A 72089-nucleotide genomic window follows, 5' to 3' on the forward strand; every position below is an offset into this window, starting at 1 on the left:
ATTACCATCAGCTCTCCTATAAAAAATGCCATTTTGACACACCAAAAGCCTTCTTTATTATTTTAGCACATCATTTTACAATATCCCATTAATCACATGTTCTATTCTTCAATCCCATACATTAAAATAATATATACATCACATTAAAATATCATTAAAAAAAACTTCAAACAGTAATATATACTACACAGCCCACCACCACCACTACCCATAGCACACCACCACCACTGCCCATAGTAGCCCACCCCTACAACCACCGCAATCCACCACCGCCGACAACCATAACCAAAACCCAAAATCAACCAACCAACCCACTACCACCGACCACCATAGCTAAAATCCAAAGTCAACCAAACCACCAAAATCAACCCACACCCATTGCCATAACCCACCAACATCAGCCCATCACAACCCATGAAAATTAGCCCACCCACCGCCATAACCCACCAACATCAGCCCATTACAACCAATGAAACTCAACCCACATCCACCAAAAAAAAAAAAAAAATCAAGGTTATCTCAGAGTGTGAGGTGGACGGCGCTGCGTGGTGGTCGACGATCAACCCATCCGAACCTACCCACCACCGATCTGCCCATCCAAAACCACTCATTGCCCAACCACCCATCAAACCACAGCAAAAAAGAAAAAAAAAACCATAGCTAGAGAGATATCAACATGGAAGTGATGCGTCGGCATCGGCATCAGCATCAGCGTGGAAGAGAATTGATGGTGAGAGAAGAAAATATGAGAGGATGAGAGAGCTTTGATCGATGTTTGAGAAAAAAAGGAAGAGACTGGTAGAGAAATGAGAGAGAAAAGAATAAAAAAATTCATTAAAATTATACCACATCTTTCCGTACGCTTTAATATTTGAAAGCATAATGTTGAACAATGTCAAATTTTTTGAGATTTAGAACATCTCATGAGAGATGTTTTTTGGTGTTTGGTGTGCCAAATGTCAAATATTTGGCATTTAGCACATCTAATGGTAATACTCTAAGCCTAGTATAAAGCACTACCAATAGCAATCGCACTTCCAAATTCAAAATAGGTAGTACCAAAGGATCGTACTGATTTTATAACCCTATAATGAAAACCTAGCATACACTTAGTAGGCAAAAGATTTGTCCAACTACACTACAAAAATCTGGGTCTATAGCCGCATTTAAAAAACGCGGCTATAGACCCCAAAAACGCGGCTATAGGATAGAGCCGCGTTTCCTATAACCGCGTTTACAAACCCGGCTTAAGTACCGCAACAATAGACCTATGGCCGCGTTTTTGAAAAACGCGGCTACAGGTCAGACCTGAAGCCACATTTCTAACCCGGTAGGATATATTGGGACCTATGGCTGCGTTTGTAGAAAATGCGGCTATAGCCCGCTTTGAGCTGCGTTTAAAACGCGGCTATAGGTTTTTCTAAAAAAAAAAAAAAAAAAAAATTCTGGGTTTTTTTGTTCCCAAAAAATTCAAAATTAATCACAAATCCAAAAAAATTCAAAATAAAATACAAACCAGAAAATTCAAAATCAAAAACACCATACTCACAATACAAACACATCCAAAAAATTCAAAATCAAACACAACATATTCACAATACAAACAAACCCAAAAAATTTAAATTCAAACACAAACCCAGAAATTCAAAATCAAACACAACACGCTCCAAAATATAAGAACACAAACCCATTTAAACGTAATCACGATATCAGCAACACAATAGCACAAATTCAAGCATAGATCCACAATAGCATCTCCTCCATTTTCTTATTAACTAAACATAAAATAACCAAAAAAAAAAAAAAAACAAACTAGACCTACTGACAAATCTATGTGCTTGAGATGAAGAAAAAAAATGAAAGAAAGAAAAAAAAAAGCAGCAGATCCAAACAAACAAATGGAAAAAAAATGTTACCCAATGAAGAAGGAAGAAAGAAAAATGAAAAAAGAAAAAAAAAAGTGCTATTCAGATGTGAAAAAAAAAAAAGAAACTTTACGGAGGAGTAAGTGAAGAAGGACGAAAGAAAAAGAAAGAGAGTTAGCAGATTTGAGGAAGTAAGAAAAAATAAATAAAAAATAAAAAGAAAGAAAGAGAGAAGGTACCTTACGGAGAGGAGCAGGAGAATGAAGAGAGAAAAAAAAGAAAGAAGGTGAAATAAGAAAAGAAGAAAGTGGGGGGGGGGGGGGAAGCTGAATTTTTTTTTTTTGTTACATATAGCGGCGTTTTTAAAAACGCGGCTATAGGTAACGTCACAAAAGAGTGACCTAAGCCGCGTTTTCAAAAAACACGGCTAAAGGTCAGTGACATATTATAAGGCTGGACCTATAGCTGCGTTTTCAAGAAACGCGGCTATAGGTAACGTCACTAAAGGGTTATAAGCCGCGTTTAAAAAACGCAGCTTTAGGTTATACAGCTGGACCTATAGCTGCGTTTTCGAAAAAACGCGGCTATAGGTCACCTTTAGCTGCATTTTTTAGAAAACGTGGCTCAAAGGCTAACCTGGAGCCGCGTTTTTTATAAACGTGACTCAAAGTCTAGCCTGGAGCTGCGTTTTCCATAGACGCAGCTGAAACTCCGACCTGTAGCCGCGTTTTACAAAAACGCGGCTTAAAACCGCGTTTTTTGTAGTGCTACTTGTTGTAACATTATAACTATAGATTCTAGCAATATTGTATTCACAAAAATTTTTAGCTACAAGAATTTCTTGTTTGTCCTCGAGAGCAACAATAAATATAAGACTCGCTATAATATTAAACTTGGGATTAGGTAAAGGTTCCCATTTGTTTTAGTTGGGGTGAAGAACTTCATCAAGTGAAAATGTTTTTTCATATTTGGTTCGAATTGAAATCCACCTAAAACAAAAAGCTTACCGCCTAGAACGATGGTGTGAGGGTTGCATCTGCCTGTTTTATTCAAGGAGCACAATTCCAACCCTCATTAGGGTAGGTGAAGTCAAAGCTCCACTTTCACGATTAAAATGATTTTCATTGTTTTTTACTGGGGCATCCTTTGTGAGATTGTTGGCAACACAATATAGTTTGGAGTTTAAGATAGTAAAGTGATTGTATGTCTGAATCTTTTGTACAGAAATCGGTTTGAGATGCTCCATCTTTTCCTCTTCCTCTTCTTTTCTTTTTCTTTTTCTTTTTCTTTTTCTTTTTTTTGGCCAAAGAAGAAGAAAAACCCTCTTAGTCCATTTATGGAACCTTAATGACATAAAACTCTACATCATCAACAAGACCATATTTGCCTTTCCCACAAAAACAGATTTCAAATATGTTTTCCATAGAGGAGAAGTAATAACTAAATGGCTTATAGAATATATCACTCTGAAAGTAGATAATAAATTATATAATTAAGGGAAAACAAAACACTGCTAATATCAAATTATTGAAATGACATATTCATTACAATAAAATATTACTTTGAAATTTTCATTGTAATAGATTACAAAAATAATTGGTTTCAATTTATTGCAACAATTCTTCATTTTAAGTTATTGCAACAATTCTTCATCTTATAAAAAATATAAGAGCCAAATCCAAAAGAAACTCGCACATTGACTTCCCAAGTCATCCCTTAAAATATCATTTTGTTACTGTTGGATATTTTAATAAAAAATATTATATCTATTTTGATACTCATTTATGTGTATCAATTATCCCTTAATGTCAAATACGTTGAATGCTAAATTTTGAAATTCAAATTTAATTCAAAATTTGAATAGCTTTTATCAATGGTTTTAATCAGGAAATTTTATGAACATTAATGTAATATTAATACCATAATTGCCAGTATATTTGGTTTTATTATCTTATTTTAATATGACATAATAACGTCATATATGGAAGAATTTCAGCACTTAAATATATAGTTNTGTTTTCAAGAAACGCGGCTATAGGTAACGTCACTAAAGGGTTATAAGCCGCGTTTAAAAAACGCAGCTTTAGGTTATACAGCTGGACCTATAGCTGCGTTTTCGAAAAAACGCGGCTATAGGTCACCTTTAGCTGCATTTTTTAGAAAACGTGGCTCAAAGGCTAACCTGGAGCCGCGTTTTTTATAAACGTGACTCAAAGTCTAGCCTGGAGCTGCGTTTTCCATAGACGCAGCTGAAACTCCGACCTGTAGCCGCGTTTTACAAAAACGCGGCTTAAAACCGCGTTTTTTGTAGTGCTACTTGTTGTAACATTATAACTATAGATTCTAGCAATATTGTATTCACAAAAATTTTTAGCTACAAGAATTTCTTGTTTGTCCTCGAGAGCAACAATAAATATAAGACTCGCTATAATATTAAACTTGGGATTAGGTAAAGGTTCCCATTTGTTTTAGTTGGGGTGAAGAACTTCATCAAGTGAAAATGTTTTTTCATATTTGGTTCGAATTGAAATCCACCTAAAACAAAAAGCTTACCGCCTAGAACGATGGTGTGAGGGTTGCATCTGCCTGTTTTATTCAAGGAGCACAATTCCAACCCTCATTAGGGTAGGTGAAGTCAAAGCTCCACTTTCACGATTAAAATGATTTTCATTGTTTTTTACTGGGGCATCCTTTGTGAGATTGTTGGCAACACAATATAGTTTGGAGTTTAAGATAGTAAAGTGATTGTATGTCTGAATCTTTTGTACAGAAATCGGTTTGAGATGCTCCATCTTTTCCTCTTCCTCTTCTTTTCTTTTTCTTTTTCTTTTTCTTTTTCTTTTTTTTGGCCAAAGAAGAAGAAAAACCCTCTTAGTCCATTTATGGAACCTTAATGACATAAAACTCTACATCATCAACAAGACCATATTTGCCTTTCCCACAAAAACAGATTTCAAATATGTTTTCCATAGAGGAGAAGTAATAACTAAATGGCTTATAGAATATATCACTCTGAAAGTAGATAATAAATTATATAATTAAGGGAAAACAAAACACTGCTAATATCAAATTATTGAAATGACATATTCATTACAATAAAATATTACTTTGAAATTTTCATTGTAATAGATACAAAAATAATTGGTTTCAATTTATTGCAACAATTCTTCATTTTAAGTTATTGCAACAATTCTTCATCTTATAAAAAATATAAGAGCCAAATCCAAAAGAAACTCGCACATTGACTTCCCAAGTCATCCCTTAAAATATCATTTTGTTACTGTTGGATATTTTAATAAAAAATATTATATCTATTTTGATACTCATTTATGTGTATCAATTATCCCTTAATGTCAAATACGTTGAATGCTAAATTTTGAAATTCAAATTTAATTCAAAATTTGAATAGCTTTTATCAATGGTTTTAATCAGGAAATTTTATGAACATTAATGTAATATTAATACCATAATTGCCAGTATATTTGGTTTTATTATCTTATTTTAATATGACATAATAACGTCATATATGGTAGAATTTCAGCACTTAAATATATAGTTATTGCTGAATTATTTTATGTTACCATATATACACAAGTGTTTACTATTTAGTTTAAGGAAAGTAAAAAGCAAATGACAATATTTATACATATTTGAAATTGTATTACACGTTTTGGCTTTTAGCCTTCAGCCACTTTATGAGACATTAAATGCATAGATCATGTTTCTTTCTTTTTTGTTCTCAACGTACAAAAGCTTTGTTGACCGGTTATACATATATACATATATATATATATATATATATATATATATATATATATATATATATATATATATATATATATATATATATATATATTATATATATATATTAGGAAAGCCATTGATTATATTATTAATTTCAATATCTTTATGAGTATTTAATTGATATCAAATCTTTTTGATTTTTTGGCTAAGGAGAAGTTAAAGGTCCGGCTATATATATATATGGAAAGAAATAAAGTAGTAGAGACACATTATTCTTGAATTAAAAAGCTGAAAATTTTTCAAAAATAGTTTTTATTGTCCTAAACACTTACCATCTATTACTTTTCACAACTCACAAAAATATTCTATCTTTTACAAACTTTTCTGGGAAAAGAAAGTACTATAGAGAGCTTATATCCTACGAGCAGTGTAGGCTCGCAAGGATAATCAGCAAAAGGTGGCTGGGCTGTTGTATCCTGGGGGCAACGTGCAGAAACTATTTGTCTAACTACATCAGATATACTGTAGACGACACGATTTGTCTCAAGACAGTGACTTGGTCCACGCCTCATCTCTGCCACCTCTCTTGGTAAAATCAAATTGTGTAAATTTCCAAGGAAAATTAAGGTATTATCTCTCCTTTATTTCCAACAGTTACTGTGTATCCCTAAATGTAGGGAAGCACCGTTCATTTCCCAAATACTTATTTTATTATTTTTTGTGTCTTGGTAACCAAAATAGAGAAAAATTGGTGTTTTGAAAGGCAGAAGAAATAATTGAAAAAAATAAAGAAATAATATTTAATGAAATAGAGTATATGATAAAGAATCAAATGTCACTATTTCGAAAAGTGGTTAGCTAATTAATATAGCAAGCAATTTTTCATACTTATACAGAGAAAAATATTTAGGAAAACCAATGTAAATGGTCTTATGTTGATTTTTTTTTTAATTATTATTATTATTATAAAGCAATGTGGTAGTCAAAATTTCACTTATAACTATTTTTGAGTAATTATTAGATAAACCTCAGGTGCAAATTAGATAAGTGTTTTTTTTTAAAAAATAAATAAATTTGTTAACCCATAAATTGATTAAACTATAAAATTTTTAAATCATATAGTTACCCCATTTGTGCTTCTAAAACGTTAGAGTTTAACTTAGAAAATAATATCCAATAAAAAAAAATTAAAAACAATATCTATTAATGAAATTTATTATACCATTATTTCCAAGTTTTATTACTTAAAAACACATTTTTATGAAAAACAATAAGTTACAATATAAAGGATTTAAACTCACAATAATTTTAAAAGATAATATTTGTACTTTTTTCTGTTGAAATTAAACTGTTGATTTTTCTTGATAAAACTTCATAAATGAAAAAGATATAAAAGACAGATAAGTAAAATCTATACACACACACATATATAAAGCCAAAACTTAGAGAAAATTCAATTAGATTCTAAATTAGATTTCAATTGTGGGCTAATTTTGTGCCATGTTTCCATTTAAGTTTTTTAATCTTTGTGTTACGTAAGTTAATGAGTGCAAAACACTAAGAGTCTAATATTAATAAATTATAAAATAAAAATAAAAAATCAATCATATATCTACTCAATAGAAATCACCACACAACAAAGATCATCACACGTTCTATCTTATTTAAAATTAGAAAAAAAAATGATCATAAGTAGTATTAAATTTAGACAAAAATTTTAAAATGTAACTAATTATGTTTAATTTTTCCTTATAATTTGACTAATTATTTATATTTTTATGAAAAAAAAAATGTGTTTATTTTTAAACGTATTTATGCGTATGCATGAGTTATAAGCTAGAATAAAACAGAAAACATAAAATATATAGTGCGGACATGGGAAGTTTTGGTGGGGCCCGTTCCCTCCAACCTCCTTGGCTCCACCCTTGGTCTCACACATGTTTAAATCACAAATTGTTATTGGAGGCTGAAAAGCTTATGGTAATGAACTAATAATTATAATGGATTCAAATGCATGACAATCATTTTTCTTATCACCTCAATAAATTGTGAAAAAAAAGTTGTCAAATATGTTATGTCACTAATATTACTCTACTAAAGGTAACATAAGTAGCAAAACCATTCCTTATAATCTTTATTCTTGGTGTATAGTTAAAGATGAAGACCCATCTTTAATAAATTGTTTTCCTACCTTTTCATCTCTTTAAGGTGCGAAAAATCCAAACAAAACTAAGTAGGGCAAGACATGGTTGTCAAAATTCCAATATGGATCCTACGATTTCACGATTTTACAATCCCATGCCCAAAACGATCCAAATCTTTCAAGAATCTTTATGACTGTTCAGAATCGATAGAATTGTATGATTCTGAGGATCTCAAACGATTCTGGTTTCTTGTAATCTTTTTTAACTTGACAGAAAGCTCAGTTGGACCCAAATGAAAAATAGCATCCCAATAGGCCGAGTTTTGCTATTCTAATGTAGAGAGATAGAGTGTCAGTTGGATCCAAATAAAAAATAACATCCCAATAGTGTGTCACGTTTTGAGGTTTTTGGTCTCTTTAAATGATGCTTAAAAATTGATGTAATGATGTATGGTAATTATATCAAATTGATGCAAATTTTTGGGGTTTTATGAATGAATGTATAATTCATGTGATTATTTAACATACCAATGTGTATTTTTTGTTTTTTTCTTAAATAATGTAGGATCTTATGATCTCTGATCCGATTCTACAATTCATGATTTCACCTACCTTCTACGATCATACATAAGATCTCGATTTGAACACTCTTGGAGCAAGGCTAATCAGGCGCGTAGGAAGTTTTTTCCATCCTAATATCTATACATGTCTTGCTTATAGAAGTTGTACTCTTATTATTTTTCTTTTTATTTATTTATACACATAAATTAATAGGTAATAAGCTTGACATTTGTTTATAAATGTAGGATAGTTGATATGAGTAAATAATTACTATAAGACTAGTATACACCAACCATGAGATTTTATATTTCTAGAAATCTTATCATATTATTAGTCAAGACACACAAAGTGGTAGTTATATTCTAACATATCCAAATTCCCATGCATCAAATTTGTGGAAATTTTAATGAGAAAGCATGTTAGATTTCTAAATTTTATTGCCTCAACCTGCCTTGTACGTCATTAACTGTTCCGTGCGAATGTGTATATGTATATATACATATTTTATTTAATATAAATATATATTAAATTTCTAAAAATTATTGTGTTAGATTTTCACGCCATGAAAAGGGATACGACACCTATGATTTGACCCCATCCATTTTTATAGCCATCTCTAATGGATATTTTAAGAAAATAACAAAGAACTTCATCTGCGCTTAATTACAAGCTGGTCACATCAAACAATCATGCTTTAACTTCAAGTGAAAATGGTCAAAACAAGTGATAGTTGTGGGCCTGTGGCGATAAACGAGTTAATTTTCACACCCAATAGATAATCCATTATCATATGCTTAACTTCTAGTGCTCAAAAGTACCCATGGTTTGGTTGAAATAGACACTACCCACGCTCAAAAGTAGTGATAGTTGTGGTGGTGATCGATATTGAAGTTTCCATTTCCACACCAAATAGATAATCCATTTTATCTAAACGTTTGTGCATATGAGAAGCATATCTAAATTGAAGCAAAAAACTACAGCCTTAAACTACAGCCTTAAAAATTCTATTTCTTCTGTTTCATCAAAAAAAAAAAAGAAAAAAAAAGAAGAAAAAAAAAAAGAAGGTCATGGATCAGACCAGAAAGACACGGCAACCGTCGCTATTACGTTAAGAAAGACAAGGTAAAATATTGGATGTGATTAAAAAGCAAAAGTTGGTAAGCAACCTAACTTTCGACAAAGAGTCCCAAAATATATATTGCAGTAATGTACATTCTAGAAGGACGTACGTGCAAACCCACACAAAGTCCTTCTCATGGCAGTGTGGCTTGTTTCTTGCTTCTCCAGATCCTCGACAACCTTAATAATAATATACACGCCAAACCGAGTTCTACGACACTATATAGTCCATACTCTCACATCTTTCTTTTTTCTTTTTTCTCTTTTTGGTTTTAAATACTAATGAGACTAGCTACCACCACCAACCTCTTAAGGGCGGCAGAAGTGGAAGACACGACCACAATGACTAAATTAGCTTATTTATTTAATTTTACGCTACTTAAACAAAAGCAACTTGCAGTACTATCGATCTTGTAATTAATCTTATATATCTAAGTGTATTGTTTCTACCAAATTAAATGTTAAAGAATATTTCGGTTGAGCCTATTTACACGCAAATAAAACCAGCAGCTCATCGTTGTTTTTCAGATGATATTACATAAAAACCAATTGGTATCACGGAGCAGATAATTAATGTAAATTAAAGTTCTATCTTTTCTTTTTTTCTTTTTTCTTTTTTTAAATAATAACATAGCATCATTTAACAACTCTTGCATATATATTATACTATAGATACAGATGATCATTACCGATCATGTACTTTTTCTTTGGGCAGGTCGTTGTTTTGCCAGATTCCTCAGGCATGAATTGCTATGAAAATTTTCAAATTGTTTTATAGGAAATGTTAACTAGTGCTGTGCGGTGCTTGTTAAGATTTCCCTAATGTAGATCCTACCTAATAAAAAAAAATTAAATAAACGAAAGAAAAAAATAAATAAAAGTAGTATTATAGTTTATTTTAATTTTTTTTTTCTTTTTATGAAGCTAGTCTCACAGTTTATAAATCTTTTATAAAAAAAATGACATAAAGTTAGAAAAAGACAAAAAAAAAAAAAAAAAAAATTTGCCCAAAAAAAGTAAAAAAAATTGATGTTAATAGAGCCCGGTAACACAACCCTTGTTTTATTATAACAACAAATTTGGTTTTTAGTGGTACTTGAACATGGATCAATATTGAATATATTACAAACCCAATTAGTGTTTTGGAAGCCTAAAATGCAAAAAGGAAAAAGTGCAAGTACATTTTTCTAATTAAACACTTTCATAGCGAAAAGATGCCTAGTACTAAGGCCATTCTAGCATTCAGTTAAATTAGGGGGAAGGCTATTAAAGAAGGAACCTAAATCCAAACAATACTCACATGATTTTACAATGCACAAACTAACAGCATTCACATCAAACATGTCAAATAATATAATATTTAACATATCAAAACACTACTTTATCAATTTTAATACTCCACTTTATGATACACCATACATCAAAGGTTTTTTTTTTTTTACCACTTGATTAAAATATTAATCCCTCCATCCCACTTTTTTTGTCCTCTATTCCATTTTAAGATGTCCCAAAATATTGTCTTGTCATTAATTTACTAATATTCCTATTATACCCCTATTAATTTACTAATTCAATTTTTTAATAAATTTTTTTAAAGGTAGTTTTGGAAACTTATACATTTTTAAAAGGTAGACAAGACATTAAATGATGTTCTCTTAAAAAATTTGACTTTTCAAATATGACAAAAAAAGTGAGATAGAGGGAGTATTTATTTATAATTTATAATTCATTTTTATTCTCTCTTTCTCGACGTGTGTTTCTCTTCTCCAAGCAAGAACAACAAACCCACCCCCTTATGGCCACCACCAGACACCACCCATTCAATATCACCACCCACAACAAACCACAACCAACCACCGAATCAATCAACCCACACCCACCAGAGAAAGATTTCACCAAAGAGAGATTGATCAATCCACGGCCTCAACACCCAGCAACCCACGGCCTCAACCCACCAACAAGCCATAATCAACAACTACCACCAAAACCACAAACTCACTAGAATCTGCCAAAACCAAAAACAACAAACTCATCCACCACCCACAAACTTATTTGAAAAAATCACAACCCCTGTGTTCCAAATTGGAACAATCACTTACCCAAATGACAATCACCTCCTCCGACCCAATGCCCAATCCTCTGCCTAGAAAAAAACAACAAAAAGGACTAGGGAGCACTGACCCAATTCCAAATCCAAAACCACTAACCAAAACAATGAACAACCACCACCACAGCTGCTGATCTACACTTTATAGGATGCCACCATGGCTCTAACAATCTTCAACCTCACCCATAACACATAACACGAACTAGAGAGAGGGAAGAGAGAAAGAGAGCAAGAGCTTGAAACAAAGAAAGGAGAGAGAGCAAGAGCTGGAGAAAAGAAATTCTGGAGACAAAAGAAAGAAAGAGGCCTGGAGAGAGAGTGTGAGAAAAAAAGAGAAAAAAAAAAAATATATATATATATATATATATAGCAACTTGCTACAGTAAGGTGTTAGAGCATCCACATCAGTGGAGCTAAAAATTTAGCTATTTAATTCCACTAAAAGTTATTTTATCTATTTTACCTACACATATACTGCAGTAGATCTATTTTAGCTTTCAACACAATAAAATAATTTAAACATCACAATAAAATAATATATCTACTACAATAAAATAATCCATCTCACTACAATAAAATAATATATTCACTACATACAACCATCACAGCCACACACATAACCACAACCACAACCACCACCACCACCACCACCACCACCACAACCCACAACAAAGAGAAAAAAAATCAACCAAGCCCACACCCACCAGACCCACCAAGCAACACCCACACCCACCACCACGAAACCCACCTGAGCCACCACCACCATGAACACACCGATCTACCTACAAACCCACCCACAGTCCAACCACCCACTGATGAACCCAGCCACCCACCGACGCCGATCTACCCATACAACCACAACCACCACCACACCATAGCCCACAACAGCAAAAAAAAAAAAAAAAAAAAAAAAAAGTAAGGGCGAAATAGGTTGGCAACATGGATCGGCAGCGTGGGTTTGCGAGGTGCTGGTGGCATGGCGGTGGGCTGACAGCGTGGGGGTGGGCTAGCAGCGGTGAAGTAGATTGGCGAAGCAGAGAGTAGATGAGGGAGAGAAAAAAAAATGAGAAGGAAGAAAGAAGAGAAGTCGGAGAGAGGAAAGAAAGAAAGAGAAAATATTTTTTAAATGAAAGAGGAGAGAGAAATTTAATATATATATATATATATATATATATATATATATATTGTTTAGCTCTCATGAACAGTACACATCTATTTATAGATGTGCACTATAGCAATGGAGCAAAAAAAAATAAATTTAACTCCACTGCTTGAGCATGATTTTGGTGTTTGAGAAACTAAAATATAGCAATATACTAATATAGTACCATTGCTGTGAGTGTTCTTATTTGTAGCACCTTATTGTAGCAAGTTTCTAAAACTTTTAAGATTTGGTACCTTTGATGTAGAGCACATATTAGTGTTTTGAGCTATAAAATAGCATTTAACACCTTTAAAATCTTCAATGGGAATGCTCTAAGCAAGTTATGACAACTTTCACTTGACTTCTTTAACCAAAATATCAAGTCCTATTAGCTAGCTAGTAATATCATGCAGTACCACCGCACACCCTTGGTGCGGTGGTCAATACACAAATATAAATGCTTGTGGGGTGTAGGGAGAAAGGGTCGGGGTTCAAGTTTCCAAGAGGGAGCTTCACATACATATACACTTAGATTATGCTAGAATAGAAATTTTATCTTGTAAAAAAAAAAAAAAAAATCATGCAATCAATAAATTAAGGAAACTTCTCCACACACACTCTCTCTCTAGTGTATTTTGATTAACCATTAGCTAGCCAAAGATAAAATAATATTATGATACAATTAAGATAATTTATCGTTAACCTCTCGACTTTTGTCCTGTCGTAGTTTTCATCTAACATATATTAAGTACAGTTAAGATTGTCTTATTCTTGTTGAGTTATCTAGCAAGTTAGTACTTATATTTGCTAGTCAATGGCGTTAAGTACCAAAATATTACGGGTGGGTACTTCCATGTGCTAAACAAAAAGGCAAGGATTACAACTATGATCAGAAATTAAGGGCTAAATACGATGATTGAATTAGTAAAAAAAAAATTGGCTCTATGAATGTGACATCAAGAAATGCAATTCTATTCCAAAAAAAAAAAAAAAAATACAAAGAATATAAGAACAGTAAGTGAAAAAAATTAAATAGAATGATGATTGTTAAGGCTCACCTTACCCTTTTGACCTCTACTTACAAATTAGGTGTTTTTTTTTTTTTTTTGCTAGGTAATTGCAGAGTTACTCCTGAGCTAATAGATATACATGGTATTAGGTACCACCAGACTACAAGGCCCGGTGGTCAAATTAGGTGTTCCTTACTCCACTCACTCTACCAACCATTCTATTTTATTCAATGACAACCCCGCTCTTTTTTAATTTCCTTTTTTTATTTTTTTATACAAAATTGTCTTAATTTTTCAATAACGACAAACAAAATCAAACACTACGTCTACGTGGCACAATCCTGGCCGTTGTTTCTCTAGCAAATAACACACACAGCAGCAGACAGCATCTTCTCCCTATAAACCTGTAAATCTCACTCTCTTTCTCTGTCTCTTATTACCATTATATCAAACACAGTTTATATATATTCCATTATCTTTGTTTCATTATTGGTGCAAATGTTTTATTTTTTTAAAAAAGAAAATATATATCAATCTGTAACTTATAGACTTTGAAATCGTGTGCTGAGATTGGTTGAGAGGTGTCTGTTTTGTTGGTTTTTTTCACTGTCGACCAAACCAGGCATAGACTCTAAACCTCCTCTCTTTCTTTGTGTAATGTGTATTAATTAAGGGAGCTGATAGAGTTTGGATTTACCTGATAGAGAGAGAATGAGGTTATCGGCGTCGTCGTCGAAGCGATCCAATTACAGCCGGTCATTCGACCTACAGGACGATCTCGACGACTCCACCACCATCAGTGGCGGTGGCGGAGAAATGCTGCCGATATTTCTCAACGGCCTTGGACGACAGAGCAATTCGCAAGACATAGTTGAAGTCACGATAGAGCTCGAAGACGATTCAGTCGTCATGTGCAGCGTAACTCCGACGAGAGACGAGTTGCAGCCGCCGCGACTCGAGAGGAACCTGTCGATTACGTCGAGGATTCGCCGGAAATTCCCGTGGCTGAGATCTTCGTCTAACGCGTCGGAAACTGATTCGGAGGATGCAGTAAAGGAGAATACGATCGTGTCGGCTCGCGATGATCGAAGAATGAAAGCGAGTCTTCAACGATCGCGATCGAACGCGCAGCAAGCTCTGAAAGGCCTGAGATTCATCAGCAGTACAAGTAATAGAGCTTGCGATTCCGAAGAGTTATGGAGAAAAGTTGAATCCAGGTTTCACAAACTCGCTAAGGACGGTTTGCTTTGTCGAGAAGATTTCGGTGAATGCATAGGTATATATATATATATATATATTATTTGCTATCAAATAAATTTTATTGTTTGTTTTATTATTTTCATGCTCCATCGAGTTCATAAATTTGATCGTTAAGAGTGTGATTTGGTTGGTAGGAATGGTTGACTCAAAAGAGTTTGCGGTTGGGATATTCGATGCATTGGCACGGAGGAGGAGACAAAAGATAGCGAGGATAACGAAAGAAGAGCTACACGATTTCTGGCTACAGATTTCGGACCAGAGTTTTGACGCGCGACTTCAGATTTTCTTCGACATGTATGTGCACTCGCTTCCGTTTCGTTTCTACTCTCTTTAATAATACGTACGAGTCCAAATCTTGTCTGCTATTTTTTTTTTTTCGCTAAATACTGCACTAATAAATATTTATTATATATTCACCTAATTAATTAAATATTATTATTAATTAATAATTATAGTATTAATAAGTAAATAATTATAATATTTAATTAATTACGTGAACATATGATAATTATTTATTAGTAGAGTATACAGTAGAGCAGAAAAAGTGAGACAGAATATTTAGACTCAGTACATACTTTTTTTTTTTTTAATTTCCTTCTAACTTCAACTTCCAAGCATGAGTTCATAATCATAGGGGGTGGTAAATTGAATTTTAATTGTATTATATTATCAAAAAAATAATTCATAATCATTTTTTTAGGAACATTCATAATCATTCGTTAATGATCTATTTTTTTTAAAAAAAAAATTAGACACTACTTTCATTAAAAAAAAATACTGTAAGAATAATCAGTTTCAAATTTTTTTTTTTTCCATAAAAGTATCTAAAAGTATTCATAAATTAGTCAATTTACTTTTCCCATTTTATCTCTTAAAAAAAAAAAAAACTTTTCCATTTTCTAGAAGGAAAAATATTATTAATCTATCACACATATAGTATATATATTCATAAAAAAAACAAGAAAAAACGAGATTTCAAGTCACAATTTCAAACTTTGAATTCGTGACTTCAAATCACATTTTCTCTTGTTTTTTAGAGTGTGTTTTATGCATGTGACCGTGTGTGTGAAATAAACCATGCTTATTTAAATTCAGAAATCCACAGTTAGATATATCTGAGATGTTGCTGCCCTCGAAAATATAAGCTAAATGTTTCCTGGACATGGCGGTAAAATAAATTCATATAATACTAATTGCATTGCAAAAATTAAGCAATCATAGTGTTTAAAAGTTAGGCAATCATAGTATCTATCAATCATGTTACGTTTATATTAAACAATTTTGTCTTGCATTGCATAAGTTAGGCAATTATGGTCTCTATCATGTTACGTTTATCTTGCATTGCATAAGTTAGATCTATCCAAGTTGTTAGAGTATCAAATTTGTTCCTACCATTATCGATTCGAGCTCAAAACTTAATATTAAAGAGAAAAAAAATTCAATGCGTTTTTCCCTTTTTTCAGGGTGGATATCAATGAGGACGGAAAAATTACAAGGGAGGAGATTCAAGAGGTGAGAACTGTTTTAGTTGTTACCTCCCAAAAAAAAAAAAAAAAAAAACGTTTTAGTTGTAAAAAAATTGTGTTATGTCTACACTGATACACATGTGGCTTTGTAAAATTAACTGGCCTAAAACAACATGTAAATTACTTTATATATATATATATATATACACACGCAAATTACTTAGTGTGTGTTTGAATACCACTTATTTTACTGAAAACTGAAAATACGGTAGCAAAATAATTTTTAAATGTGTAAATAGTATTGTGGGACTCATTTTTAATAAAAATTTTGTTTTAAAAAAAGATTTGTGAGACCCGTGAACAGTGCACGAGATTCACTAGAAAAGCATAAACGCTCTTATCAAAAAAAAAAAAAAAAAGTAAAACGCAAAAAAGCTCAAACGTGGTCGCTACCCAATCGAGCTATTAATATAAAACTTAGATTTATAATTTTTCTTAAAAAAAACTTGACTTTTAATTATTTTTCTTCATTCAAGTGATAGTCCTTAAATAATGACATCATTTGTAAGGATTTCAGTGGCGTGCAATTAATAATTAAAGTTAACGAAAGCCTTGAAAAAAGGCATGTTAAGTCCATGTTTTACATTTTGCCAAAGACCTTGTAGCTGAATTGACACCTCTCTATGTACAAAGTGCTTGGAGTTTTAGAGGAAAAATGGTTCAAGCTGTAGGGTTAGCAGCATGTTGTAATTATTTCTCAAAAAAAAGTTCCTGTTTTACATTTTAGCATGTTAAGCTTTACTATGTTACTCTCATTTAATTACAGCTTATAATGCTCAGTGCTTCTGCAAACAAGCTATCCAAGTTGAAAGAACAAGCTGAAGACTACGCTTCGTTGATAATGGAAGAACTAGATCCAGAAAAACTAGGATATATTGAGGTATATAAAACCTTTTCAACTTGCTATCATGCCACTGTTAGATAGTAATTATTTATTGCTGCAACTTTATGAATAAGTCATTTGAGTTCTTAAACGATTTAAAGAATTTAACATATTTGCTGCTCCTGCCTGAATTGTACCCTTTACTCAGTTATGGCAGTTGGAAACGCTGCTCCTACAAAGAGACACTTACATGAACTATAGCAGACCACTGAGCACAGCAAGTGTAGGCTGGAGTCAGAACCTTGGTTCCTTCAGACCCAAGAATGTGATGCAAAGAGTTACCGGAACACTAAGGACTCACATACTAGAGAATTGGCAGAGAGGCTGGATTTTGATGTTGTGGTTCTTTGTCATGGCTGGCCTTTTTGCCTTGAAATTCAACCAATATAGAAATAGAGCAGCATTTCAAGTCATGGGCTATTGCGTGACAACTGCAAAAGGGGCTGCAGAGACTCTGAAACTCAACATGGCTCTCATCCTCTTACCAGTTTGTCGAAACACACTCACATGGCTTCGGTCCACAAGAGCCAAGTCCTTTATCCCCTTTAACGACAACATTAATTTCCACAAGGTAAAACTTACAAAGCAAACACTACTGACACAGTAGAATGTCAAAATGATCTTACTTTCCTCAAACAAATAGATGCATTTCTTCACAACAAAAGGTATAAAAAGATTAAAAATGGATTGAGTTTTCGATGAGATTGATTCATTCTAGCTTTACTAATAAACCTTCTGAGAAATGTAAAGGGAGAGAGATCGAAGTGTTTGATGATGACATTAACCTAGTCTATTTCTATATTTAGGCTAATTCGATCCACCACCAGCGTTATTCAATCTTACTAGCTACCCAAATCAAAAGCTGTAAATAACTAAAGCAAGAATTTGCATATATATATATATATATATATATAATACTGGAAAAGCCTTAATCAAACCGAGCCAGCTTCAAAAGGCAGGTGTGTAATGCAAGCTAAGGTACCCATGTTACTATTTTAGTACTTCTATTCCATGTTTAAAACCTGTTCCCTCCTTAAAAAAAAAAATTAAATAAATAAATAAAGGGTATGATACCAGCTAATTACCAAAAGCCACTTATTCTCAAGTGTATATAAGTAATTTTTGTCATTTTGTTTGTTATTGACTCTTTACGTCACAGACGATTGCATGTGCTATAGCCATTGGAATCTTCATTCATGCGGGAACCCATCTAGCATGTGACTTTCCTCGCATTATAAACTCATCTCCAGAAGATTTTGCCTTGATAGCTTCCGATATCGGAAACACAAGACCCACATACAAAGGCCTCTTGAGTGGGGTTGAAGGGGTGACTGGGATTGCTATGGTGGTTTTAATGGCCATCTCTTTCACATTAGCAACACAAGGTTTCCGGAGAAATCTGGTGAAGCTGCCTGCACCATTTAACAGATTGACGGGGTTTAATGCATTCTGGTACTCTCATCACCTTCTTGGTCTTGTCTATATTTTGCTACTTGTTCATGGAACTTGCTTGTTCTTGGTGCAAAAGTGGGAACATAAAACGGTAAGAAACTTAGGAATATGATGATCTTTTTATGAGTTATGACAGAAGAAGATTGTGAGTATTGGAACTGAATGCTTTGCCAACTTTTACAGTCATGGATGTACATCTCTGTTCCATTGTTGCTCTACATAGTAGAGCGGACTGTGCGTACGCGTAGATCAGAGCGTTATTCAGTTAAAGTATTAAAGGTAAATTGACAAAAACGAGCAATTGAATTCAAGCAGAGGGTAATATTAGTGTTCAACAAGTTCTACCTCTTGGTCACTGCAGGTTTCAGTACTACCAGGAAATGTTTTTAGTTTAGTCATGTCCAAGCCTCAGGGATTTAAGTACGAAAGTGGGCAATACATATTTCTACAATGCCCAACAATCTCTCCATTTGAATGGTGAGCAGTATTGGTGCTGATAGTGACATACATTCAGCTACCACTCTCAGACCGTCCATTCTGATAATCAATCCCTTTTCCTTTCCAGGCATCCATTTTCCATCACTTCGGCATCAGGAGATGACTACCTAAGTGTTCACATCCGTATAGCAGGCGACTGGACACAAGAATTGAAGCGAATTTTCACGGAGGGTACTCATTTACCACCATCTATTATTGGTCCAGCCAAACTTAGTACTCTATTCAGGCAAAAAGATCAGACAAGGTGGGTATTGCATTCTAATTTTACTCTCTTAGACTGGAATGGTAATATAGAATACATGTGAAAAGGCTCAACTTACCATATTATGTTGATGCAGCCAACCAAGACTGCTAGTTGATGGACCATATGGGGCTCCAGCACAGGACTACAAAAATTATGATGTCTTGCTCCTAGTTGGACTTGGAATTGGAGCTACTCCTTTTATAAGCATCCTTAGAGATCTTCTAAACAATACAACAGAAGAACAGCAGGCAAGAATTCATACTCAAGCATATCACTTCACTTTTCATTATTTTTACAACACTTTTTTCTTCAGGAATTTGATTTTTTGACCCACTGTTGACCCAGGATTCAACCACAGAAACGAGTAGATCAGATGACAGACCAAATAGTTTTACATCTTCAAATGTGACACCAGGAAGCGGAAAAAAGAAGTTGCAGAGGGTCAAAAGTGCTCATTTCTACTGGGTTACCAGGGAACCTGGATCATTTGAATGGTTTAAAGGAGTCATGGACCAAGTAGCAGAAATGGATCACAAAGTAATGAATAATAACTTTTAGTCCTTGCCGATCAGAAATATATGCATTTTGAATTATTACATATGAACAAGAGAATTAGTGTCATCCTAATCTTCTCATATATATATATACCTAGGGTCAAATTGAGCTGCACAACTACCTTACAAGCGTTTATGAAGAGCATGATGCGAGATCAACCCTGATCACAATGGTTCAAGCTCTGAACCATGCTAAACATGGCGTTGACATCCTATCCGGCACCCGAGTAAGATCTTGCATCACCTTTACAACAGACAGTTTTTCCATACACCCAATAGCTCTACCATCCCATCACTTTGCTAATCCACAGATACTGGGCAATAAAAGGTCCTTAGCACTCTTATACTTAAAACAGTCATATTTTATTTTTTGGCAGGTAAGGACGCACTTTGCTAGGCCTAATTGGAAAGAAGCATTCACTAAAATAGCTTCAAAGCATCCACACGCAACAGTAGGTAAAGATACTCTATCAAATCACAGAATTTTTTATTAACAAAGCAATATGCTACCATGCATGCGTACCAGGTTCACACCATTAAGAAAAGAACTTCGCTGGCAACCATCTGAGTTAACAGCTGCTGTGCCAGACTAACAAAACAGATATAAACACACCTTAGCTCTCAATAAAACTTGGGCTCAGACTTGCTTGAAATGTTTTGCACCATGCAGCTCTATTCAGGGGTCATAAGTAAAAGTGTAAAACAATTTAATGTGTGAAAAAAATAAGAGATGATATATAAAAGAAATCAGCAATTGATTAGAACTTTAATGATCTAGAATGCGGTAGGTTTTGTTATTTTATGTTATTTTATTTTTAATCTATCAACGAAGGTGGCTTGTGTGGTCTAAACAGGCAACTTTATAATTATGATCAAATGACTCACCAATCCACAATGGTTTAGACATGTAGGTAATATGAACATGAAAAATATTCCAGATATGAAGAAATGGTTTAACGGGAAAGGGTTGTTAATTTGCAGGGGTTTTCTACTGTGGGTTGCCAGTTTTGGCAAAGGAGCTGAAGAAGCTATGTCATGAGCTCAGTAACAAGACCTCTACACGATTCGAGTTTCACAAGGAGTATTTCTGAAATAAAGGGATCACCATCAAAATACCAACCTTCTTTTTTGATAACCATTTTAATGATTCTAAAGGAAAAGATAGTTATGTATCCATTATAATAGCTCACAAGATGTAAATACAAGCACTATATCTTACAAAATTATTAGTGCAAATGAACACAAATGAGAATTTTATATAATGAGAGGAAATACAGATAGTCAATTTCTAGCTGCACTGACTCTAAATTGCTTTACCCACAACCCTTAAAACTAACAAGAAATTTTAGTCCCAAAAATTAAGGTCAGGTATGGATCCTCAATAGACTAATAAGGGTTGGCCACCGAATTTTAAAAAACAAAAAAAATCAGTAAATCATTTATCTATTTTGATAAAGCAAGACTAATTGTTTGTCATGGAGATGAAACTATCATATTGCTCTCTTTCTGAGGTAAACAGCAAACAGTAAAATCACTAAGTTGTAAATGATTATACTGAAATTGGCATAAGATGGAAAGGACAGGGTGGCATCAATTATCTTTCAATCTCTTGAGAATGTTGGAAGCCCAGCGTTTGACACGTCGCTTCAGTGTGAAACCAAACACAACTCCAACAACAAATGAAAATGCACAAAGCTTTGAGCAAGTCAACAGCGATACCACTTGTCTGCAATCAGGCATTCAATAATTGTTATTTTACAGGAGAAAACTGAAAAGTTTGAAAAAGAATTTGATAATTGCATTTAATTAGTTCCCAATGAGAGACAAACAAGGTCATTATAGAAATTTCCAATTGATGGGAGCTTTCTTGTTGAACTCACTACCCTGCTGATCAGACTCTGGTTTCCCTAGAGTTTCTAAAAACTCAGAAAAGGTTATTTTCAACAAGTGCTATCGCCCAAAGATTGTAATTGTATAATTCATACTGCAAATTAGCTAACCTAAACTCCTATACTGCTTGCAAAATCAGTTTGGGAAGTACTATTTCCCCAAAGGTTAGTGGGCTATTTCATCTGTTAAAGAAATTAAATTAAGCACTCTTGGTTGCATCCATGCCATATCAGGGAAAAAAAAAATGAAAAGCTATATATAATGGCCTCATGGTAGTCCTCTCACAATCAAATTTCGAAACAATCCCATAAACCATGAATCCTTTCATTGACTACTTAGATTACTAAAACTCATGAAAACCATGCTAATTAGTTACCACATTCTAATTCGGAAGATCAGTTGTAAACTTGTAATAGAACAGATCAAAATGCCACTATAAACTCTCCATCTGATGTACACTTTCCCACATTCCCAAAAACCATTATAGCTGGTAACAGATATCATTAACAAATTAAGACAAATACTAAACACTAAACGAGACAGTGGTTCCCTTTCTAGCAATAAACTTCTACAGAGTTTCCACTGGGCACTCCTCAATTCCCTCAAAACATAGAAACTATATCATCATCATAATAATAATAAAAATAAATAAATAAAAAAGAGCATGTCAATTGTCAAACCTTAGTTTTATAAAAGAAAAACAAGTTGCATAAACAAATAAAAAAGAACATTTCAACAAAGAGTGAACTAAACAAAAAAAACCAAAATACAAAAACATAAAAAACAAAAGAAAGGAGAGGAAGCGTAGTGGAAGTACCTAGGTGGAGGCCTGGTGACCAGAACATGAGACTGATCAGTCGAAGGCAAAGCGGCAGAAACTCCTCCGCCTCCTCTAGCAACACTCAAAAGGGGAGTGTCAGACCCATTTTTAATCTCTTTAGAGATTTTAGGAATCAATTTCTGAAACCCCTCCATTTTTCAAAGACAAACCCAGAAGACCAAAACCACCCAACCAACAATTCAACTAAAACCCCGTAACCGATTTTCACCGCTAAATTTGAAAGAAAAGTATAGGACCAGATCTTATAAAATAATGAGGGGTTTTAGGGTGGTATGATACTGCTATCAGTACCGTGTAATAAGGTCTTATAAAAAAAAAAAAAAAAAAAAAGTACCGTGTAATAAGGTGGGTCGTGGACTTTTATTACATGATTGGGTTTATGATTGTTGTGAATTTCTAGCCCAACCCAACTAAAAAGTGCTACCTTGATGTTGGATAGGCTGGGACTATTACGAATGTCAAGATGGGCCTTAGATTTTTTTGTTCCCAAAAAAAAAATAATAATAATGGGCCTTAGATTTTGAAATCTTAGCTAGAATAAACCCAACGAACTTTTAGATATCCCCCGAAATCCTTCCCCCCCCCCAAAAAAAAAAAAAAAAAAAAACTTAGAATCAAGGAGTTAACTATTTTTGATCGAAAGGTTGGTTTAGTGATTTTTAAAACCTCATAAAATCTATGAGATTCTAAGTTCGAAACCTTTTGTCAATATCTTGGAGCCACCCCTATAATATTCCTTCGTATAATAACTTGGTGTGTGTGAGACGAGAGGGTTACATATACCTGAAGAAATAGTTAGATACTCCAACACCTGAAGGAACAGTCAAACACTCGAAGAGATTTAGATAATAGCAATATTTGAATTTTAGAAAATGTAATTCAAAGTTATTCTCAAGTCTAACCTAATTAGAAATCCAAAAGCAAACCTCTTAAGCTAAAGTATAGATATTATATTTGTAAAGGAATATGGGTTCATGGCTATTGTCAATAATTAAGAAAGTTATACTACTAATTGTTAAATTATGGTTAAATTTAACCATTTTGATTTTGAAATCCCATTTTCTAGGAGACTTGTATCTACTCAAATGACACATTTATTTTCTGATTTTTGATCTTATTATTTTTCACCACACAAGTGAAACAGTGAAAGAAGGAACCCATGGTTAAAAGTTAAAACAACTAATAAACAGAGTTTTTCATATACCACAATTTTTGTTACAATTATGATGTGGAGGATTGTGAATGTAACTAATTTCCTATCACTTCCACATAAACTTACAACTTTTTTTTTCACTTTTCACAATTTTCCGGTAAAAATTGTGGCAAAAGTCATTTCAAAATAGCTGTGTGCTTAGATTTTAAACCAACAAAAATAAAAATCTAATTACCAGCTTGCCCAACAAACAAATTTTTTGAGGAAGGATATGGGTTAGAGACAAGGGGCAGTAAATGGTTAGCAATTGTCCACGCCAGAAGGCAGAAGCCAATCTATATCTATTCCCTATCTTTCCCAAGTAAGCACCAACACAAATCTAAACTAGAAGAGCAAAAGAAGTGGGAGTGGCTCACTCATAGGAGAACCCTTCATTCATTGCTTTCTCTATCCGATCCATGGCTTCACTTTCTCTCCCAAAGCACTCTATTCCCTCTCTACTTCCCACTCAAACTCTTAGTCCTAGACACTCATTGTTCTCTCATAACCTTCCAATTATCTCCAATTCATCACAATCTCAGTTCTATGGCCTTAAGGTCTCTTATTCTTCATCCTTGTCAATCCCATCTTCTTCTTCTGTGAAGGGTTCCATTTTTGCCAAGGTACATTACTTTACAATATAAAATTGTGGTGCCAATGCCACAGCTAGTCATTTTGTGATAATTAAGAGTTATTGGTTTTATTATCACCTACGACTATGAGTTTTTGTGTTTCTTGAAAGGTGAACAAAGGTACGGTCCCACCATCATTCACATTGAAAGATCAGGATGGAAAAAATGTGAACCTCTCCAAATTTAAAGGCAAGCCAGTTGTGGTCTATTTCTACCCAGCTGATGAAACCCCTGGCTGCACCAAACAGGTCCTTTTTTTTTCCTCTGCCAGTATTACATTTCTTACTAGCTATTATTATTACTACATGGTACATAGTATGATCAATGTTTTTTAAGTTGTTACTTTTATGGGAATAGTTTCACATAGACATATTTTCCACCCAAATGCAATTAAAGAGGGCCTTTAGGTTATGCAGGCAGGAACTAACAGATTACTATTATACTCCGACAGGCTTGTGCTTTCAGGGATTCTTACGAGAAATTTAAGAAAGCAGGAGCTCAGGTTGTTGGGATTAGCGGTGACGATCCATCATCTCACAAGGTAATACAATATAACCTTCTCACATAGAGTTTTAAAAGAATCCTTTTTGCTTGTATTTTCTGGTACAATATACACCTCAATTCTACTATAGTATGTATTTTAGATAGTCTCACATATAGTCTTCTTTAATCTAATTGTACAATTTCTAAACGTCACACCTAGTGCACAGAGCTCTCAATTTTTGCAAGATTTGGGAGAGGTCTTGATAGACAATCTTACACCAATTTCTTTAATCTAATTGTACAATTCTGAACTCCAATTAATCATATGTAACTCTTATTTGGTGGCATGATAGCTCTGTATTTGTTTTACTTATGTACTATTGTTAGGAATCTATGTCATTGAGTTGTAATTACACAATTGTGCTATATTGGTTGTAACAGATAGTTAATTACTATGGGTTAATGTTTGTTACATTGGTTAATAAAGGGATGAGTAGTTAAGCAGTAGTAACACTGGGAGGTAGTTAGTGGACCATGGGTTACTTAGAAGGGTCCACGGGTATAAGGGATAAAAGCTTGTAACAGAGGGATTCATTGTGAATAATACTCATTCAGTTTACTCTCTCTCTCTCTCTCTCTCTCTCTCTCTTCCATGGAGGTTAGGTCCCCTTGAAGTGACCAACATCTTTTTCTGCTTAATCCATTAGAAAAAACCATAACATTTGGTATCAGAGCCAACCATCGCCCCAATTAATCGGGTATAGCTCATTGAGTATGGAATCAAATGAGTTGCAGCTTTGTGGTCAGATCCTAGAAGGGGCAACCTAGAGGCTGGATTAAAATTACTAATAGTTGAGTGGAGCCACCATAAAGAGAAAGGGCTACCAATAGGTCAGTGTCGCTAGAGTGAGTCGTCATGGACGTCGACTGCGGAGCGTAGTGGTATGTTATGATCCTAGTGTCCCAAATTGGTTAAGTGTAAATTTAATCACGTGTTTATAAGCTCTTGGACACTCTTTCCTCACAAGTCGGTTTTCAAGGGTGAGTTCTACCTATGGGTTTGTAACAACCATCTTACCCACCAATAATAGAAATGCTTCATGCAAGGTCCTCTTATTTATTAGGCATGTAAAATGGGACCTGACTACCTCTAGTTATGTTGTGATATTGTACAAATTATCAACTCTTTTTTTCAACATATAATTGGGTAATCATATTGAAGCTTGGTTCTTTTGTCAATGGATGTAATATTTTTTTATCACAGATCCTTATAAATTAGTCTTAGTAAGCTTTTGCAATTTCAAGGCTAATTAAGCTTTTTGAAAATATAGTTCATCCTACCATTGAGTTATTGTGATATTTATAATCTTGTAATTGTAGCTAATCATGATTGTGAAGTTGACAATGAAGGTTTAAATTAATGTTTGTAGGCTTTTGCAAAGAAATATAAGCTTCCTTTCACTTTGCTAAGTGACGAGGGGAACAAGGTGAGGAAAGATTGGGGAGTGCCATCAGATCTATTTGGAACTCTGCCAGGAAGACAGACTTATGTTCTTGACAAGAATGGGGTGGTTCAACTTATCTACAACAATCAATTCCAACCCGAAAAGCATATTGATGAGACTTTAAAGTTACTTCAAAGCCTTTGAGCCTATTGTAATCTCTTCGATTCTTTTTATGCCTCCTTCCTCTGTCTCTTGGAGTTCAACAAGTATTTGTTCTTGTACCATTCAAAGTCCTTAATTTGTTAAATTATGGTTAAATTTAACCATTTTGATTTTGAAATCCCATTTTCTAAGAGACTTGTATTTACTCAATGACACCCTTCTTTTTTTACTTTTTATCTTATTATTTTTCACGAAACAATGAAACAGTGAAACAAAGAAACAAAGAATCCGTAGTTAAAACAATTAATATACAAAGTTCTTCAAATACCATAACTTTTATCACAATTATGACATAGGAGATTACCATAACTTTTATCACAATTATGACATAGGAGATTAAGAGTATGATTAGTTACCTATTACTTTCCCATAAGCTACTACTTTTTCTTCACTATTCACAATTTTCAAGTCAAAATTGTGACAAAAATTGTGTCAAAATAGTCACAATTTTTGGGTTAAAATTGTGGCAAAAGTCGTGTCAAAATAGCTGTGCTTAGATTTTAAACCAATAAAAATAAAAAGCTGATTACCGACTTGGCCGACAAACAAATTTTTTGAGTAGGGTGTGGGTTAGAGACATAGGGCAGTTAATGGTTAGCAATTGTCCACGCCAGAGGGCAGAGGCCAATCTATTTCTATTCCCAATCTTTCCCAAGTAAGCACCGACACAAAACTAAACTAGAAGAGCAAAAGAAGTGGGAGTGGCTCACTCATAGGAGAACTGGAGAACCCTTGATTCATTGCTTTCTCTATCCGATCCATGGCTTCACTTACTCTCCCAAAGCACTCTATTCCCTCTCCCAATCAAACTCTTAGTCCTAGACACTCATTGTTCTCTCATAACCTTCCAATTATCTCCAATTCATCACAATCTCAGTTCTATGGCCTTAAGGTCTCTTATTCTTCATCCTTGTCAATCCCATCTTCTTCTTCTTCAGTGAAGGGTTCCATTTTTGCCAAGGTACATTACAATATAAAATTGTGGTGCCAACGCCACAGCTAGTCAATTTGTAATAATTAAGAGTTATTGGCTTTATTATCGCCTACGACTATGAGTTTTTGTGTTTCTTGAAAGGTGAACAAAGGTTCGGCCCCACCATCATTCACATTGAAAGATCAGGATGGAAAAAATGTGAGCCTCTCCAACTTTAAAGGCAAGCCAACCGTGGTCTATTTCTACCCAGCTGATGAGAGCCCTGGCTGCACCAAACAGGTCCTTTTTTTTTCCTCTGCTAGCATTACATTTCTTACTAGCTATTATTATTACTACATACTATGATCAATGTTTTTTGAGTTGTTACTTTTATGGGAATATTTTCACATAGACATATTTGTCACCCAATTGCAATTAAAGAGGGCCTTAAGGTTATGCAGGCAGGAACTAACAGATTACTATTTTACTCCGACAGGCTTGTGCTTTCAGGGATTCTTACGAGAAATTTAAGAAAGCTGGAGCTCAGGTTGTTGGGATTAGCGGCGACGATCCATCATCTCACAAGGTAATACAATAACCTTCTCACATAGAGCGATAGCTTTAAGTTTAACAGCAGAAGAATCCTTTTTGCCTGTATTTTCTGGTACTTCTAGCCAGAATGAGTTACAGCTGCTAAACATATTTAATGTCGTATGTATACACCTCAATTCTACTATAGTATATATTTTAGATAGCCTCGCATATGGTCTTCTTTAATCTAATTGTACAATTCCTAAATGTCTTACCCAGTGTACAAAGCTCTCATTTTTTGCCAGAAGATTTGGGAGAGGTCTTGATAGGCAATCTTACACCAATTTCTTTAATCTAATTGTACAATTTTTAACTCCAATTAATTATATGTAACTCTTATTTGGTGGCACGATAGCTCTGTATTTGTTTTACTTATGTACTATCTTGCTCACCAATAATAGGTATGCATCATGCAAGGTCCTTTTATCTATTAGCCATGTAATGTATGTATGCCGCAAGTGGCGGAATGGGACTTGACTGCCTCTACTTATGTTGTGATACTGTACAAATTATCAACTCTTTCTTTTAACATATAATTGGGTAATCATATTGAAGCTTGGTTCATTTTTCAATGGATGTAAATTTTTTTTATTTTTTTATTTTTATCACAGATCCTTATAAATTAGTCTTAGTAAGCTTTTGCAATTTCAAGACTAATTAAGCTTTTTGAAGATATAGTTTTCCTAACATTGAGTTATTGTGATGTTTATAATCTTGTAATCATAGCTAATCATGACTGAAGTTGACAATGAAGGTTTAAATTAATGTTTGTAGGCTTTTGCAAAGAAATATAGGCTTCCTTACACTTTGCTAAGTGACGAGGGGAACAAGGTGAGGAAAGATTGGGGAGTACCATCAGATTTATTTGGAACATTGCCCGGAAGACAGACTTACGTTCTTGACAAGAATGGGGTGGTTCAACTTATCTACAACAATCAGTTCCAACCCGAAAAGCATATTGATGAGACTTTAAAGCTACTTCAAAGCCTTTGAGCCTGTTGTTATCTCCAGTTCTTTTTTTCCACCCTTCCTCTGTCTCTTGGAGTTAGACAAGTATTTATTCTTGTACCATTCAAAGTCCTTAATTTGTAATTACTTTTAGATATTAGCCAGGTTTGGACCCTTCATTCCACTGCTAGAGAAGGTGATCATCATTTCTGCTCTAGAAGAACATCAAGGCTATTTTGACAGTTTCAATGAATGAATATCAAATATGAATCTTGTTTTTATAGGTGAGGTTTCAGTTGTTTTTACATTTTCATTGTGCAATTCTGGGTTCAATTAATAATGTAGCCAACTGCGTGAGCTTTGAGGGGTTATCTAGTGTCTCAACCCCCTCAATTTGACACAGGGAAGACCATGAGCCACCAAGGACATGTCCTTAAGGATGAAATTCTGAGTTTTGGTTATGAGCAATTGCTACTAGAGAGTTTCAAGCTGTTTTTCTCTCTGATTTTATGGTTATCCATAAAATCCTAAAAAATGGGAGGCAACAACTTCAAAGTACCAGGCAGCAACAACTTATAACAACACTTAAGAATTTTCGATCTTAAATTATGTCTGAATTAACCTTCCCACCAGGTAATTTTCTGGCAACTTGTTAAACATGCTACAGTTGTTTTCCGATATTACACATGTTATACATTTAAATTTATTCTTCTTCGCAACAAAGAAAGAGTCGGCCCAAAGTCTGGAGAGAGAGAAATTACGCATCATAAATGCATTGTATCAGAGAATTGAAAATAACGTGCAAGAGAAAGCTTAATCATGCTCTGGATCACAGCAAAGAAGAAAAAAAGAAAAGAAGAACAAGGAAATTAAGCGAGACTAGTCAACAGTAGTTTTATTGTAAACGACAATAGCTTACTTGTATAGGATAAAACTACGGGTAGTTTAGTGTAAATGAGTTAGTTATAATACATGCCACGTGTCAGCTTGTTAGTGGCTGGATTATACTTATCTTAGTGTGAATTGAAGGTTCCATTTAGTTTTGGAGCTTAATTAGGGAACTAGTTAGAAAATGGTTTTTACTCAAAATGGTTTTTCTTTTTCTTTTTCTTTTTTTAACTGAAAACTTTTACTGCAAGGAAAAGGAAAAAAAAAAAAAAAGGATTACAAAGTTTGATAAGAGACTTCAACAATTGAGGGAGAAAGATGCTCAAGGAAAGGATCTAACTTCATTTGTGAGAGTTATTCTGAATGTTGCCAAAGTATCAAGAGTACAACAGTGAGATTGTGGACAATGATGATGAAGATGGCTTGTCAAAAATGGATATGGGTGGACGAGAAAGTGATCTTTTGTTTTGTTTATTTTTTGGAATCAAAAGCATGCAAATTCCATATTTATGCTGAAGAATGTTTTGTTTGTTATATGAACATAAGGTATAATTGATGCTTAGTTTTAATCCCTTACCTTATTATATTGGTTTTGAATAGCATGGAATATCCATTCTATGCTGCAATTCCATATTCTTGTTCAGATACACTAGAAAAAAAAAATGGTTACTATCAGGGATGGATTCAGGATTTTAAGTTAGAAATGACTAGAGTATAAGTGAAAAAAAAAAAAAAAAAATTGGTTACTAAGTAGTTGATTTTCCCATGATCTATAAGTCAAATAAGAATTACATATATTCTCTCTCACAAAAAGACTAATTGTATTAATTATAAATTTAATATTTTTCAATTTACAAAATCTACTAGTTTTCAATTATAAATTTATTTAATTTAAAATTGTTAGTTATAATATGAGTTAACAACATGGGCAAGTAATATTTTTACTAGGTTTTTGTCTTTGTCTCTTTATCTCCATCTTTTTGTCTCTTTATCCACTTACCTACTGCCCCAAATGCACTATTGCCCAATAGGCCAATATTATAACTTTATTCACAAACCACAACTCACATCTCACAAATTTTCTTTTGGATAGAACCATAGGTTATATACTTGAAATGGGTAATGTGTTTAAATTTTTTTGGGTTGGGCTGGGCTGTATAGGCTAATATGGAAGGGGGCTTAAAACTTTTTAAGAGGGGGCCCAACTATTAAAAAAAAAAAATGGCCAGTGTGACTGGTATATACATAATAATTGATGCTTAATACTGTATTAAAATGCTTTTGAACAGGCAAAGGTTGTCTTCATTGGTGGGGCTTCGAGATAGAGAAGGAATTACAAATTCATTGAGCAAAAAGAAAAAATGCCAAATGTAGTATTTCAGTTTGGTTTGAAAATGCAAGATGATCGAAAGCCACTATGAAGATGACCTACAACCTCAAAAGAAGCTTTCGAATATGAAAATTGATGCGTCCATAAAAACTATTAAGGTCGTCCATCTTAATGGACGGTCATTGCGTCATTAGTAGGCCATCAAAGATTTATGAGTAACCGCCGAACACATTCAATAACGATCATCAAAGGCCTTAAACCCTTTCATCAAGACAAAGAACGTTACAATTAGGATAATAATCACCCTCATTTATGTCCAAAAGCTATCTAAGTCACCTATAAAAGGGACAATCTGTCCATTTGCTAAAGTACGTCAAAAAACTACTACAAAACACTATCTATATATGAAATATATGGGTTGGTACTAATTTAAGCATCGGAGGCTCCCCTACCGGGCACAACCTGGTGGTCTTTTCGATCTATTTCTACTTTATCTTGCAGGTTCTATAAGGTCGTCTAATGCTTCGGATTGAACAAGGGACCCAACTGACAATTTTGGCATCATTAGTTTGGCGCCGTCTGTGGGGAAAGACAAGTCATTGTTCTCTTCCCATGACAAAAGGTCACTTAGTTCATTCAAAAGATATGAACACCATGATACCATAGTCACTCTCGGTCAACTAGAAGGAATGTGGTGTAAAGATCCTCTGATAGAAGCAGATCTACCCCTGACAAAGCAATCTTGTAGTCTTTCAACCCAAAGGGACGAGCACACGAAATTTGGAGGCCAAATCAAATCACCTCGATGTGATTTCACAAAAAATGTCATCGTGTTACTGTGAGTTGATGATCCCTGGCACAAACGAGATGGTTCACGTCAAGAACCCAAGGTAACTCTTATACCTTTATTCAAAATAAATAAATAAGAAGTAAGAGCAAAGATAAAATTGCCCCAAAGATACATAGCCTACCCCACTGAGCCATTCTACGAGTATCATTGCTCAGGTATGTCTATGGGTTTATTCTCCCAAAAGTTTATTTTTCTACCTGATACTATTACGTTTTGCATAAGATTTTAAATTCCTAGATTACTCCAAATAAGTCAACCATAATAATGGTAGTTCCAAATCACATCTTTGTCTTTCTATATTAGTTTTAGATCTCAATTTAATCATTCAAGTTGCTATATATGGTGATATATAAATGGAAGGAATAGGAATCATAGCTTCGGCTAAAGGCTTTATAAAATAACAATTAAAAAAAAAAAAGGTGGTATATAATTTAACATCTACGTGAGATTTGGAAATACAACGAATATGCATTTGTGAAATTCCTAATCTGGTGTTAAAGAAATATGGGAAGTAATTGGTCAGCTATATACTTGCGATTTCCATTACAGTTTGCTATGTGGTTTAGTGGAAAATTTTAATCCTTTTGTAATGTCCAAATTTCCCATTAAAACTTTTGTTTTAATGTCAGTAGTTTCTTACCAATTTCAGTTTGTAGTGTTGGCTAAATTTGGAATTTTCTTTAATGCCTAGTATTTGGTTGAATATAAACATAAGATTAATGGAATCTTAAAAACTATTAATCAATTGCTGCATTATGATGCCTGCTGTAAAAAAACGTTTTCCTTACTGACTCTTATTGACAAATGTGTCGATATACATATATAAATAGTTATACGTTTCTAGTTTCTACAGCTATGTCTTGAATTCCATGGGAAATTTGGAATAATTGAAAATGCTCATGTTTCATACAAGAAAAAATTTGATGGGATTTATGAGTATTTAAATATATATATATATATATCATGAATTTTTATGAACCCCATTAATTATGGTGTTTCTATTTTCAAGAACCTAATATTGAGAAGAATTCATGTGCCTTTAAATAATTAAGAATTTTATGTGCCACGTTTTTCATTTGAATTTTGTCAAATAGTGGGGGTATTGAAATTGAGGAACAAGAAAAAAAAATTTTAAACTACAATTGATGAGACTTATTGTGCATATATATATATATATATGAATATATACATCGATACATGCTTTTTAAGATAAATACAGTCAACCCAATGTGGAGCAAATCCCATTTTGATCATTCACAATTTCACATGTTCTATTCAGTTGCATGTTTGATGTTAGACATACTTGTTTGGCATATAATTCACCAATGTTGGTATTGACATGTATGGTGCCACTTACCAGTTTATCACCCATTTTCTTTCCTAAACGTATCTAGATTAAATAGGAAAGATGGAGTAAACATGTTATTGCCTTGCAATAGGTAATAAAACTCAATGCTTGAATATTAGAAAATATTTATTATCTTACCAAAATTATAATTTTGGACATTAAATGGCAAGGTCAAATTTTATTGCCGTTTCAAGTTATAAAAATAAAAACCCATTTCAAGCATTAAAACTAGAATTCATTCTATTGTCTTTTTATAATTTAGAATTATTTTTAAGGACTTCAAAGATGTTTTAAAAAAAATAAAAGACAATAAGTATGTACATCTTTTTACACCTCTAGTTCTCAACGAAAATTAAAGATAGACCATGTTTAAAGTAGTCAGTACTCAAACGTATGACCTGAAGGGTATACACTTATTAAAGTCATTATTTGAGAGCAATCAAGATTATTAATTTGTTAATATTTTTTGGAGCAAAATGAAGCTAGTAAAGCTCGGAAAAAAAAAAAAAAAAAAAAAAAAAAAAAAAAAAAAAAAAAAAAAAAAAAAAAAAAAAAAAAAAAAAAAAAAAAAAAAAAAAAAAGCTTGACATGAAAAATAAATCATCCAGCAGAAAAAGGTCATGGACATGGACCTGCAATAATTGTTGAGAATATTGCAGATGTTTTCCTTTCAGATAATTTCTATGTTAAGGGCCAAATACAAGAGGAGGCAAAAGAGATCAACTTTTGTGGTTATATGTGTTTATGCTGGAGAACCCTTATTTCAGGGAAGGTAACTAAGAAGCAATTTGTTTTCTATGAAAGATGTGAATTTTCTCTTCAAAGATCAAACCAACACGATGCCAGGTATGTTATCTGATAATTTCAACTTAATATATTGTTTATGATTAACAAGTCTAGGCCGTCCATCTGCTAGAAGATGGGGAACCCTAAAGCCTGTGTGTCATTATTCATGACTCATAAGTTATAAGTCATGAGGCTAGATGGGTAATAAGATGGGATAGGTGTAAACCACCTTTTATTCAGCTTAACTGTCTACCCACGAGGCCAAGTCTTTTGTTATCCACTAGTAGCATGTGTCGTCATGCACCTTTCATGTTTATCATATTCACCAATTTCATGTTATTGTTTCTTATGTCATTTGAAATGAATCATTAAACAAGCCTTTGAATAACTAATTATAGGCTGAAACCAAACAAAAAAATAATTAGGGAATATTATTTCGGTTATGAATTAAAACCCCTGGATTATCTTCCTTATGCGATGAATAAGTTTATGGTGCTTAAGTTTTGCAATTAAGGACCACTTAAGGTAAAGGCTCTACCAAATTTAAAGACACTAATTTTGAATATTAAAGAAACATGAAGCCAAAAATATACCATCTTACCAAAATTATATATCGTAATTTTAGATATTAAATATGTGAAGTCAAACCTTAATGTCTTTCAAGATTTAGAAAGCATTAAAACCAGAAGTTATTAGGTTGCCATTTTAGAATTTTGAAATTAAGTTTAAGAATTTCAAAGAATTTTCAGATAAAGAAAGTTAGTAAATATATGTTTCTACTTTCTACAATTACTTTCCTAATGAAAGTTAATTCTATAAATGTTCCTTAGAGCAATCAGTCAACTATGTTAGTTATTCTCAAGAGTACTACAGTAGATATCAAACAAAGTCAAAACCTTCATATTGGGTAGTAAAGAAAAATACAGAGATGCTCTATCACCGCTCTTCTTTCCTAATATGTCATGCTAAAATAGGAAAGGTGAAATCTAGTATTAATGCCTTGCCAAAGTGTTTTTGTCTTTCCAAAATTATATCATGATTTTAGAGTTTAGACACTAAAGAGGCTAATGTCAGATTTTACTATCTTACCAAATTTAAGAAGACTATTTTTGGACATAAAAGAAAGTCCGATGAGCTTGGCCAAACCTAATCAATATTAGGTAGGTGGAAGCTAATGACAATGAATATTTTATTTTTCTACTACAACTGCACCTTGTGAAAACTTTCATGATTTACGTAGGTTTAAATAGATCGATTATACATGAAATACAAGTTTGGCAAGCGCATTATATATACATGTCCAAAAAAGCTAATATAGCAACAGTCACCATAACAATTATAAAATAATAATGTTGACTGCAACACCATGGATTTTCTATGTTGATGATATACGGTCTAAGAAAATGACCAACCGATAAAGAGATCAGTAGAATTATACATTTATGTAAAAAAGAAAAATTTACATCATGATGTATTAGAAACAAAAAATTGTGATATTTGGGCAATATCAAATCTGAATCTTAATAGGAAATTGCGATTTCCCTTTTTCTAAGAGATATTTTTATTGCTTAGATGACTCCATTTGAAAAGTCATAATGCCTCTAGGCTCAAGCCACAACAAATTTTATGCATTTGTCTTAATGTTATTTATGATTTCTTGCTTGGCAATGTTGCTCCAAGCCTAATGTTTTACGCAGTAAGAATATAGATAGTACAACCACCAAGCTAGTTTAACTAGACTATCTCAACTGTACACATACTCTCAAGTCAACTGGATCAAGAATGAGAATCTATCAAGAAGAGCCTACTAAGAAGAAGATCAAAGGTATGTGACATGATAGCATCATATCACCCCATATCTCTATCTATATAGAATTGATTGACACTGATATAAGGTAATTTTGTACCAAGGCCAAAAATCACGGAAAAGCCTAGAGTCTTTCCATAGCATCATTAATATTTCTTTCTTAAAAAAAAAAAAATGCTATATCAGTACGCTATATGTCTAATACATAGTGGCTCACACAATGATATGTAAGAGACATGGTGTTAAAACCTTAGCTTGAATATATATTGAATGTGAAAGTATGATGATAGATCATGTATCAAGTATAAGTTCTCTTTTCAAATTGTATTATATGCGTAACCAATTAGGCATGTGTTCAGAAGAATCTTCTCCTATGCACATGCCAATCTTGAGCTTAATGGGATCACCCCTTAAAACAAACTAGAACAAAGGCTAAACGCCCTATAAAATCTTACCAGTGGTCCCTTTATTCATATAACATGTGTTTAATGAAACACTTTGCAAGTACATGTATAAATTGCAGAATGACAGGACTTTAGACAATCGATCATAATAGTCAAGTGAATAGCCCAAGAAGAATTTGGCCAACTAGGCCATTGTCTCAACAAAGAGACAAAAAGCGAAAGGTCATTTCATTGGTTGTGATCAAACGATAAAGGAAATAATAATAGAAGCCCGTGGGATTGTTTTCGTCCCTCAAGGAAGGAAATATAACCTTGAATGGTCAACATGCCCTAGTCCTTGCACCTTCAAAAGAATGAAGCAAAAGAGATTTAGGCCACAAAAGAGGTAAAACTCTAGGATTACAAGGAAATAAGAAAAAGGTCCACCTAGGCTATTGGTAACTTATTATTTATATATGAATTGTTCTAAAATTCTTGTCTAACCAAGTCTTGGCAAATGCATGTGCAACTTAATGCAGATATCAACATGGCCTCAGAAAGGTCCAAAACGACATAGCGTCAAGAAATCTTTCTAGCAATAAATGACAAGATTCTTTAAATGGATGTAAGTCACCAAAAAAACAGTTAAGTGATAAGATTCTGCCAAGACGGATGTAAATCACTGATGAAGCCTAAGTGACAAGATTCCTTAAATGGATGTGAGTCACCAAAAAATGGCTAAGTGATAAGGACAAGATTCCGCTAGATTGATGTAAATCGCTGACGAAGTCTAAATGACGAAGCTCTGTAACTAGATATAAGTCACCTAAAAGTGGCTTAGTGACTAAATACCCTTAGACGAGTGTAAGCAAACAAGGATTCTCACACAAAAAAAAGTCACACACAAATCAAGAATATCAAAACATGACAACTAGAAAATGAAGGAAAGAAGAAGCATCGAAGTGATAAAAAATGGTTGTCCAAAGAAATCATCTCACTCCTCAGCAGTGATAAAAAATGGTCGTCAAAAGAAATTACCTTACTCTTCAGCAGAAATAAAAAATGATCGTCCAAAGAAATTAGCTCATTTTCAAGATCAAGCTATGAGGGACTCATTTTCAAGATCAAGCTATGATCTCTCAAATGCCCAAAAAGACTTTCAAAAGGCAGATACTAAGAAGTCGTCGCAAAAATACTATCATTCTTGAAGAAAAAAGTAGTTAAAGATAAAGAAGTCTGAATCTAAACAAGTTAAGAATATTCCCAAAGCCTGACTAGCACAAGGCAAAATCAGACTTGGAAATGGGAGGCAACTAATGAGTCCATAAAAACTATTAAGGTTGTCTATCTTAATGGACGGTTATTGCGTCATTAGTAGGCCATCAAAAATTTATGAGTAACCGCCCAACACGTTCAATAACGATCATCAAAGGCCTTAAACCCTTTCATCAAGACAAAGAACGTTACAATTAGGGTAATAATCACCCTCATTTATGTTCAACAGCTACCTAAGTCACTTATAAAAGGGACAATTTGTCCATTTGCTAAGGTACGTAAAAAAAGTACTACAAAACACTATCTATATATGAAATATATGGGTTGGTACTAATTTAAGTATTGGAGGCTCCCCTATCGGGCACAACCCGGTGGTCTTTTCGATCTATCTCTCCTTTATCTTGCAAGTTCTATAAGGTCGTCTAATGCTTCGGATTGAACAAGGGACCCAACTGACGATTTTGGGATCATCAAAAATTTTAAGCTACGGTCTACTCTTTACTGTTTGTGCCTCCTGATAATTTATCCAGGCTAGTCCAGTTATAATGTATATACGATTTAGGCATTTGCAGCGATTGCCGTCGAAAGAACAGGAGTAATGTTAAAATTTATCATTTTTTTTTAATGGCAAGTAGTGATTATTGAACACCACTTTTATTAACACAAATCCGAACATACCAGTTCAGCGATTGTGCGAAATTGTCTCTACTCTTATTCACCAATTATGTAGAAAAATGTAAATATTTTAATCATCAGCTAAGCTAGATTACCGTTTAACACTTTTTAAATTTCATCTGACTACTTATATGAGTATGTTTGGATACCGCTTATTTGCTGAAAACTAAAAACTTATTACTAAAAACACTGTAGCAAAATAATTTTTAAATGTATGAATAGTGTTGTGGCACCCAAATTTACCTTGAAATCTGCGTTTTGCTGAGTTTGGTGATTCATGAACAATACTCATGAGACCCATTAAAAAAAGGCAAAACGAAACACCCAGTCCAAATGCACGCTATATATGGCACATGAGATATGTGGATATAGCATATATGAGAGAACAATTAAGAGGAAAGGATCTATCTAATTAAACTGGAACATCAAGTTATATAACAAATTCACGGATAATAACCCCTCACCATATTTCACGTTTAAATGGAGATAACAATCATGTCTGGATATATATAATTGAATCTAGATTTTAAATCAAGGGTTGGAATTCCCTAATTATAAATCTATAAATTTTTAATTTCTTTTTTTTAATCCATTTTATACAAGTGAAGACAAGCCCAAGGTGCACACTTCCTTAAGAGTAATACAATAATTGAATCAATGATGAACAAATTGTGAACAAATATTTCATCTAAAACCAATTTGGCTGAAAATGCAGAAACACTGTTCAAACTTCAAACCTTGTAATCATATTTAGTAATAACCTCTAAATGAAGACAACTTCTAATTCATTATAAGTTTAAAACATATTCAATATGAAAGAACAACGAAATTGTTGCATTTCTTTCACCAAAAATAAAAAGAAACACATTACTCCTATAACCTTCTATTACGATTACGAAAGGACCAATTAAGAATAACCCGTCAGTTGTATTTCTTAATCATAGTTTACACATTCTGTTTTGACCCAATAGACCGAGGAAAGAGAAAAACCAAAGTTGCAAACCATTTTTGCCTCTTCAGATGTTGAACAGGTCCTTCTCTTTGATCCAAGAACCAACAACTTCTCCTATGCCATTCACATCAAACGAGTTAAAATAGCTAAAATGCTATTTCAACACCTAAAACACTAAAAAAAAAAAAAAAAAAAAAAAACCTTCTACATTAAAGGTGTTAAATATATAATTTTTGAATTTAGATCTTCTAGATTTTCTAGGATACTCTATCAAATAGATTTTCTTAAATCTTAACAAATTTTTAATGATTTAATAGTCTAGATTTTACCATGTTAGCATTCCACTAACAATAATCTTAATTGTTTTGTTTGTAACATTATTTTAAAAATATTGTTAGTGTCATGCTGATATGGCAGAATCTAAACCATTAAATTATTACAGTGTGGTTAAGATTAAGGAAATCTATTAATATAGTACCCTAGAAAATCTAAAGAATCTAAATCTATAATTTTTTACCATCTAGTTACAATAAAATACCATCTCTAACAATTTACTGTAGCTACAATTATACACAAAAGATGTTATTTTATTTAGTTGCCTCTTGCTTCTTCATTAAAAAAAATAATAATAAAGAAATAATATTTAAATGAAGTAGTAAAAAAATAGGTATTTGATATTCGGTGAATTGTAAAATGAGATGTTAAAATAGATAAATTAATTTTTCAAGTTGTTAAAAGCTAATTTTTTTTTAACACATTTGATGTGAATGTTGTTATAATCTAACCCATTTTACCTTTTATTATCAAATTATCAAAAAATAAAAACCCTTATTGTCCTATATAGACAATTTATCCCATTCAGCCATTCTCATTTTCCATCAATTTTAAATCTCATACTCTGTGTGTTTTTTGTTTGATCTTCATTGAACGAATCTTGAACTTGGCTTAAAATAGGAAAAAAGTGATTATGCCTCCCGTGTCTTGCCACCATAGGCAAGGATGGACACAGGATTTCAAGCTGGGGGGTGGAGATAAGCGGAAAAAAAAAAAAAAATCAAATACGCACCTATATAGTATTAATAAATTATCAACCAAGACAAATACCCAAAATTATTGTTTCTTAATATATTAAGATACAATCATCTACCAACCAGAAAAAAAAAAAAAAAAAAGATACAACAGCTCTTATTAGAAACAGAACAAAATCCGCTACTTGGAAACTACAAAATTTTCAATTTACTTAAAACTCATCATAGTTCAAATGAAAATTAGCATTAAATATTGATGGAATGATTAAAAAAAAAAATCATTGTTGGAATGACATAAGTGCACACTAACAAGTGAAAAACCATTGCTAGACACAGGTGCATCTCAATTGTTTCAAAACTTTTTTTTTTTTGGCTAACCAATTGTTTCAAAACTTGTTTAACTATACTAATTGCAACTTTATCTCACACCCTTTTTTTTCTCAAAAAATACATACATACATACAAATATATATATATATATATATACAATTTATCATGCATTATTAAATAAAAAAATAAACTGAAAAAGAAAAACATGACTAATAGAAGGTGGCAAATGCTAGCACAGACCTGTTTGGTTTAAAAGCACAACCAACCAAACTTTTGTGCTTTGATTGGCAAGAAACACAATAGATAGCCATCTGTCACAAGTAGCTGAAAGGCTTAAGCAACTTCTAACTGCCAACACAAAGTCACCAAACAAAGAGTAAGGGTCAGTTTCGATATAGCTAAAAATTGAAAATTGAAAAATACTGTAGCAAAATAATTTTTAAATGTGTGAATAGTAACGTGGGATCCATTTTTAATGAAAAAGTTGTTAAAAAGTGAGATTTATAGGTCCCGTGACTATAAAGTTGCTAAAAAGTTGATTAAAAGGTGATGGAAAATTTGCTGAGGTGTGCACTATTTGGTACCAAAGTTAACAATTACGGCACAGAGAAAAAAAGGGGGGGCTGAAATGTGTTTGCATCCAGACGTGGATGCAAAACACGCAAACCAAACGTACACTAAGAAGGTTCAAACAGAGACTATCACTAAGAATTAAGAACTTGTTATCCAAAATGGACTCTTGAGTCTTGACTAGGCTAGTCGGCTGGGATAAGGGGCCCAAGTGTCTCTTTTTTTTTTTTTTTTTTTTTTAATTTAATTTTAGCTACTAATTTTTTTTTATTGGACCCGGGGGGCTCGGGCCCCCACTTGGGTCCGTCCCTGACCATAGGTCTCGTTTGATTTTTGAAGTTAGAAAAGTGAGATAAATGGGTTTTTGAGATTTGAGGATTAATCAATTGATGGAGCTTGCATATGTTCTTTTTAACAGAGAATGTGCTATCAATTTTTTGTTTGTTAAATATATATGCAGGTTATTTTATTCTCTTGAATATAAGCTTTTGAAGCTCCTCACTTTTGATGACTAGTTTTTGGACATTTTTCTATGAGAGGTGCTACGTGCATAACATTTTTACAACAAATCATAGGTGGTTATTGTTATTGGTTCAAATTTAAACCTAACACTAAGATTACTTTTTTACCCAAACAATAACAACCCATAATAACTTAGAGCATCCACAACAGTAGAACTAAAAATTTAGCTATTTAGCTCCATCAAAAGTTACTTTATCTATTTTATTTACACACATGCTGCAGCAGTGGATCTGTTTTAGCTTTCAACACAATAAAATAATATAACTACTACAATAAAATAATATATCCCATTACCCAAAAAACATCCACAGCACCAACCATAACCACCTTTACCATCAGTCACAGCCACAACCACACTCACAACCACCATCACCACCACCACCAGTCCACAGCAGGAAAAAAAAAAAAAAACAGAAGCGGCACAACCACCACCAACACAGCATCACCAACAAACCCACAACCACAAATCACAAACCGGGCCCACAAATCACAAATTGAACCCACGCTAATACGACCCACCACCACCGCCATCTTCACCATGACCCCTGAAATCTAGCAACCCAAACGCCAAAACCCACCAAACCCAAATCCAACTACCCAAACATCAAGACCACACACCGATCTCAACCCCAATACCAACACACACCGGAGCACAACCACGACCCAGCGGCAAAGTGGATGTGAGGGAAGCCACTTCGATCCATGAGGTCGGGGCACAACCACGACCCGGCGGCTAGAGCACAACTTTGAGAGAGTTTGCTTGAGAGAGTTTTGCGAGATGAGATGAGAGCTTTCAGATGGAGTGATTGAAAGAGAGAGAAAGGCACAGTGTGAGTTTTTAATAAAATAATCGGGCTAGGAGTAAAATAAATTTTTTTTTTTTAGCTCTCATGAACAATGCACATCTATCTATAGATGTGCACTGTAACAATGGAGTTTTAAAAAAAAATAGATTTAGCTCCACTGTTGCATGCTTCTTTTTGGTGTTTTGGTGGAGCTAAAATAGCTATATAGCTATTTAGCTCCACTGCTGCAAGTGCTCTTACCACTTAGTATTTGTTGTGAAAAATTTATGGACATATCATTTCTCTTTTTCTATAGCATATTTATCTTGGCAAGAGGGGCATATTTGGCAATATCAATGTATGAAGCAAGCCTATATAAGGCGATGTTAGGGGTGGTTTGCAATATAAATATTTCCTTCTTTTCTTTTTCTTTTTTATTGAATATTTGATGTGCATAAAATATATACAATAAAGTACCCTTATATTTACATATTTAGCCATACTTTTTTGATATTTTGTTACTAATTATATATTATCTTTGTGTCGCTGGTAATAAGAGTTTTACATGCAAAGTGGGGCTAATGTCAATTGCTAACCTTACTTGAAGAAACCGGGAAAGCATGAAGTAAAAGGAAAATAATTAAAGAAAATAAAAGAAGGAAGAAGAGATCCAGGCGTGAAGTGTAGAAAGCAAAAGAAAAAGGAGTAAAAAAATAATAGAATAGGAGAGCTTTCGTGGACAAGAGATGTACAGGTGGGCTTGTGGTCATAATTGCATATATGATGTTGGGCTTTCTTCTTACTCCACCAAAGCACAAAGAAAATAGATAATTGGGCCACTCCGTGAAAAAAAAAGGCTGGATGTTCTACTTCTCTGGGCTGAATCTTTACTTCATGGACGCTCTCTTCTCTTAAGTTGGCTTTCTAATCGGCCTGGCCCATCTAGCATACAACTTCTGACTTGTTCAGATTGAGTAAGTGGCGGAATGGGACCTCACTACCTCTAGTTATGTTGTGATATTGTACAAATAATCAACCCTTTTTTTCAACATATAATTGGGTAATCATATTGAAGCTTGGTTCTTTTTTCAATGGATGTAATATTTTTTTGTCACAGATCCTTATAAATTAGTCTTAGTAAGCTTTTGCAATTTCAAGACTAATTAAGCTTTTTGAAAATATAGATCATCCTACCATTGAGTTATTGTGGTATTTATAATCTTGTAACAGTAGCTAATCATGATTGAAGTTGACAATGAAGGTTTAAATTAATGTTTGTAGGCTTTTGCAAAGAAATATAGGCTTCCTTTCACTTTGCTAAGTGACGAGGGGAACAAGGTGAGGAAAGATTGAAGAGTGCCATCAGATCTATTTGGAATACTATCCGAAAAACAGACTTATGTTTTTGACAAAAATGGAGTGGTTCAGCTTATCTACAACAATCAGTTCCAATCCAAAAAGCATATTAATGAGACTTTAAAGCTACTTCAAAGCCCTTGAGCCTGTTGTTATCTCTTCAATTCTTTTTATGCCCCCTTCCTTTGTCTCTTGGAGTTAGACAAATATTTATTCTTGTACCATTCAAAGTCCTTAATTTGTTAAATTATGGTTAAATTTAACCATTTTGATTTTGAATTCCCATTTTCTAAGAGACTTGTATCTACTCAATGACACCCTTCTTTTTTATTATTTTTGATCTTATTATTTTTCATGAAATAGTGAAACAAAAAAACAAGAAACCCGTAGTTAAAACAATTAATAAATAGAGTTCTTCAAATACCACAACTTTTGTTACAATTATGATATAGGAGATTATGAGTATAGTTGACTACTTATCACTTTCCTATAAGCTACTACTTTTTCTTTACTGTTCACAATTTTCGGGTCAAAACTATGGCAAAAGTTGTGTCAAAATAGTCACAATTTTCGGGTCAAAATTGTGGCAAAAGTCATGTCAAAATAGTTGTGTGCTTAGATTTTAAACCAATAAAAATAAAAAGCTAATTACCAGCTTGGCCGACAAACAAATTTTTTGAGAAGGATGTGGGTTCGAGACATAGGGCAGTTAATGGTTAGCAATTGTCCACGCCAGAAGGCAGAAGCCAATCTATTTCTATTCCCCATCTTTCCCAAGCAAGCACCAACACAAAACTAAACTAGAAGAACAAAAGAAGTGGGAGTGGCTCACTCCCTTCATTCATTGCTTTCTCTATCCGATCCATGGCTTCACTTACTCTCCCAAAGCACTCTATTCCCTCTCTACTTCCCAATCAAACTCTTAGTCCGAGACACTCATTGTTCTCTCATAACCTTCCAATTATCTCCAATTCATCACAATCTCAGTTCTATGGCCTTAAGGTCTCTTATTCTTCATCCTTTTCAATCTCTTCTTCTTCTTCTTCTTCTTCTTCAGTGAAGGGTTCCATTTTTGCCAAGGTCAATTACTTTAGAATATAAAATTGTGGTGCCAATGCCACAGCTAGTCATTTTATAATAATTAAGAGTTATTGGTTTTATTATCACCTACGACTATGAGTTTTTGTATTTCTTGAAAGGTGAACAAAGGTACGGCCCCACCATCATTCACATTGAAAGATCAGGATAGAAAAAAATGTGAGCCTCTCCAACTTTAAAGGCAAGCCAACTATGGTCTATTTCTACCCAGCTGATGAGAGCCCTGGCTGCACCAAAGAGGTCCTTTTTTTTTCCTCTGCCAGTATTACATTTCTTACTAGCTATTATTATTACTACATACTATGATCAATGTCTTTTGAGTGGTCACTTTTATGGGAATAGTTTCACATAGACGTATTTGTCACCGCCAATTGCAATTAAAAAGGGCCTGCCTTTAGGTTATGCAGGCAGGAACTAACAGATTACTATTATACTCCGACAGGCTTGTGCTTTCAGGGATTCTTACGAGAAATTTAAGAAAGCAGGAGCTCAGGTTGTTGGGATTAGCAGCGACGATCCATCATCTCACAAGGTAATACAATAACCCTCTTACATAGAGCGATAGCTTTAAGTTTAACAGCAGAAGAATCCTCTTTGCCTGTATTTTCTGGTACTTCAGCCAGAATGAGTTACAGCTGCTAAACATATTTAATGTCGTATGTATACACCAATTCCACTATAGTATATATTTTAGATAGCCTCGCGTATATATGGTCTTCTTTAATCTAATTGTACAATTCCTAAACATCTTACCTAGTGCACAAAGCTTTCATTTTTTGCCAGAAGATTTGGGAAAGGTCTTGATAGGCAATCTTACATCAATTTCTTTAATCTAATTGTACAGTTTTTAACTCCAATTAATTATATGTAACTCTTATTTCGTGGGATGATAGCTCTGTATTTGTTTTTTTTTTTTTTTGGTCAACAAACAATATAACATTAAGCTTAGGAGTTAATAAGTCTATTACACCTTAGACAAGCTTTATCAGAAGAGCTCTGTATTTGTTTTACTTATGTACTATCTTGCCCACCAATAATAGGTACGCTTCATGCAAGGTCCTTTCATCTATTAGCCATGTAATGTATGTATGCAGCAAGTGGCGGAATGGGACTTGACTACCTCTACTTATGTTGTGATATTGTACAAATTATCAACTCTTTCTTTTAACATATAATTGGGTAATCATATTGAAGCTTGGTTCATTTTTCAATAATTGTAATTTTTTTTTTAATCACAGATCCTTATAAATTAGTCTTAGTAAGATTTTGCAATTTCAAGAGTAATTAAGCTTTTTGAAAGTATAGTTCATCTTACCATTGAGTTATTGTGATATTGATGTGACTGAAGTTGACAATGAAGGTTTAAATTAACGTTTGTAGGCTTTTGCAAAGAAATATAGGCTTCCTTACACTTTGCTAAGTGATGAGGGGAACAAGGTGAGGAAAGATTGGGGAGTGCCATCAGATCTATTTGGAACACTGTCCGGAAGAGAAACTTATGTTCTTGACAAGAATGGGATGGTTCAACTTATCTACAACAATCAGTTCCAACCCGAAAAGCATATTGATGAGACTTATGTTCTTGACATTTAGAGCCTTTTAGGCGAGAACCTAGCTTTGATGACTCACAAACTACTCATTTTCCTTTATCATCCCTAGCTAATGGTGCACTAATTATGTTGGGCTTGGAAGGGGGTAAGGTGAGTTGAGGCTTGCCACTTGAAGGTAGAAAACTGGTGATGATACTTTGGATTTGAGGAAACCTCACAAATTCGGATCTAGAAGCTAACTCACAGTTTCTAGCAATTTCATAGGCATGATCTAAGGAAGTGACTCCTCGGATGGTCAATTCATTCATAATGCTAGGATTTAACCCATCCCTAAACCTACATAATGTTGCAATCTCATCGTCACCAATTTGACATCTCATTTTGTACTCTTTGAACATCTCAATATACTCTATCACAGAACTAGTACCTTGCCTTAGGCAATTCCATTCACCTAACATGGAACTCTTATAAGTTAGGGGAAGATAATTCCTTGAGAGTGTATCTTTCATTTCTTGCCAATTAGTGATGAGAGGTTGATGTTGTCGCCTAAAGGTAACTTCAAGGTCCTCCCAGAAAAGGTTGGCTCTACCTACTAGTTTCATTTTTGCATACCTAACCTTCTTATCTTCAGCCCAATTATGCCAATCAAAAAATTGCTCCATTTGGCGCAACCAATCAGTGAAAGCCCATGGATTAGGACTCTACCATCAAAGGTGGGTGCTTCTATTGTCACTTTTGACATCTTATCTTCAGTTTCCCTAACATCCTTATGGTCATTATGATTACGATAACCTTGCCTACAGGGTGGTGTACCCTCTTGGTCAGTTTCATTCTCATTCCTTTGGATGGAAGCTTCTACTAATTCTACTCTAGTGGATAGGTCTAGGAGAACTTTCATTAAATCCCCTAAGGTTGGTTCTGTTGGTTCCATGATGGGTTTGGACTCGAAACTAGACTCAAAACTAAATTGGGATTTGGAAGTAGATTGTGATGTGGAATTTGACACTATGCGACCACTACATAAATACATGCAAAGGGTATTCTACATGTGAATGCAAGTGAGACCAGTAAACATATCCCTAGCAATTTCATGTCCAGTATAAAACAAAAGCTAACCAAATAGAGTAGGAAAATTAGTCATTGGCTAAATTGCAATCAAGTAGTACTAATGCTTAAAGTATTGACAAAGAACCTAACACTGAACAAGACTAACTCCACAACTAATAGTAAGGTTTACCTACTTTGAAGGATTTAAAACACCTTTTTTTTTTTGGTTGAATGGGTAAGAAGAAATTTATGGCAACAAACAATAATTTATCAAAGCCAGCAGTTTAGAATATCAAACAAAAAAGATCAGGTTCAAGTATTGTTTGTGAAGGGCATGTTAACCAAGCACGTAGAGAATATATTGACAAAATTTTGAACCAGTAAATTAAATCTAAAAAGAGAAACAAAATTCACACTTGTGCGGGTCCACTGGACAGGCTGGCTACCACGTATGAATTTAAGGCAGGAAAAATCCTTTTCTTTTCTCTCTGTGTACTCCCAAACAAAAACTTCAAACCACTAGGAGTAGTGTGGAGCAGTAGGAACTACGGCGAAGCTTGGTCTGGTGTTGGTGGCGCACAAGGTGACGGCTTCCAGCGGTGCAACAATGACAAGGATCGGGCTCGTGGGTCGACAGAGATGGTCTGGTAGTAAGCTGATAGTGGTCTGAAGGCTGGATCATCGTCGTGGTGGCGCTAGACAACAAAACTGGAAGTCGCCGGTGTGATGGAGAATGCTGCTGGTAATGGAGGCTGACGACGGCATTGATTTCTTGTGGACCTGATCTGCTTGTGTGGGTTGTGTTTGGCTATTGTGTTGGTATTGTGGTCTGATGGGATGAGAAACACGAAAGGAGATTTTTTTTTTTTTTTTTCCCTTTTTTTGAATAAATCGATTTAGCTTTGATACCAATCTGATGCAGGACAATAATAAAGGAACAAGAAAATGAAATGATAAACCTAAGAATTAGCTCTTAGGTCACTTGGAATCAGCACCAAGCTAAACCCTTAGGAATCAGCCGTAAGGACCTTTAGAGTATCTGCTTGCCATATACCAAACGTAAGGCCATTTGGCATACAAGCCCAAAAAACGGCAGCAACGAGAAGGCTATATGCTAAAATGCTAAAAATAATTTGAGATATAACTACAGTATGATCTCAAATGTAAGATGGTAATGTAGTTGAATTACATAAAAAAAATAATTTTTTTAATACTCTCATTTCTCTCTCCTCTCTCATTTTTTCTCTTTCTTTTCTCTCTCTTTCTTTTTGCTCTCTCTTCTTCTTGCTCTCTGATTCTTCTCAATATCTTCACTCTCTCCGACAACTCTCTAAATCGGCGTTGGGTCTTTAGATCAGCGGTGGGTTTCTAGATTGGTGGTGGGTGGGTATCCGCTCTTTTCCTTCTTCGGCAACTCTCTCTCTCTTTCATTTTTCCTTCTCTGCGTGGGTCAACAAAATCAACTTCCTTCAAGCTTCCCAGTGGCGAATCCGCTTTCTTCGAGCTTCGGCAGTGGTGGGTTTGGTTTTTGACCGTGGGTTGCTGTGTGTTTTTTTTTTGGGTGGTGCTGATGGGCAGAGAGGGTGGTGGTGGTGGTGTTGACTGTTTGGTGTGTGAGAAAAAAAATATTGTGGGTTTTTTTGTTTCTGTTTTGGTTTGGGTGTTGGGGGAAATTATTGATATAAACGAAAATTTGTGTGAATTAATGTGAAAGTTGATTGATTTAGATTTGAGGGAATGAACCCAATTTTTGTGAATCGTTTGTGTGTGTGTGTGTGTGTGTGTGTGTGTGTGTGTTGGCTCGATTGATTTGGAAATGGAGTCCGATTTTTTTGAATCGGTGTGGATCGTGGTGGGTTGTGGTGGCTCTAGGGCTGAGGATCATGGTGGATCGGCGGGTTTGGAGTTCTGGGTTAATCTATGGGTTTGATTTTGATTTTAATTTTGTTAATCTATGGGTTTCTGGGTTTCGAAGGCCATGAGTTTATGGCTGGTGTTTTTGGGGTTTCAAGAAAACAATAGTTTGGGTATGTTCTTCGTGGTGGTGGTAGCAGTAGGTGGTTGCAGAGGTTATTTGGGTATTGGGTTTTTGTTTTTATTTGGGTTTTAGAATATATTATTTTATTGTGTAAAAATATTATTTCATTGAGTAGAATAGGAAAATAAAAGTTGCGATGTTGGGTGTATTAAAAAATGATATTGTATAAGTGATAAAGTAGTTTTTTGAGATGGTAAAATAAGATGAGATATGAGATCCAGATGTGGATGCTCTTAGGAATCAACACCTAAACTATGTTGCACAAACACCAACACGGGTACAAGTACGAAGGTACAACAATTTTTGAAAAATAAGAGTATGACATCGTTGGGGTATGGCAATTAATTAATTAATTAATATTTATATTTAGGTATATTTTTTAATATTTTTAAACATAAAATAAGTTTATGTCTAGGATTTAAATGAAGTAAGAACAACAAAGAAGTAAACTAACACCTACAGTAGTATAGTAACACCCGTAAAATGTTATTTAAAGTACAAACCAAAAGTTTAAATAGACCACATTCAAGGTCAAACTAAAAACATAAAAGTAAACAATATAAGGTAGATTTGAAGGGGGAAAAAAGAATAAGGAAAATAAAAGTTAAAACCAAAAAAAATAAAAAATAATAAGCCTATACTATATAAGAACACATATTAGGCACTGGGCAATTAACTTGTAAGCATAAAACCAAAGCAAACCAGCCGAAAAAAGAAAAAGAAAAAGAAAAAAAGAAAGAACCAGACAAAGTCACGAAAAGAGAGAGAAAGCGATACCTGGATGATGAGTGTAAGCTCGTCAGTGATGTTCGTCAGATGGAGGTGATCCTTCAGCTTTCACCGATGGTCACCGGTGTGGTGTCTGCCACAATGTCTCCGATGCTAAAGTCAGTATATGAAACTCTCTTCAAAGTAAAACAATATAAAATGAACAGAATGAAAGAAAAATCTCCTTTCTTACTTGTATATCTCTCTCCCTCTTCGTGGGAGTGTGTGGCTTTATATATGCTCTCATGGTCTCTAGCCATTGGAGCAGTTATGGAGGTCTTAATGCTCCTCTTGGTAACGTTTTGGGGCTGTGTAATGAAGCATCAATGTCTTCAAACGGTTCATACAGTTGGAGGTATAACTGTTTAGTTGATTGTATTAAATGGCCTGGATACCTTCGTTAGTAGTGTTGTCTTCTACGTCGTCTGTCCTGAGGGTATATTCGTCCATATTGAAGGACTCATCCACATAGGATAGACTTGCCAGTTTCGTCAGTACTTATCAGTCTCGTCATTGGAGATGGAGAGAGAAACAGTGGAGGGAGAGAGAGGCTTTGTGGTCGCCGATCTACGGAGGTCGTAGATCACCGGAGATGAGAGATAGAGAGAGCTGAGGACTAAAGGAGTGTGTTGTGTGTGTGAGGCGTTGGTGTGAGTATGAGATTGTGAGAACCCAGATAGAGGCAAGCAGAAAATTTTAGCCTTTTAGGGCTTTAGTCCAACAAGATCAATAGTAAGTGTGTATCTAGATGTCGAAATCCTGACTTTTCCCTTTTTCTTTTTTTTTCTAAAAAAAAAAAAAAAAAAAAAAGATTTACCGTGTCCTTCGAGTCAACGCCATGTCGGAGCTGTTTCGAAATTTCAAAAAAAAAATAGAAGACATGCGCTAGGTACGGGTTTTGGGCGTCTTACTAGTACCGTGTCCGACATGTCTCGAACATGGGCATTGGGCCAAAATTGGCATGTCCATGCAACACAGCACCTAAGGCGTTAGTAGTCAGCATCTAACAACCAGGAAAATATCCAATCTGAATTTTCATTAATCACGTCTATTCCAAAATACAAATAAATGAGTCTATTCCAAAATATTAATCCTAACCGAACTCAAATATTAATACTTACCTAATCTCAAAAATAAACAAAGGAATCCTAAACAAAACCAACTACATAAGAAATCCAATCTAATTAGGTGTGCTGTCCTCATCTCTCTCTCTCTCTCTCTCTCTCTCTCTCTCTCTCTCTAAAATATATACACACACTAACAGCTATCATTGCTAGGGAGAATGTAGATGTTTCAGTTAAATTGATCAATACAAGATGTGTTGTCCACAGGAGTGGACATGTCCAATGATCACATCATATATTGGTTATACTTCATAAGCAGCCTTTAGCTGGTCTCAATTAATTCTGCTGCATCTAACGAAACCAAAAAAAAAAAAAAAAAGGGAAAGAAGAAGAAGAAGAAGAATTCCATGATACAGGTTGGTTGCTGACTATCATCCAGTAAGAATTCAATGAGGGTTATTATCATTCTGTAAGTTCAAGCAAAATTATGTTCATTAGGATATTCCAGCATAAACATACCCAGAGGGATGCTGGTCATCTCCCAAACCTTTTTCAACAATAGCCATTGCCCCAAGGTCTGAAAGTCTTTTGTTAAGCTTCTTAGAAACAAACAACAGAGACATAATTTGCAGAACAAAATTCAGGAAATTTTAGCACTAGACGTAAAATCAAACAGCTAAACAAGTTAATTATAATGATCTAACGAAGATAATAAAAGACATTTTTTATATGAATAGTAAAATATATATTGCTGTTATATGAACAAACCATTAAGCTTGCAAACCATGGATAAATATAAATAAATCTTTCTATCAAGATGGTAAAAAAAGATAAAGGCTCACATAGTAGGCCCTTCATGTGGCATGCTTGGATATGAAATTTCTACTTTTTGATGCTCATAGATTTCAGATGGAAAAATCAAAACCTTCCATTTAGTAGTTGGCTCTCAACATCAATATATGAGCTCTCAATTGGAGTGAAGGAAATGGGAAAAAGAAAAAACGAAGAGAAAGAGGATATAAAGTAAATACACATAAATACATATATAGGTCTATTAATACACTGCAGAAGAGGGGAGATTAAAAAAACTTCACAATTTTTATAGCATGGTGATTGATAACATAAATTGCATAACAAACCCACAGATGTCAACCTTTATCTATTTTCTAAATAATAAATAAAACTCTAGAAATTATTACATTATATTTCTGAAAACCAGAATCACCCAATTAACCAAACACAGCATAGCGAACACCTTCCAGCCAAGGCTTACTTAAATTTCTTTGCAGAAGAAACTTCCAAAAGACCTACATAAAAATGAAGGGAGATCAGAAGAAAAGGAAAAGGATAGGGGTTGGCCCAAATATAGAGGTTTTGGCCTCTCCCAAAACAGAAACAATAATATTCATAGTAACTCCATACCAACCTTCATGGAATCTGGTGTATCTCCCTGGCCTGTGGTAGAAACAGCAAAAATTATAGTGTCTTCATGAGGTAAGGAACTCTGAGACAATAAACAAGTAACATGCTAATAAGAAATGCATTCAAGACATCATAGAAAGTACCATGATGATTTTATTAACAGAAGGCACGGGTTTTCATTACTTAGTAGTAGAAAATTATACAGATCACTTGTAACGGTCAGCACTAAGAATTCAGGAAAGACACAAATGATTCTCCTTTTAGGAAAAAGGAAAAGAAAAAAACCCTGAGAAATCTCTTTCGGAACTCCATCAAAAATGTCAAAACATCATGCACAAGGTGAAATACTGCAAATCCTTACTCAATACTCCTCCACAAGATGACTACCTTATAACCCTCAATACAATGCATGTCATCTCCATCCACTTACTCTCTCTAAGGCCAACCAAGAGGGCTACAATCTCAGCTCAATCTGAACAGAAGAGAGGAGAGCTAGGTTTGTGATTATAATTTGAAGCAAAATGCAAACAAGGATTGAATATTAGACTCGTTTACTAACAAGTTGAACAACCAGATGTCAATGCATAATATAAAACTGTATGAGGCTTCTCCATTAAGGTAAGATGCTTAAGGTTGGGTCCTCAATGATCTCATGGTTTTCATATTTGGCTGGAAATAATTCTAGCCTTTCTAGACTTCAATATTCAGACAACAGGGAGTAGATCCCTGAGATATAGAGAGTCTTTAATTCTATAGGATTTCTGTTGACATTTCATTCCCCTTAATGAGGATTATTCTTTGGATGTAATTTGTGCTTTTTTGCTGTTTGACAATGGAAGAATCATTTTTTTTAAGTAACAAAATTTTATTAGAAGAAAAAAACAATTTCCAGTACACCAAAAGTGTGCTTAGAGGGCAACAGCATCAAGAAAAGGTACAACTATCAATCAAATCTAACAAAGTAGAATAAGAATGGCTGGGTAAAGCAGCCATCCAATCAAACAAAACACGTAAAGAATCATACTCAACTTCGTTGCAGTCCTCTCAAAGCCTTCAAATGCTGTAGGATTACCCTCCCTCTAGAGAATCCACATAAGGAACAAAGGTGCTGCAATCCAGACAGCACTGTCTAGCATATCTCCCCTTCCAGCACGTCGCCAAACACCAAAGGACGCTGTGCAGCATAACCCACTGCACCCCGAATAAACAAAACAGAAGGGACCAGAACTCACTAGCGCACTCACAATATACCAATACATGATCAACCCCAGCCTTTTTTTTCTTTTTCTTTTTTAAAATTTTTTTTTATATAGGTAATCAAAGATTTATTGCATAAAAAGAACGTGACACTCTGAACTTAAAACGGATACAAATAACTCAAGAAGAGATACAAACAAAAAGGAGAAAATCAAAAATAAAAATACATTGTGTAAAACTCCAAATTCTACCCCACTCAAATAAAGTCCCAACTGTTTCTTTAAAAAATAAAAACAAACAAAGTCCCAACTAGTATAGGCTTCAAAAGATCTACAGATTTCACAATATCTTCAAAAGTACGATTATTATGTTCCCGCCAAATTAACCACATAAGACAAGTTGGAACCATATTCCAAATAGCAGAGGAATGCTTCCTCAACCAATTCCACCAACCAGAAAGAAGGGAGGCTATTGCCTTCGACATCACCCATTGGATCCCAAATATAAAAAAAAACTTCACTCCACAAAACATAAATCTCGAGTCCCCTATCCCTATCCATGTGTTGTTCCTCTTATGATCTTGTTCGTGACTTTTGAAAACTTTCTGTGAGGTTCAATTGCTCTATCAAAAGCCAGACGTGGGTAAAAAACTCCCCACCTTTTCTCAGTTGCTGAGCGTGATTATTTCCTTGACAAAGGGTTGCAACATAAGCGAGGTTCTCGATCCAAAACTTACTCAAGATCTCCCACTTTCCATCCATTGGATTTAGTTTGTTTGCAAGTAAAACTGCTAAGGATAATAGATCTTCTGTCAACAAATAATTGTCTACCTTATCGCTTGAAGTTTCATATTCTGAGATCAACATTGCACAAGCGTCGAGTTTAGGCAGTTTGGAGAGCTTTTTCTCTTGAAAAAATTTCTTAACCCATTCACAAGTGTTTTCAAAACTAAGTATCGCATTTCCTGTTGATAAAACAAAAGGACACATCACAAGAATATACATCATATAATCTGATATATCCTTGCTCACTTCTCGGCGAAAATTATTTATAGATTCATTTGCACTAGTGTGTGTGTAAAAGCAAAGATCTGTGGCAATGTGCCAGATGATAATTCTTTGGTAAATTTCCACATTTATAGATCCATTATATGTTATGTATTGGTCATAATCTTCGGAAAACCCTTCTCTATTGGAACTTAATTTTTCCCTGAAAGTGTTGTACACCAAATCTTTAAAGTCTACAGAGATTTGCTTATGGGTCCTATAAAAGAGCATCTGTAGTTCTCTATTTAGTTTTGGCAGAATGTGATTGAAGACCCACTCTCTCAACCTAGCAAAATGTTTTGGGGTTCCATCTTCAACCTCAGGCTTATAATCTTTGAGGCAAAAGCTAAGTAGATTTAGTTGAGCCATTGAATTAGACCACCTTTGTTTGTTAGTCATCAGTTTATCATAACGGTTTATTATCGGAGCAAAGAGTTTCTCAAGAAGCTTCCTTAACCCTTTAAAATGTGGCCAAGGCCAATCAGAGGCACTCAGTAAAATGATAGCATATAGCTCTATAAGAATAGCTCCAACCATCAATACGTAAGTAATAATCAAATCTGCCTGTGACAATTGCTTGTGCCTTTCTTTTAAAAGGAAAAGCACAGACACAAAAAGGATGGAAGTAAAAGAGAAGAAACGGAAGATGAAACCCCAAGCTGTAAAAAACAAAGGAGCCTTGGTGTAGAAAACATCATAGGCATATCCGAGTTCAACCTCAATCACCTTCCAAGTGTTTTGAGAATCAAGAGAAGCTAAGACAGCATCAACCAAAAACCGATGAAGAAAGGGGACCCTCTGATTTAGAAAGAGACGTCTAAAAACTTCAAACAGCCGAACTGCTTCTGTTCGTATGGGTCTAATATCGTCCACATCAAGACAAACTATATTCTCTCCATAACGTTTTAGATAATTCTCACGATTTGAGAGGTAATCATCTGCTAATTCCGCAAGTAATCTACGTTGCTCTGGGCTTGGATCATAGAGCTTACGTTCAGGCAATGGAGCGTTATTTGCTAATTGCATCACCCATATCCTTTCGGCATACTTAATAAACCCAACAAGAAGCATTGGAATAGTAAAAAATGACAACCAATTCCCCTTCCAAGACAAGTAAAAGGTGTAGAGTGCCACTCCTAATTGAACAATTAGTCCAAGCAAGTGCCTTAACCATAATTCATTGTCTTGTACTGCGTAAGCTGTAACTGTGTCTTGTCCGCCAAGATGCAACAATAGAAATGGTGCCCAGAATGTTGTGAGCTCATTTTGTAATTGGCAATCATTGCCATCACAAGAATTTCCTTGATTTTTGGAAATGACACCTAGCGCAATAGTTGCCACTGAATCGGCACCTAGATATGAAAACCAGATAATGATCCTTATCCAAGTTTTAACACTATATCTTCTCTGACTGCCCAAGAGAAGAAGAGACAGTTGCAAGGTGAGACTCACAAGAACCAACACTCGTAGCTCCCAATAATTCCATAATTTCCTCACAAGGTCTGGAAACACTTGAATAAGCCTTCGCATCTCCAAGAAAACCAAACTGCTAAAAACTTAAACCAAAATTTAAACGAAAATAAATAATTATATGTTGGCAAGAACAATTCATTAACTAGAATTTAGTTAGCATATGCCTCTTCACCATTCAATAGTTTATACCTTTACCTTTTCTACGGTTTTTTTTTTAAAAAAAAACCAAATAAGTTTTTCTAATACAAGTGAGTATATATGTGTGTGTGTGTATATATATATGCTACTTTAAATAATTAAATTATCGAGGGTTTAAAATTTTAAATCAATATATTATGGCAGACAAATCACTCCCTAAAAGGTACCTGATATACTTTGTATTGTTTCTATCTATTCAGTTTCTTCCATCAATTTGTAATTAATACCTAGGTAATTTTAAATGTTTGTGCTTACAGTCTAATTTTCTGATCATTTGTTCGAGCTTGCTGAACTAATTGTCTTATCTTTTTTAGTCTAAATATAATTTGCATTTTTTTTTTCATAATTCAATATCTACAGCCATGGGGGTAGGGAAGATTTGAATACTGGTTCTCCTAGACAATACAATTGAATCATCGGCATTTATTTTTGCTTATTTATATATAATTATATTTATATCATATCTATTTTTTTGTTTACATTATAGACATACCTGTTAGCACCATCTTCATTCAGCCTCTGAGTCTTCTGGGTGCAAGCCTACCGTTCTTGGATAAGAGTTTTTTGGAAAGGGGTGAAGTATGAATAATTTGCATTGCTCAATGATTTATTCAAAAGAAATGGTAAAAGTAAAATAACTATTCATTAAAAACAAACAAACAAACAAACAAATGGCTAAAACAAATTACTTCCTTGCATGTTGAAAAAGAGCTTATAAAAGTATGGATTGGTTGCCTTGGTTAATGGTCTATTCAAAAAGAAAAGAAATATAAAAGTGAAAGTATCGTTCTTTATAATAATAAAAAATAAGAAGAAGAAGAAATTATTAAAGTTTTTGATTCCTTTCTTGTTGCTAGGGGTGTGCTCGGTTCGGTTTCGGACCGAAATGGCGGTGTATTTCGGTTTCAGTTGGTTTCGGTCGGTTTTCGATTTTTCAAAGAGAGGGTTATTGAGATTTTCAAAACCACACTCTTTCAAATGATAAAGCAAAAACCAAAGCATATAAAATCACACTCAGAATCGATAAAAACCACAAGCTCAAAACTTTTCACACAGATCACTCTAAAGCAAAATCATCATTCACTTGAGAAAAAAAAAATCACAGTATAAACGAAACGAAACAAACACAGCCTAAAGTGTAAAAAAAACTCACCGATTATATGAGAATCAGAGATATACGAAAGATCAGGGAAGTAGAGATCTATTACAGTTGGTCTTCATCGATTTGAAGCGAAGAGAAGAAACTTGGAGAGAGAGAGAGTCAGAAAGACTGAAGAATTTGAGTGAAGAAAGCTTGAGAAAACTTCTTCTTCCATTTTGCTCTTGAGAAAGCTTCTTCTTCCATTTTGCTCTGTGTGTGTCAACTAAAGCGAGAAGGGCAAAAAGAGACAGAAAATTGATATCATGCTTTAGTGTTTTAAAAAATTAATTAAATAGCAAAAATGCCTCGTCCCACGCAAAGGCCGAACCTGGGATCAGCTAACCAAAGGAGCAAACAAAAGCCACTGATCAGTTATTTATTTATTTATATATATAGACATACACATACACACACATACACACACACATACATACATACATACATACATACATATAAATAAATAAATCGGTTGGTTCTGTCGGATTCACGATAAAAAAATCTAGCACTAAAACCAAAACCGAACCGAAATTTTGGCAACGATTCAGGCGATTTTTTCAGTTCCTCGATTTTTTTTTCACACCCTTACTACTAAGGTTGAAAAGCGTTCATGTAACCCCACCAAGCATCAACTGGGGAAAGCCAAAATAATTGGCCGCTTGCGCACAACCCAGGGGTAGCGCCACCTTAAGGCTAGGGTGGTCCCAGGACCATCTTGACCTGAATTTTTTTTATATATAATAATTTTAAAAAATTTATTTGTCTACCCTTCAAAAAAAAATTTAAGAACACCCTCAGTTTTTTTTATGCCAATAAAATTATATTTTACTCCATAATTTGTTCTACATTTAGTGAATGAATGATTGCTTGGTTGTGTACATTGAAAGAGATGTAACTTGTAAGAGCATTCACATCAGATCAGTTATAGTCTTCTAAAATACATATACAGTGCAAATTTTGCACATTTTGAGCAAAAAAACACCAACATTAGTGGGTGTAAAAATATGTAAAATCGGCCATATTTTTCCCTGAGCTACAGTACCCGTGTAAATATACACGGATACTGTAGCTCGTGTATATATTAAAATAATATTATTTGTTCTCACCAAATTTTCTCTCCCCATTCCGTGCACAACGACCTCAGCTCCTCATTTTCTTTTCCTCAGATGCACACAAACACACCCACACACAAACACATATCAACACACAAACAAACCCACACAGACAAACCAAAAGACAGAGAGATTGGAGCTTGGTTCGTGGGTCGCCGGAGCTTGGTTCGTGGAGCATGGTTCGTGGATCGGCCGGTGAAGACGCGATGTAGGTCGCCAGGGCTTGGTTTTGGGTTGCCGGAGCTTGGTTCGTGGAACTTGGTTCATAGATCTGCCGGTGAAGACGCGATCTGGGTCGCCGGAGCTTGATTTCTGGACCGGCCGGTGAAGAAAGGTTCTGAATCCGATGAAGAACTTTATTTGGGTTGGTAGTTTTTTGAGAAAGAACGAGACAGAGAGAGAGAGGGATAAGAGAGAGAGGCTGTTAAGAAAAAAATGAGAAGAGAGAGAGAAAGGTGATCTGATAAGAGAGGAAGCGCGTAGGTAGTTGAGAGAAATAATAAAAAATTGAGAAGAGTGAATATTTTATTTAAATAAATGTGTATAATAGACATACTGATGTAGGTGTTTTGTAAAATTAAGTGTGTAAAATAGAAAAAGTAGGTTTTGAATGTGTAAAATGGAAAAATTTATAAACGAGCTGATGCGAATGCTCTAACATTAATAATTAAACTATCATGCAATGATTTAAAAATATGAAAACTCGTAAAAGGCAATTATAAATTTTATGTATTTGTGTGTTTTTTTATTGTTGTTATTGTCAATATATGAATTTTTCTTTTTATTAGATTGTATAATTTATACTTCTTAAGGACCACCCCGAGAAAAATTCCTAGAGTTGCCACTGGAACCTATTGTTATCTCTTCAATTCTTTTTTTCCACCCTTCCTCTGTCTCTTGGAGTTAGACAAGTATTTATTCTTGTACCATTCAAAGTCCTTAATTTGTAATTACTTTTAGATATTAGCCAGGTTTGGACCCTTAATTCCATTGCTAGAGAAGGTGATCATCATTTCTGCCCTTGAAGAACATCAAGGCTATTTTGACAGTTTCAATGAATGAATATCAAATATGAATCTTGTTTTTATAGGTGAGGTTTCAGTTGTTTTTGCATTTTCATTGTGCAATTCTGGGTTCAATTAATAATGTAGCCAATTGCATGAGCTTTGAGGGGTTATCTGGTGTCTCAACCCCCTCAATTTGACACAGGGAAGACCATAAGCCACCATGGACATGTCCTTAAGGGTGAAATTCTGAGTTTTGGTTATGAGCAATTGCTACCAGAGAGTTTCAAGCTGTTTTTCTCTCTAATTTTATGGTTATCCATAAAATCCTAAAATATGGGAGACAACAGCTTCAAACTACCAGGCAGCAACAACTTATAACAACACTTAGAATTTTCAATCTTAAATTATGTCTGAATTAACCTTTCTAGCAGGTAATTTTTTGGCAACTTGTTAAACATGCTACAGTTGTTTTCCAATGTTACACATGTTATACATTTAAATTTATTCTTATTCGTGAAATTTTTAATATAAAATTTTAATTTTAATTTATTAACATAAATATTTATTTATTTAGCTTTTTTATATTTCTATAAAATTATAAAATTTTGAATTTAATGTGTTAGTTTATGTATATACATATGTTAATGTTTATGTGTGTGTTTGGATGTGCATGTGTGTGTATACAAGTTATTGGTAAGTTGTGGGTTCCAATTAGCTCAACTGATAAAGTTTCTGATAGTTGTATAAAAGATCTGGGGTTCAATCCCTGCTTAAATCAAAAATTGATTGGTGTCTTGATTTGATAATAAAGAGCTATTATTTGAAGAGGACGCCATATGTTGAAATTCTCTCTAAAAAATAAAAGTTATTGGTAAGTTGCACTCGCACTAACATTAATTAGATAGGAATTATAAAAAAAAGTACTATACTTGACTCTAACAAATTGAAAAGAATCCATCTTTATTACAAAATCTAGATTCTGGGCGCATTGTTGTCATCTTAGACACATTTTTTCTACCTAATGGGAAACTTTATAAACCAAAAAAAAAAAGAAAAAGAAAATGAAGTTCTAGATAAAGAAAAGATTTGGAGTTGCCCTGCCGATTTAAATGACTACAAGAAGACATAGCTATAATGAGATATCGTTGTAAGGAAAGTATATGCATTGTATTGTCAATATAATTTGTTCATGTGTTTATTTGGGAAAAATGCTCAAGCACTCCCATAAACTTTTAATTGTTAGCCAAAACACCCCTTAAACTTTTATATCGGCCACTTTACTCCATAAACTATGCACAACTACCAACTCAATCCACCTATTACTTTGGTGATAGAAAACTAAGGGGCAACTCACGTGAGAGACCACGTGACAATAAAAATTAGCAAATGTTCAGAAAGAGAGAAAGCCAGCTTTAGAGAGAGAGAGAGAGAGAGAGAGAGCTAATCAAACAAGAATTCCAGAACCACCATCGTCAACCTTCTCTCCAGTGCTGGAGTCTTTGTCCCTCTGTCGTCTTGCCGCTAGTATTCTTTTTTTCTTTTCCTTTTTTCCTGCTCTCTGTTTTTCTAATCCTCTATATGTAAGTTTCTATTGCAATTTTTTGGTTTTGATTTACTTTTCGGGCTTCACCCAATGTATAAAGTCTGATAGACACTTACCCAATTGTTTCAAGATCTGTGGTGGATTGGGTAGAGTTGGTTGTGGTAAAATTTCCATTTGATCAAAACTTGTTTTGAGTCTGCTGTACAGTTGTTTGATGAAATGCCTGAGAGAGATATGGCCAGTGCTTTAATGCGTTTTGGTTATTTGATAGAATTTTAGATGGGTTTGCAATTTCTTTGTGATAATTTTAGAGGTTGGGGTTTATGTGAGGTTGATTGTTTCATATAAATTAATGGAAATTACAAGCGAAACAAACATCAAATTTGGGACTTGAAATTACAGTATATATTAGGTGAGGTTAGAGTACAAACACCACCAACTCTCATTTTATAACTTCTATCTCTCTCACAGTGGCAACCCCGCATTCTCTTGCATTGGCCTCTCCAATCGCACACTATTTGCAACAGCCACACTCTTCCTCAAGTACCTTTCTTGTTTCTCTCTTCAGAAATTTGTAACATTTGCTTTCTTGCTAGTTCATGTAAATTGAAAAGTAAGTGATTCTCGCTTTTCAGCAAGTGGGTTTTTATCAATGCTAGATTGTATGTTGCTTCTCAACTTAAAAGTTAAAATTTATCATTTTTCATCTATTTTCCTCATATTTGTTTGGAGGGATGGTGGGAGCCAAAGGTAAAGGGATATTTACATGTGAAATGGGTACATGATTATACTTGAAATTGTTCAAGAATTTGGCAATATATAAATGTAGTAGAATGTAATATGGAAAATTATTGGTTTATGCTTATGATTTTGAAAACTGTTTGTTAAGACTGAATGTTAAGAATTTGACGTTCATTGGGGCAATTAATCACACCAATCTGGGTATGGCACTCAATTATTATAGTGAAATTGTGAAATTCTGGAACATTTTAGATTGGTAGGTTAGCGAATCTAGAGTCGCCAGTCAGATCTTATTTGTGTTTGGTTTCTAAGTTGGGCATAGTATACTATTATTATTATTTTTTAATTGTGTAGGATCGTAATGTATGCAACTACTTTGAGTAGCATGACATTGAATTCATACAAAGGAGAAAAGGTGTTATTAATGGACTATTGGACACTAACCGGAAGTTGAAGAATGAAGCCGCAATGCATAAGAGAATCCCTAAATGGCTTTGGTGTTTATTGGTGGTTTCTTAAATCAATAGTGGAATTTTGATAGCCTTTTGTATGGTGTCCAAGTGTTAATGTTGAAAGTCGTCTTTATTTATAGTAACTATTTATGTAAGAGTCTCAAAAAAAGGTGTTTGTAATGTAATGTATCTACCTATTTAAATTAGATGTTATGTAGTATAAAAATATTTAGAACTATGTAATGTTCAACTTATGAAAGTAATGGCATTTCATTATTGTGTGAGTTCATGAGTGTCATATTCTTTATTACGTTCATGAAAAACATTTTGAAGAAAAATATTGAGAAAATAATGGAAATTTACTACATCAATTTGAGGCCAATATATTACTTATGTGAGTTATATAAATTCATGGCTTGCATTAAGTCACTACAAGTTATATAAATTAGGAATTATCGTTGTCCTCAACTAAATTGGTTATCATAACTTTCCATGCAGGAGGCTTGCTTTGTGAATTTTAGGGACTACCTGATCCCCACAGTAGATGGTTTCATTGTCGTGAGGAACTGTCTCACAATTTTCTGTGTCCTACTACTCTTTTGAGTTATGAAACATATTCTTTTCACAATTAACAAATGATTTAGTCAATACCATTGGTTGGGTTTCTTGAACCACGCATCTGACTAGTAGTCTCAACCAGTATAGATCTGCATTGCCCTTAAAAGACATTGAGTAATTCATTGATAACAAGTGTGAGGTATAATTCAAAAAAAAAAAAAAAAAACTTTCAATTTTTTGACATCCAGAGAAAAAAGAAAAAGAAAGTCTAATCATCAGTAATTCAAATTTGTAAGGTAATAATATCATATCATGGCATAACGACACAAAAAATGAATGAGTCCTAATCTGCCATGAATTGAAATATTAATGAGTGTTTACAAATAGTTTTTATCTTCATCAAGACAAAAATAATAATAATGATCTGGTAAGTAGAAACAAAAAAATTAGTCATTATCTTCATCAAGACTCCAGGTTAAATAGGTTTGAATCTCTTGCCAATAAGTAAGATCATTGGAGGGCAAAGCTGCCATCTTTCAAAAAAGCCTAGGCTAACGAATCCTTTGTAGTCTGGTCACAAGAGAAAGGGGTGGCATGAATTGAATTAATAATACGATCTGGTAAGTAGAAAAAAATGTTTCGTAAATTCTAACCAATGTTCATATCAAAGCATTGTTGCACTATGAGTTGTTCCTCATCTCTTGAGAGAAGACCTTCAATAAGGTTTCTCGTAGGTCCCAAGGAAAGCCAGAAATCTTGTCAGAATTTGATAGAACTACCATTGTTCACAGATCATCAACCCTTTAACATACACTGGACCACCTTTCTTGCAAGCAACCCAAATCCTTGAGCACGGCACTTTTTTCCTTCTTTAGTCAATCTCAAAGCAGAGAGATCTTTCTTAGCCAGCATATTAGCCCAAGGAGCATCTTGTTCATTAGCCAACCTCCAACACAACTTAGCTAGAATAGCTTGATTCCTAAATTTCATTTGGGCTAGACCCAATCCTCCCATGTTTTTAGGAAGCATCACAGTATGCCAATTGACCAAAGGAAGCCTTCTTTTTTCATCAGAGGATCGATCCCCAAAGGAAGTCCCTAATCAGCTTATCCACTGCATTGCAAACTTTAATAGGGAGAGCATGGCATTGCATGAGGTACTCAGCTAACTTTTTTTTTTTGGTTTAAATTAAGAAGGAAAAAAAACAAGGACAAAGAAAAATAATAATAGATCTCTTGTTTAGAAATGGCAACATTATCAACTTCAAATAATTGGAAGAAGAAACTTTCATTGGCATTGTTTGCTTCCCATCACAAAACCCTGCAAGATTTCATTTTTTGTATAGTAAATGAATGAGCTCATGTTGATCTGAAATTTTCTCGTATCAAAATCTAATTATTTAAAGTGGCCAAAGGATCAGAAGTGCCGGTGATTAATAAAAATAAGTTTAATATCCAAATTCAAGGCTCACCAATATTGATACAAATGACAGGACAAGTAATTGATGAGACCTTTGCAAACAAGCTCACATAAACCCCAGCCCCAAAAAATTAAACCAACCAAGAAATTTCAACTGAAACTCGCACATAGAGGATTGAAAAACAGATTAAAGCACTGGTCATCTCTCTCTCAGGCATTTCATCAAACAACCGTACAGCATACTCAAAACCAGTTTTGATCAAATGGAAATTTTACCACAACCAACTCCACCCAATCCACCACAGACCTTGAAACACTTAGGTAAGTGTCTATCAGGCTTTATACATTGGTTAAGCCCAAATGGTAAACCAAAACCAAAAAATTGCAATAGAAACTTGCACATGGAGGATTAGAAAGACAGAGAACAAGAAAAAAAAAGAATAGCAACGGCAAGACGACGGCGGGACAAAGACTCCGGCACCGGAGAGAAGGCTGACGATGGTGGTTCTGGAATTCTTGTTTGATTCTCTCTCTCTCTCTCTCTCTCAAGCTAGCTTTCTCTCTTGCTTAACATTTGCTAATTTTTATTCTCACGAGTTACCCGTTAGTTTTCTGACACCAAAGTAACAGATGGTTTGATTTGGCAGTTGTGCATAGTTTGTGCAGTAAATTGGTTGATAAATAAGTTCAAGCGGTGTTTTGGCCAGTAGTTAAAAGTTTAGGAGGGTGATTGTGCATTTTTTCCTGTTTATTCTTATAAATTAAGTAAGGCCAGTGTTGAGTTAGAGTATAGTTATAAGTTTCCCCTTTTTGGGGAGGACTAATATTTTCAAGTTACAGGTATTCAATTGTAATTTCTACACTACGATAATATATGTGAATTTCTGGGTATATGATAAGCATAAAATTGATCAAAATACCAAGTAATTTTTTGGCATAAATAATTTTCTTCTTAGTTCCTATATAGGTATAGCTAGCTATTAGGTTTATATCAGTAATTAAAATTTGATGATTTTAAAAAAGAAACAAAAAATCAATAAAAACAATTGATGGTTTTAGAGGGTATCTATGTTAATGTTTATAAGAGCCGGGAAAAAATCTAATAATTTTCTATAAATGCCTAATAATTCCCACCATCAATTGATTTATCGAATAAATAAAACCCAAGGATATAAATATGCCATCCAAAAGAAAATACTCAAATAAAAAATAAATTAACTTTAGAATTTCCTTTTAAAACTCATTAACTTTGTTGTTCTTCATGAATTTTCGTATATAACTTCTTTAATTTAAGCTAATAACATAAATATTTGTTCATTTAGCTATTTTATGTTCTATAAAATTATTAATTGTTAAATTTAGTATGTTAGTTTATATATATATATGCATATATATACACATATGTTAATATTTATGTTTATGTTTGGGTGTGCTTGTGTGTGTCAATGTATATACATATATTAGTAAGTTGCAACTGCACTAACATTCATTAGACAAGAATTGTAAAAAGTAATGTACTTGCCCCTAAGAAATTGACATCTTTAATACAAATAAAACATAAAATGAGATTTATTCTTTTGGTAATGTTTTTCTTCCCAGTCCCTATATAGATATAGCTGGCTAATAAGTCTGAATAAATAATTAAGATTTGATGATTTTAAATTTCAAAAGAAACTAGTATAAAAACAATTATAAAAAAATGCCTAATAAAAAAAATGATGGTTTTGGGGTAACTATATCCATAAGACCCGGACAAAGTCTAACAAAATGCCTAATAATTTTCTTCCTAATTCTTACATAGGTATGACTAGCTAAAGGTCTAAATAAATAATTAAGAATTAATGGTTTTAAATTTAAAAATAAAATACTAATAAAAAATTAATGGTTTTGGGGGTAACTATATCTATAAGATTCAGACAAAACTATTGAATACCTAATAATTTTCTAAAATATTAAATAATTTTACACCACAACTTGATTTATCAAAAAAATAAAATAAATTTCCTAAAAATTGTTATTCGAAATTTTTTAATTAATTCAATTTTTACATATACGCAACCCAATGAAATAAATATGCCATACAAAAGAAATATACGCAAATAAAAAAAAAATTAGAATTACATTTTAAAGTTCATCAACTTAGTTATTTTCCATGAATTTTCGTATATAAATTTTATTTATTAACATAAATATTTATTCATTTAGCTGTTTTCTTTTCTAAAATTATCAATCGTTGAATTTAGTAAATTAGTTTGTGTAATGTGTATATGCACATATTAATGTTTATGTTTGAGTGTGCATGTTTTTTTTATTTTATATATATATATATATATATAAATAAGTAAATTAAATATATATATATATATATATTGTGGTACCATAGGAGTGCTTCACACGTCCTAGACCTGCTAGGCGTGCTTGGCATTCACCTAGGCATACTTGGAAACCACCTAGGCCGTCCTCAGATGGCAAGCACACCTAGTAGGCTTAGGACGTGTGAAGCACTCCTATATATATATATATATATATATGAGCTTTGCCTTTCGTATTAGTATTTATTTTACGATGGAAGCAAAATGACCATCCAAATGACCATCACCTTGAGAATCTTAGGTAGTGGAAGAAGTTTCAAGCTGCATTCAAGAGAGGCATATAACATATAGGACACCACTATGTTATGTGAGTTTGGGCTTAATTCATGTGTTATATTAATCATTCAGTTTTTTCATTATTATTCAATATGGAACATTACTCATACATGTACACCCAACAATTCTAGCACTGAAATGGCACTATGTGGTTAGCAAGAGAAACATGTGGATTAAGTAAAACCTTAATGAAGAAAATCTCTTGCAATATGCCTGTCAAATTTATCATAATCATCCAAGAAGCTTCATTCTTCCACAAGAATGTTTCAAAAGAGGTGTAAATTTTTAATCAAAAATTGTCACGTCACTTAAAAATACGCCACATCATTGTCCCACTAGCCACGTAAACATTGAGACTAGTAACAGTTAACAGAATGACTAATAGTACTCACTTGAAACTTGAGAGACCAAAAACACTCACTTAGCAAACTTGAAGAACTAATAATATATTATGGCAAAATAAAAATAAATGTGTGAGGAAAAGCTTCCAACTATACACAATGGAAAGCATTGCTTAAGAACAATATAAAATGAAAACTTCACAATTGTACCCAACCAATTGATTTTGGTTAGAATCATTAACAATTATGTTGATACTATTACTTATATGAATATTTTTTTTTTAAATTGTTCAAGAATATTTATTAGTTTGTTCTGAATTTGTAGAGAATTATCATATTTGTGGCAAGTAGTTGAATCATAGTTGGTTTTTTTGTTCCATTATCTTGTTATTGATGGTGTGACTTGGTGTCCCCATCGTAGTTGAACACTACCTTACCTCTTCCATTTGAGTTGCACTCAATTTTGACCTTCTATTCCCCTCCACTATTTTGTTGAATTTCTCAAAAAAAATTCTCCCTTGCATTTGATCCATTGGTTCATTTTTTTCCCCCTCTTTCTATCTGTGTTTGTCTCTTTCTTATGTGAGAAATTGGAATTTTTATTGGACAAGATCCATAATGCTTAACAAATAAGTCTAGGCATACAACATTTTTCACATTTTATTGCACAATTGTTGACGTGACTTATTATGATTAATGTATAGTAAAATGTGTGTCAATGATGAATCCAAATAAAAGTTATGTTATTCAATCACAACAACTCTTTAAGATATATGTCAAAGTAAGCTTGGGGAGCCCAACTTGACACCAGCTCGAAGAATGACTAGGGGCTACTAGTTTGTTCCTTGGTCCAAAAAGAAAGAGTCGGCCTAAAGTCTAGAGGAGAGAGAAATTATACATCATAAATGCTTTGTATTATAGAATTTAAAATAATGAGTGCAAGAGAAAGCTTGATCATGCTCCAAATCACAAAAAAGAAGAATAAGGAAAGCAAGACTAGTCAACCGTAGTTTTATTGTAAACGACAGTAGCTTACTTGTATAGGATAAAACTATAGGTAGTTTAGTGTAAATGAGTTAGTTATGCCACATGCCAGCTTGTTAGTGGCTGGTTTATACTTATCTTAGTGGGAAAGTTTAATTTAGTTTTGTAGATTAATTAGAGAATTAGTTAAAAGTTAGTTAAGCAAGATTTGTTCTATATAAGCATGATTGTAATTCTGGTAAATTCATTCACTAATATAAACAGATTTTCATCATCAAAATCTTATACTTTGGCAATGTATTTAATATACTACCAAATAACCTTAAGGGTTATCCCCAAAAAAAAAAAAAATAAAACCATAAGTCTGCGTAGACCAACCCTATAATCAATACACGTGAGGTATTGAGCCTTAAGTTAAGAGTCGGGAAATCTTGCGGTAAATTACCATGGTTTTGAAATCCGAACTGGATCGGTTGGTCGAATCCCGGTAATCGAAAACCATTTACCATTTCAGCTTTTTAAACTACCAAAACTGGAAATTTAAATTTTTTTAGTAAACTTTACAAACTGTAGTCGAAAACTGGTCACCAGTCTAATGGTCCTTAAAAAAAATCACAAAACATTTCCAATTGAATCTCCCAACATCAGATCTTCCCCCCCCAACCCCACCCAAAAAAAAAAAAGAAGAAGAAGAAGAAGATAACTATGGAAGAGAGACTACAAATCTGCTTCTAGCTTCTGCATATGCATCTTATTCTTCTTTGTTTGTTGGAAAATTGTAAAAGAGCGACTTCTATTTGTTTGAAAATTGTGGAAAAGAGGTTGACAAAAGAGGGAGAGAGAGGTGGAGGCAGTAAGGGAAAGCAAAAAAGAATAGAAGACAATAACGTCTGTAGGGCTTAAAGTTTGGTATGAACTTTTAAGAACCCAACATAGTTACTAGCCACTGGATTAAAAGCAACGGCCAAAATGGTTTATAGCTAAGCCACTTAATACTTGGATTGGACTTTATTTTTTCGCTTTTAATGAGATTCGATTGGACTTCTTTGTTTTAGTGCCTATTTCTTTGGGCGTTTTGAGCCCCAAAGTTGCATTTTTAAAAAAGCCAACCCAAGTTTAGTGTTTAGTGAATATAAAACACAACTTTTTGGAAAAAGTTGTGTTTTATATTTGTGAAGAAACGCGCATTTGAGTTTTGGACGTGTTTCGGTCCATTTTGTAAAAGCTGGTGTGGGCGTTTGATATATATCCGTTGGGTGAGTTCAATTACCAAAATTGCCCTTCAATAAAGGGTAAGGTGTCTTCTTCAAAGTCTCATGCACAGTTTTTTTTTTTTTTTTTTTTTTGGGGTAGAAAAAGGAATTTCATAAAAGCTAAACAGAGAACACAAAATCGGTACACTACCTATAGCAATACGTTCCACAGCAATCAACCTCCAGAATAGGAATTTAATTGTACTTGTACTTTGCCGGAATGGTTTACAACTAAGCCACCTTGATATTTGATTTTGATTTTTTTTTTTTTTTTTGTGGTAATTGTACTTGCCAATATTAAAGAGTTAATATATATTAAAGTGATAATTTTTAAGATATTGTTATATGAGAAATGTTATAAGTGTTTTTTTTAGAAAGAGAAATGTTATAAGTTATAACTTCAATATTTTCACAACAAGTTTTAAGTGGTAGTTTAGGTTTCACTGAAAGTAAAATTAATCATTTTAGATTAAATTTTAATTGACATTTTTAATTTGTATATATTTATTTCATATTAATTAATTATTAAATTAATTATGACATTATCACGGTTCGACTTTAAAAACTTTGAACTTCTTTCTTTACCGATTTTTTGAACGGTCCGAGTCTGAAAATCATGTAAATTACTCAAGTTTTTATAGGTTATTTTTATTTTTGATATAATAATGATTATGAAGAACTATACTATAATATAATACTATACTACATAGTACTATAGTACTAAACTATACTGTAATACTATATTGTACTATACTATAGTATAGTACTATGGTACAGTATTATACTATAGTATAGTATTACACTATACTACTAAGCCTCTTTGTATAAGTCTTTTTGTTTAGTTGATATTTGACAGTTTATAATTGTAATTTATGTATTACTTCAACGCATAATATTAAACCTACGGAATTAAATGGGTTATGCTCTGTATTGTCTCAAGTGTTTATAGGTTATATCAATTTTCGATATAATGACACTACTGAAAAACTATACTATACTACAGCATCTTTGTACAAACCTTTTTGTTTGGTTGACATTTGGTAGTATATAATTGCAATTTATATATTACTTCAGTCTTCAACACATAATATTAAACCTACTGAATTAAATGAGTTATGCTTTGTATTGTCCCAAGTGTTTATAGGTCATTTTGATTTTTAATATAATGATGATAATGAAGAACTATACTATAGTATAGTACTATACTATACTACTAAACCTCTTTATATAAACCTTTTTGTTTTGTTGACATCGGGTAGTATATAATTGTAATTTATGTATTACTTTAACGCATAATATTAAACCTACGAGTTATGCTTTGTATTGTTCCAAGTGTTTATAGTTCATTTTGATTTTTGATATGATGATGATGATGAAGACTTACACTATAATATAAAGACTTACACTATAATATAGTACTATACTACTAGGCCTCTTTAAATAAACATTTTTATTTGGTTGCCATTTGATAGTATATAATTGTAATTTATGTATTACTTCAATCCATAATATTAAACCTACAATTATGCTTTGTATTGTCCGAAGTGTTTATAGGTTATTTTGATTTTTGATATAATGATGATGAAGAAAAATTATACCGTACTACTACTAATATTTTTAATAAATATGGCCACTTTGAGAGATTAAAACAAAATGCAAGGTTGAAATAAAGTACTAAACTAAGGGTGACCAAACAGAGTTAAGCTACTATAAAAGTATAAAAATTTGCTTTGTAAAAGATAAAAGATTTCTGCACCAACGTTTGGTAATCTAAAAAGAAACTACGCCGGCTTGGTTAGTTTACTTTATACATGGAAAGTATAAAAGATATTTGAGTTTG

At 33.6% G+C, this 72089-nt stretch overlaps 5 protein-coding genes and 1 pseudogene across 15 annotated transcripts; 4 read left to right on the forward strand and 2 right to left on the reverse strand.

Annotated features, from left to right (window-relative positions):
* The first annotated feature begins 14107 nt into the window (after window positions 1-14107).
* LOC111984220 (respiratory burst oxidase homolog protein E) lies at window positions 14108-21407 on the forward strand. Its single transcript, XM_024015846.2, has 14 exons — window positions 14108-14969; window positions 15088-15247; window positions 16417-16465; window positions 17246-17359; window positions 17511-17933; window positions 18522-18905; window positions 18998-19093; window positions 19176-19291; window positions 19380-19556; window positions 19651-19804; window positions 19902-20093; window positions 20209-20337; window positions 20488-20566; window positions 21092-21407. The coding sequence occupies exons 1-14, from the start codon at window positions 14405-14407 to the stop codon at window positions 21199-21201; spliced, it is 2748 nt and encodes a 915-aa protein (XP_023871614.1). The 5' UTR covers window positions 14108-14404; the 3' UTR covers window positions 21202-21407.
* Window positions 21408-21700: 293 nt separating this feature from the next.
* LOC111984221 (uncharacterized) lies at window positions 21701-22975 on the reverse strand. The gene is made up of 2 exons (XM_024015847.2): window positions 22818-22975; window positions 21701-21836 (listed from the first exon to the last, which is right to left on the reverse strand). The coding sequence occupies exons 1-2, from the start codon at window positions 22973-22975 to the stop codon at window positions 21701-21703; spliced, it is 294 nt and encodes a 97-aa protein (XP_023871615.2).
* A 1337-nt stretch (window positions 22976-24312) lies between these two features.
* LOC111984222 (peroxiredoxin Q, chloroplastic) lies at window positions 24313-26984 on the forward strand. Its single transcript, XM_024015848.2, has 4 exons — window positions 24313-24656; window positions 24776-24913; window positions 25117-25206; window positions 26579-26984. The coding sequence occupies exons 1-4, from the start codon at window positions 24453-24455 to the stop codon at window positions 26795-26797; spliced, it is 651 nt and encodes a 216-aa protein (XP_023871616.1). The 5' UTR covers window positions 24313-24452; the 3' UTR covers window positions 26798-26984.
* Window positions 26985-27367: 383 nt separating this feature from the next.
* On the forward strand, window positions 27368-29548 carry LOC111984223 (peroxiredoxin Q, chloroplastic). 3 transcript variants are annotated; one of them, XM_065776258.1, is made up of 4 exons: window positions 27368-27776; window positions 27891-28028; window positions 28225-28314; window positions 28539-29062. In XM_065776258.1, exons 1-4 carry the CDS (start codon window positions 27576-27578, stop codon window positions 28650-28652), a joined length of 543 nt encoding a protein of 180 aa, XP_065632330.1. In that variant the 5' UTR covers window positions 27368-27575; the 3' UTR covers window positions 28653-29062. The 3 variants fall into 3 exon arrangements, with proteins under 3 accessions (XP_065632330.1, XP_023871618.1, XP_023871617.1); XM_024015850.2 differs by lacking the exon at window positions 28539-29062 and adding an exon at window positions 29106-29548 and having other exon boundaries at window positions 27373-27776; XM_024015849.2 differs by lacking the exon at window positions 28539-29062 and adding an exon at window positions 29094-29548 and having other exon boundaries at window positions 27378-27776.
* Window positions 29549-44893: 15345 nt separating this feature from the next.
* LOC111984233 (peroxiredoxin Q, chloroplastic-like) lies at window positions 44894-47832 on the forward strand (annotated as a pseudogene).
* A 4904-nt stretch (window positions 47833-52736) lies between these two features.
* On the reverse strand, window positions 52737-58448 carry LOC111984247 (uncharacterized). 9 transcript variants are annotated; one of them, XM_065776259.1, is made up of 5 exons: window positions 58207-58448; window positions 57547-57601; window positions 54169-56938; window positions 53144-53221; window positions 52737-53024 (listed from the first exon to the last, which is right to left on the reverse strand). In XM_065776259.1, the coding sequence occupies exons 2-3, from the start codon at window positions 57563-57565 to the stop codon at window positions 54909-54911; spliced, it is 2049 nt and encodes a 682-aa protein (XP_065632331.1). In that variant the 5' UTR covers window positions 57566-57601; window positions 58207-58448; the 3' UTR covers window positions 52737-53024; window positions 53144-53221; window positions 54169-54908. The 9 variants fall into 9 exon arrangements, 2 of the variants coding, with proteins under 2 accessions (XP_065632331.1, XP_023871643.2); XM_024015875.2 differs by lacking the exon at window positions 58207-58448 and having other exon boundaries at window positions 57547-58198; XR_010630053.1 differs by lacking the exon at window positions 54169-56938 and having other exon boundaries at window positions 52797-53024; window positions 58207-58445.
* Between the last annotated feature and the right edge of the window lie 13641 nt (window positions 58449-72089).

The sequence above is a fragment of the Quercus suber genome, unplaced genomic scaffold, assembly GCF_002906115.3.
Source record: "Quercus suber isolate HL8 unplaced genomic scaffold, Cork oak 2.0 scaffold_131, whole genome shotgun sequence".
NCBI classification, from domain to species: domain Eukaryota; kingdom Viridiplantae; phylum Streptophyta; class Magnoliopsida; order Fagales; family Fagaceae; genus Quercus; species Quercus suber.

What these genes read in the sequence shown, in the direction of transcription:
- LOC111984221 (XM_024015847.2), bottom strand. Translation starts at nt 22,975, where the DNA reads ATGGAGGGGTTTCAGAAATTGATTCCTAAAATCTCTAAAGAGATTAAA. An exon ending in GTCACCAGGCCTCCACCTAG is followed by an intron (nt 21,837 to 22,817) that starts GTACTTCCACTA and finishes GCCTGATTGCAG; the next exon opens with ACAAGTGGTATCGCTGTTGA.
- LOC111984222 (XM_024015848.2), top strand. Translation starts at nt 24,453, where the DNA reads ATGGCTTCACTTTCTCTCCCAAAGCACTCTATTCCCTCTCTACTTCCC. An exon ending in AGGGTTCCATTTTTGCCAAG is followed by an intron (nt 24,657 to 24,775) that starts GTACATTACTTT and finishes GTTTCTTGAAAG; the next exon opens with GTGAACAAAGGTACGGTCCC. An exon ending in CCCCTGGCTGCACCAAACAG is followed by an intron (nt 24,914 to 25,116) that starts GTCCTTTTTTTT and finishes ATACTCCGACAG; the next exon opens with GCTTGTGCTTTCAGGGATTC.
- LOC111984220 (XM_024015846.2), top strand. Translation starts at nt 14,405, where the DNA reads ATGAGGTTATCGGCGTCGTCGTCGAAGCGATCCAATTACAGCCGGTCA. An exon ending in CTTCAGATTTTCTTCGACAT is followed by an intron (nt 15,248 to 16,416) that starts GTATGTGCACTC and finishes CCCTTTTTTCAG; the next exon opens with GGTGGATATCAATGAGGACG. An exon ending in CAAGGGAGGAGATTCAAGAG is followed by an intron (nt 16,466 to 17,245) that starts GTGAGAACTGTT and finishes ATTTAATTACAG; the next exon opens with CTTATAATGCTCAGTGCTTC.
- LOC111984223 (XM_024015849.2), top strand. Translation starts at nt 27,576, where the DNA reads ATGGCTTCACTTACTCTCCCAAAGCACTCTATTCCCTCTCCCAATCAA. An exon ending in GCCCTGGCTGCACCAAACAG is followed by an intron (nt 28,029 to 28,224) that starts GTCCTTTTTTTT and finishes TTACTCCGACAG; the next exon opens with GCTTGTGCTTTCAGGGATTC. An exon ending in ACGATCCATCATCTCACAAG is followed by an intron (nt 28,315 to 29,093) that starts GTAATACAATAA and finishes TAATGTTTGTAG; the next exon opens with GCTTTTGCAAAGAAATATAG.